The following is a 60948-nucleotide window of genomic DNA, read 5'->3' as shown; positions in this document are numbered from 1 at the left end:
ACATCAAAGTTATTGTAAATTACCGTAGGCTTCCAAGTTATGTAATGTTATTATTAATTTAATAAACAAAAAAATATAACAAAAATTCTTTTGTTATTACATTTAGATGAATTTATTAGTTATATAGTAGTGTTTATACTTGTTTTAAGACTAAGATAAACATAAGCAAATGTTATTCGTTCAAATTGTTTGAGATGGAAGGAGGTTCGAATGATTCTAATTGTTTTTATTTTCATTAAATTGTTTTGATGGTGGCATCTACACAAAAAGGCAGGATTTATGGAGATGGAGGCAGCAAATAGAGTTTAGCCTTACCAGACTTTTAATTTATAACGCACTACACATCGCCATAGAAATTCTCCAATATTCGATATACGATTTGATCGACTAAGGAGGTGACAGACAGATGGTCTTTCGAATCAACCGAACACAGATCCTTAATGGCCCTTTGGTGTGATTTATACACACTTGAAACCGAACAACCGGTTTAGTACAAAGTAGCCATAATCAACAGGTTCAATTACAATGCAGGTATTTTTATTAACTGAATAGAAATTTGAAGTATGTCGTATTATTTTTTTTTTAAATAAAACAGTAGGTGATATCGTAATAACAGTACTACACGTGCACTGTTATTGCATAATATAATAAAAGTCACCTTTGCTGATGATCGCAGTGACATTTGATAAGTTTGCATGAAAGTGCATGTATACTCTATTTGTCTATTGCCTTTCTAACATTGCCGTGTTATGCTAAATTGGCAATAATTATAAATTTTTCCGATATTACATATTAACTTATATTAAAAGTCACTAACATTTCCATTATTTCGTTACCATTTTAACCGCAGGATGTCCATCGCTGGACATAGGGCTTCTCCGTACATTTCCAAAAGGACAGGTAAGAAACCTTCACCTAGCGTCTTCAGGTAACCTTAACATGATCGTCTGTTCATCTTGTAGTTGGACGTCTTTTACTACGCTTGCGAGTACTCACTCTCCACTCAGATAAAAATCTAGTGCAATTATATGATTGATGTTTTTTACTTATACTATCTTATACCGAACTAACCTGTGCTAGTAGCCATAACCACTATTACTGGATTGACATACCTGATCCATTAACTATAGGTACAAATTACTAATTTCATGCAAATGACGTCACGGAGTTTAAAGATGATGACCCCTCGGACAAATTATAACAAACGCTTTTGTAATTTATTTGTAAAATAGGTAATCTAGATCGCAGCCATCAGTCGGTTTATTGTTAAATAAATGAGTATAAAAAATCATTCTCTTTGTTTGAAAAGTTTCTAATTACATGTATCATTTCTATCCAATAAAACGCCCTCGGATAATTCTCAGAACTTAGACAGTATCCAGGAATTCATACGCAACGTACCCTACGTTATATACCACAATACCGTGACAAGACACGTCTTGGGGCAAGCAGAACAACGAGAACAATTTCTGCTTCTGTTTTCCTTGGAATCGCTGTTCTGAACTATAAAGAAAGCCTTGCCATTTTGTTACCTTGACGTCACAAATGCCTTGCTTTTCGATCGGATTTTCATACGAATAATTTATTTATTTACACTTTTAGCACTTGATGCAATAGCGGACTTGAAGCCTCATAGAAATTCTCTAACATGACCTCGAGTGGTTCAGAGATAATAAGTAGACAGGAGTATACATATCGTGATAAAATAAGAAGATAGAAGTAGAATATAAGATAAGATAGATAGAAGAAATATACTACATATTCTTTTGTTTATTGTATCGGGAGATTCATAGACAAATGAAAGTAACATATGTGATCCAAAGGAGTGGCAAGTTGAAATGCCAACAAACAGGCCGCATAGTGAGCAGAACAGATAGCCGTTGGTGCCTTAAGATTCTTGAAATGGATGTTCATCCGCATGGAAGACAAACATATTTAAGAAATTCGGAAGAGCTTGGATGGATTGTACATTCATTACATTTTATCTATGTAAACAAGTAAAATGAATCATCTTACTAAATTTATGACTAAGCCCTTGAGTTCCGTTCAAAAGGTCGCTTGTCCTTTTCAAAAGGTTAAAGATATCAGGTAACTTAAAAGGTCAATGAGCGTTTAATGGATAATTGCAGTTCCGATGTAATTATGATCAGGTGTGAGAGTGATTATGATGTTTTGCATTATTGAACATAGGACAAAGCATATGTGGTATCCGATTCATTGTTATAACATGTTAAGTTACGCTGGTCAGTTCTTAAGTCAGCTATAAATCGTAAATGGTATTTAATTTATTAATTTAATATCATATACATTTTAAAATATAATTATAAATCTATGTATATTACAACAGTCTTTTTTAAATGAAAATATTTTAAATAGCAAATTTGCAAAAATTGCACTAGGAACGCAGACCTATATCACAGATTGGAGATGTTAAAATTCCGTTTATTTATCATTGATCTGTTTATCATTTAATATTTTTTAATCTTTATTATATAACATAAAACAAAAATTTACATCATTTGCCAAATAATTTGTATAAAAGACTGAATGTATATATGTGTATAAAACTTCGTGTATAGTATACAGTGTTAATAAATACATTTTTCATATTTGAAAAATTTGACCTGATACAAAGCTAAGCAAAAACTTTGATAAATCAAAGCCATATATTTTAGATCAATTCGTATCGACTATAAAGTTGGTTTCGGAAGTTGTTATAAGCTTTCACATCAACATAAAATGTCTGTTAAAATACGGCAATGAAATATATATGTATTAAAAAATATAAAACATTAGCTGTCCTCCTTTCGCTTCGCAAACTTAATGAACGTTCCCTCAAGGAGTCATTTTGGGTATAAATTCTTGAAATCCGATCATAGCTGACCTTTATTCAGCAAGAGAAATATTTTAAGTATCTAATCCTTATAGTTCTAGAGCTATCATTATGAGTCAGTACATAGGTAGAAATCTTATGTATATGGAGACGAGATGCGAATAAAGATAGTACACAGTTAAAAATTACTAACACATTAGTATTAGAATCGATAAAGTGACTATCATTCTTTTGTAAGATACGAACACATGAATAGTAGTTTAGAGAAATATACGTCCTAAAACTATACCGCTTCTTGTAAATGAACTTGGCTTGATGCCAGCAAAATGCCAAACGTTGGTATTGTCAAGTTGTTCTTTTACGTTTTTAGTTTTCGTTTTGCTTTTCCATTTTTATTTATCTTATGTTCATTTTGTTTGTATATCACACGTTGATCGAAAGTGGGAATAGACAATAATGTAAAAATAAAAAAAACTTGCTGTCAGAAAACTAAACTAATGATAAGTTTTTCTGTCCAATTGTACACAAATACATCATGTTTTTGTTTTATTTCGATGTTTTTTGAATTTAATATGATCTAAATGATTTGATATTATACTGATCAGGAATCGCTGCGTTTCCAAAGGTTCAAAAGCTGTCGCTTGAAAAGCTGACGTAATCATCACGATAAATAGATTTTGTTATTTATTATATTTACATAAATAATTTATGTATATTTTTAAATTTATGTGTAATTATGGTTAGTAATAGCTATTATTATAATTTTATAAGTTGCTTTCATCTTGGTGATTATTTTCCTCTAAATTTTTATATTTACTTTGTTCTGTCCTTGATGATATTTCCCAGTTACAAAGGTAAATAATGCATTTGGAATTTAGTTCCCCGTTACACATAAATTCTATAAATAATCTTAAAATAGAACAAGCGAATAAATAACGGATATTTTTTTTTAATTATCAATTTTTTTATAACGTATTCTAACGTTTTTTAAACTAATAAAGAATGTAAGATATGAGACCAGATATTTAAATTCTCGTATTTTATAATAACGTGTAATCATTAAATAGTACTATTAAGAACATATTAATATTTATTTCATACCATAAAATGCATAATAGATACAATTTTAGGTCACACGTGTCGTTAGCATTCAAGTAACGTAACAGAAATGCACTGGACGTAAGTATTCACTCTGATAGTTGGTTATAAGCACTGCTTTAAAATAAAATTGTAAACTGCATACAATATTTCACATTTCAAAGTAAAATTTTCATCATTATTATTTTAAAATTTTTCACTTATTGAAATAAACGGCAAATCATAACAATGTAGGAACTATATTAAAACGAGCTGTTAAGTAACTGTTAATATATCTTCATCATAATCAGGAGTTTTACTGATGAACGTAATCATAAAGATGTGTCCAGCTGTTCCACGGTGTAACAATTTATGATAAGTATAAACAAAAAATAAAATAAACGTAAGAGTTTAAAATTATAAAAGGATGTTTTAAAGGAATCATACAAAGGATGATTAGGTTCCACTTATTAACATCAATTCAGCTGTAGAAAGTCCTCTACTGAACATAACCTTCATAAATCTTTAATAACACTGGTTGAACTCGAAAGTGGCGCGTTGAATAGATGGCCGCTGAGGTGTTAAGTTTTTATAGTATACACAGACCGGCAATTCTACTGTAGGAAGGTGGACAGTCGGCTTTGTTAATAAAGGTTCTATTGAAAATCTATGTGGGAGGTAGGGCCATGTCTAATAGCGGATGTTTTACGTCTAAAACATTGATGATGAATGGTGTTATGTTCCCTTTGTTCGCAATTAGGCCTCCTCTGAGAGAGACATAAATCGACTACTCTAAGATACGTTTTACGGTATGTGAAAAGTTGTTAAATTAATTAGGCATTGTATGGCATATCCTGGCAGTTGGACCTGCAATCTACTATCAGATTACAGTCTTTTAAAATTAGGCAAACACTGTGCTTGAGATTTACATGCATAACATTTTTCTCTGAAAAAAGGAACTAGTAAACGGCCGTAAACAGTCAAAACAATAATTTTATTTACTAGCTTAAGTAAAATGAACTTATTTCGAGAGTAAAATCATCATTTTTTTATACACATAACACTTATAAAACAGTATATTTCATATTGCGTGATTTACAAACAGTACTTAAAGAAAAGAACAAGCTTAGCATATATTTTGTGCTTAGAGGCAACGTTCCGAAGTTGTTATATTGCTTTTACTTGATATATGGATGTAATTTATTTAGTTTCTGATAATAAAATGTTGGGCGATTACCAGCTATCATTACGAGGTGGTGGTGGTGGCCTGGAAAGGAAAATATACTAATATTAACTTCTATAATTAATTACTTACGTTTTCTAACGCAGAAAGCAAGTTTTTTTCAACCGGTTTCATTGAAACTATAGAGGGGAGGTTTATGTCAAACGTTCTACTGTTAAAATAACGATGAATAGTGACACCTTTGAAAAATGAGTCATTAATAAAACTATTTAATATTCAATTTAATTAAAAAATAAATAAATATTATAGAAAATAAAAAATAAATCAAAATAAAAATATTGTAAAACATTCTTAAGAAGTTATTAATCCACGATTTGGCAGCACTTAACAATAAAATAGTTGAAAAAAAAAATCACGCCAAGTTATAAAGATAAAAACAGTTTAGCATCACTATTAAGATAATTAAAAATTTTTGTACAATAATATTATTTTATTTCAAAAAATGCTGTGTGTCCATTTAAGCTTTACTGGTGAATTGGTAGGGCTCCCTCGACGATATTGTCTCGAACCGATCTATTACTTATTTCACTGGATTAAGAAGTCCCGAGATTTCAGATTACTAAAGCGAATACTTGATTGAGTTATTGGACTGACGTGGTACTAGGGCCCCCAAGAGAGGACTACGGCTTGGTCTGTCATTCGAAATGAAATCTGTCCGATATAATCTGTATATAGCCTATATATATACTCTATATATAGGCTGAGCCCAAAAATGAATCTATACAAGGTGGTTTTATTGTATACTCAAAAATTATGTCAGATGATATTTAGATTTAAATAGTAGTAGTAGTAGACTCTTTTCCGGCAAAGCATTTGTTAGTGCCTTTGTCTCATTTTCATAATGATTTCAGCCGTATGATGGATGTGTCCGACTTGTTCGTCCTATGTTCCCCCAACGTTGCCCCCTATAGATGTCTAAAAGAACTAGTTGGGAGCGACTCGCGGCGTCTTTCGACGACGTGGGAGAACTTCCGTGGCTGAGCTTTCGATCTGTAATCTCTACTCCAGAAATAAAGCTGTAGCTGTCGCAGCGATCATCTAACTTTATTTTTGAGATATATTGAATGAAATATAGAATAAATCCAAAGGATATTTTTTTGGGTTTTTCTAATAAAAAAACAAATGCTTTGAACGCTGAAAAGCAATTTGTTATGGATTTACGATCTGCGTTACATCACGTACTGTGATTTTCTCGAACGCAGTCTACTCCGTGACTCTTTCGCTATTGTTTTGATTTACATTTTAAAACTATTTTTTAAAATATCTTCGACATTTCCTGAACCTCACGTTATAAAGTATATTATTATTATCTGTGAGCGATGAGTCGTTTTTTTTTAAAGAACTTCATTTTTATTTTAACTATCTTACAATTATTTAATAACTGTAAATACTTTTTTGCAGATCAATAAAATTCTACACATGTAAAATTAACTTATTTTAATGTTATATATGTATTAATTCCTTACCACACTCTTCCGTCAGGTTGGATTATTTTTATAATGCTGGTAAAAAATATTTTTATATGCAGTTTAATAAATGTGTTTAAATATGGAACACAGAATAAAATTTTTATGTCCACTCGTTCACATAAAAATGGAGGATAAGAACTGAGTTATTTAAACGGCAAATAAGCTTATCTTAGTACAATTTAACTAACCCGGGCGTATTCCAGTTGCCGTTTTCGCAAGGTTCTGTCTCCGGCGTGCCTTGTGGACTGAAATCATATAAATTAACATAATGCGCGTTGTTTAGAAACACGAAAATTTTGACGTAGCTTGGCAATCACTCTGTAATTCGAGCCGGGTAGCATTGCAATTACATTAGATACAGCGCCTATTAAATTGCAATGTAGTTATGTTCAGACATTTCTGCTTGCAGTGAGGTTTAGGCGCTGTAGTTGTACTTATTTAGGCCGGTATCGATAAAAAAAATTATCTCTCAATAAATAATTTGTGTCGGCGGACTTCGTTTTGTCAAAAGTTATTGTCCATCGTAGTGTTAGCCCACAGGTAAAGACTGAGATTTACATGCATATGGCACAGGTTCGATTCCCGGAATACAATTTGTATAAAAAGCACTTTGTCCATTAATTAATGGGCCACTACTTACTAACAAATTTCCACAGTAATGGCTGCAAATTCCTCTGCGTACCACAATATTATACTGCCATCGCCTTCCCGCCTGCCAAGCGCGGCGATTATATATATTCTCTAAAGATATGCAGTGGGCATCTATAGGCAGTGATTAACGTATACCCGCCATAGATATCTTTGGGGGAAGCGTATCTCTTGCAGGGGGGGGGGGATATGAGCAGCAACGATGACGACTTAAGACGAAAGACTAAGATATCTAGCCTTAAAAATTTTATATGTTTTTCTTGTGTCATGCTATGAACAGAAAGTTTGAGATGCGTACTAACGAGTGCCTTGATCCTAATTGTGATGTATGATTTTCGTATATCTAGACGAATTAAGAAACTTAAGCGTCGTTTGGTGAAATGAAAATTAGGATATACTTCCATGTAAGAGTCTTTTTAAAATCGCATCATTGTGTTGCGGCATCCAGCGTTTATTAGCTATGGTGACTCGGTATGTAATTTCATTGCTATTAAAGTTTTTATAAATTTATACTTACGCTGCATTTAAGTTTGTCAGGGACATGAAATCATGCGCGATCAATTTTTGAGCGTAGGTCCTCCAGAGTTTGACGCAGAGAGGAATTAGTAGCGTGCACCACAGTAGTCCCAAAACAACGCCGCAAACCCACCAACCGTGCTAATAACCAAAACACTTAAAAAATAATTCCAAGAATTTTGAAGATTAAAAGAGGAAACCTTACCCATTAACGGTTCGCGTTCCAGAGGTCGCAAGTTATTAAATGTAGGTCTAACTGAACATAACGGAACACAAAATTAGCCGTGTCAATAAAAGTAAAAATGAGTCAAGGTCAGTAATTGCGAAGGTGAATTCGAACTAGACGGAGTACTACTGAAAACAAGTACAAGAGTCTCTTGAGGCTCTTTGTAAAATCAGGGCCAGGATTTAAAATATTGCAAAAATTAGGAGGTAGAATTCTAGCTACATTTTTACCTCAAACAGATATACACCTAAAATAAGAATCATTAGATCATCTTTTAATTTATAAGTCTTAGACAGTTGAAATTTATTAGAATTCGAGAATATGCCTGTTGTGATGTAAAGCTGACCTTTACCTTTTTAAGGCCGAAATTTAAAAAATTATACTCATAAAGCGACCGACGAGTCGTTCGTTAAAATAATTCATATTTTCAAAATATAGCTCTTGCATGAAAATTATCCCCAATATTTTTTGGCATGTGTAAAAATGATCATTGATGTTTGTATTGTTGCTACACGTAATAAAAATGAAACAAATTCTTAAATTATTACCAGAGAGGAAACGTATTTAGTGCAGAGCAGTGCTCTAACCGCTGAGAATACTGCAAACAAAGGTTGACATCGTGCGGCTTGTTTTCCAGTGGACGTGAGCACGTGCGAACGCCAGCCAGCCGCGTGCGAGATCAGCCGGGATACGTACGCTGACACCTTCTAAACGATAAGGAATGGATAGGAAACATGATCAGTGTTATAATACCACATCTATATATAGCACCTTCAAGTGTTTGTGAGGACATTATATTGTAATCTGTACATAAGGCACAAATTTATGTTGATAACAATGAAAATATTTATGTGGTATCAATGAAAAAATTAGTTTCTGTTCTTTAAGAAAATCTACAACCCAAACAACTACAGTGAACAAATATCGAAATAGATAGATGTAAATAAATAACTAGAATTAGTTCAAAGTGAATTCGTAGAGTTGATCGTGAACTCCAACAGCGAAATTAAATTTGTCAAGAAAGATTATTAGCTCGTTTCTTGAACGGGCTTCCAAAGCAGTGGCGGTAGGATTATTTCTTTCTTTCTTAACTAAATTAGGAGGGTAATAAGTCTGATCGGTGAAGGTGAACCTCAATACAAAAAGGCCTTCTTACCCTAGTTCAGCCCTTACCACTGAACCCGAGCGAATCCAAACAATGCTGAGAAGCTTCATATTTAAAATAGTTTAAATTAATAATAATATATTTATATTTTATATAAAAGATATTGCGGTTCGATTATTTTCTTTTAATATAACATTGCATTTAATTAAAACGTGTGGAAGTAATATCTGATAATTTTGAAAACACTGATTTGAAAATATCCAATAATATTTACATGTATTTTGTAAATAAATTATAATGCTGAAATTTAAGACTACGCTTTTTTTCAGATTGCTAGCAAAAAAGAAATACATGTAAATTACAAAATTCTGTTTTTATGTTTGTGTATGTCAGGGTCCGATATACTTCACTTTGTAAAGATTCTATTTGATAACATTTCTCAATGAACTATTTATATGTGCGTTCCATTGTATCATTAAATCTAGCTGTAAGTTTTCCGAAAATTGTATTAAAGTACAATAATTTAATACGTTTTATTACTTTACTTATAAAAATTTAATAATATTTGCTACAAGTTTTCAGAAATTACAACAAAACAGAACTGCTTTATCCGCTATAGTCGATTTGGCAACAATGGGCAAAATGAAAATGTAGATGGAAAATAAGCAGCCAAAGCTCCTAATTGCCGAGTGTGGGTGGACGCTGCGTGGGTTCGTGCACGATTTATTTGACTTTATCTGCTAACGTCTACTACATTTTACTTGTGAAATATAGATCTCAAGTTTACCTTTTGCGCTATGACATCACCCTGGTTGTCGATATAAAACTGCGCCGTATGGATGTGACTAAGCGATATATTCAACCTCCTTCTATAAGGTATCAATTGTAGTTCTAGTTCAGTCAATTTGAATACGAGGTCTGCTCGTAATTGCTCTAATGGTTTTATATTGCCGACGTATACTCTTTGGGTGCGTTTAGCTGAAAACATATTATTTCTGTTTCAATTCAATTTTTCATTGCTGGATTTGTACATTATATATTAATAAATGTAAGTATTTAGTTATAAAAATATATAGGAGTATAATGTTGCTCATAAAGATATTTATTATTGGAAATACAAATATGTATCAGATAAAATGTAAACAAATTGATTTGAGAGAGGAACTTGTCGTATAGCTCAAATTAAAAACGTGAGTCAGTTTATTCGTAACAATCAACACACGTCTTTAGCTAGTTTATTACCTCTTTAAATTATATTCCAGTTATATTGGCATATATTACTATTGAGTCTAAGGCGCTATTTGATTCAATATGCAAGGTAAGAACTTCTAGTACTCTATGATTAAAAATAAATAATCTATGTTACCTAAAGTATCAAGTCTTCCCGATGTAGTCAAATCTGAAACCTGAGCTCCCACATTCTCTAATTGATCTTGCAATGCCGGTAAATCTTTTCCGACTACTGGATTGTTATACTCCACCCTTAAATTCAAAAATATCTGATATAAATGTGCTTTATAAATTAATATCTTCTTTATGTGTTTATCTTACCTGTACAAAGGCAGATTTACGTTAGATTTTATGAGTATTTCATTAAGTATTCTGTTGAATGAAGCGGATATTGATTTTAGAAAGCTCACGTCGACAACGGTTGATAACCTTCCGAGATCCTTTTGCAGCTCCTCCCATTCGAAGTAAGACGTCTCTTTGTTAACATCCAAGATTCTGTCGAGTTGAAAAACTACGTACGCAGGCTGATTCTTCTCACAGTCTCTGAAAACAAGACGCGTGCAAGTAAGCGGTTTTCATTACTCCCGTGGGGAAAGTTTCGTGAAGTGAAACGTTAAAAGTTTGTAAGGAATTGGAAAATCTTAGCTGCACGTGTTTTTGACATATGTATAATGCTTTCAAGTTCACTGACCAAAATTAAAGCTATACTTACGACACGAAACAAATTTTATTTATCATTTATTTAAAATTAGTAAAAGAAATGGATCAATGCTTAATAAATTTCTATAAAGCTTTTTATTTTTCTTGAAAAGAAATAGAGTTATCGATAAATCTAAACGGTTGATATAATAACAAAAGTAGGTCCAGACTGAATAGCCCTAGAAAGATAGTTAAAACAAAGAACTATGGAAAAAGAAAAAGGAGCCCTAACTCAAACAGGTATTGAAAGCAAACAAACATAAATTACCACTAATACTAAATTTAAGTAATTACAGTGACATGGCTATTAAAGATTCAGTGTAAAATAGTTTCAATTTTTTTTTATAAAATATTATTTTTGTAGTTATAACGTTTTTGACAAATATACGAGTATCTAGTAGGTATCTTTTTTTCCTTTGACTTTGGGATCTAGTAACAAAGTTTGTGATACCTTTGAAGACTTACATCGGCTTTAAATATAGTCGTCACGTTAAAAATAAAAATGATATTTTATGACGAAATCATTTAATAAAATACCAACCTTAAGACATCTCCTACCGAAACATCTATAGTAACGTTATCAAGATCTCGGAACAGAACATCGAAGATTCCCTCGTTGTTAGACAGTATTGGTGAAGGCCTGTCTAAAAGCCTAGATAGTGTTTTGTATTGAAAAGAATCCCGAAGCGCTTGACATACGTATACCTGCCGTTAAAAATAGAACGTAAATAAAACCACGTAATAAAAGAACTCTGTTCTATAAATTTATTATATTTTTATAGTGTCACCGTTTTGATCTTTTGTTTCCAGATCAATATTCTGTACTATATTGGTAATGATGGTGGAAACTGACATGATTGGCCACGTTTCAATCATGAGTAAACGACAAAGAATTATATAATTCTAAGCGCCTAATATTTTATAATAGCAATGTTTTGAAAACAAATATTGCTATAATTTATAAGAAGTATAAGAAAACATGTTATAACTGTTAAAACAACAAAAGGCATGAGATCATTTATTCGTCTTTTACATAATAGCTACATATGAGTGTACCTCGGCATGACCTGCGATAAGGAAGACGGCGGAAATCACGGTCCATAAAAGCAGGGAAGCGAAGCATATCCATACTGCAGATCTGAAAGAATACTGAAAAATGGGCGAACATTTCTGCCAAGGTTATTACCCAACGACACAATAATATTTCGTATTTAGTATAAATGTAAGTCAACCTATTCTAATATATATATTTTAAAAGAGTGTACTAAAGCATCATACAAGTTAAATACTGTTATAAAACATTAAATTATTTACTAGATTTTCTAAATATTTGATGTATGATTATTTATTCTAAAAACCGTAAACGGTTTTTTTAGACAAAAATTTTCTTTTTTTCTATCGTTTACAGATCAGGCTGTAGAATTGATGTTACTAAAATATTTTTGTATCTATTTAAAAAAAAGTGAAAGCACTTATATGCAGGAAGTATAATTGAGTGCAAGGATTATTGCAGAGGCCGCGGCGTAGATCCAAGTACAGATAATAGAAAAATAAGTTCTCGAACAATCTCTCCTTGGAAAACGCAATATAGAACGACCCTGTGGTATGTAGAACGACGACCTATTCTAGTTTATGGAAAGTTGAAGATTGTAGGTGACCTCGAATAGCGATTCCTGGAAATCGTGTGGGAGGTAGCTAACGTCGTTGTAATGTTTAGTTAAAATAATTAGGCAGACGATTAAGAGGCCTTTTAACCAATATTATTAAGAATTATATAAGTTTCATAAATATAGTCATAAGTTCTTTTAATAAAAGTTATTTACTTACAATTGGAGCGTCCTTTTCGCATGAATTTTCGCTTTGCCACATCCACACAGCATAGCAGTTAACATAAGTATCATAACCAGAGCGCAAGTTACTGTGCACACTGAAAAGAAATAATAATCGTATCACGGATACACTTACTTCGCTCTGATAGACTAACGAGAACTTTCTTTAAACTGTCTTCGTTATAAATTTGGTTCGATTTTAAAATGATTTTTACTAACGATTAAGTCGTATTGGAATAAAATATTATTCTTTAAGGAAAAAGCTATCTGGGGAGATATCATTAAGGCAATTACATTCACCGTTTAATAATAAATTTTTTTGAGACGAAGGATATTCACAGATTTTGCAAGGGTTTAGAGCACTGAGAACATTAAGTGACCGTTAACCTTGACCTCCTTTTAGGTTCACATGGAGCGATGGTATAACGTTTTGCGAAATAGGAGAAGGAGGCTGCAGGGGGACAGAGAGAGATAAAGAGAGAGAGAGATCATCTGGGCTCCTCATCCGCAGCCGGAGACCAGGACGTAGGAGGGGGTTATCCCACGCCCTTTTCCAACACATATAACGAGAACTCGGCGACGGATTCGAGTGATCCGACGCACGTATGACTTAGCCCTGCGGTGGCACGCGAGCTAAAAATCGCATGTTTATGGTAATGGGTCAGTATATACATATAAATGTATATATACGTATATATTTATATGTATATAAGCATATAAATTATTTTGAGGAGATTTAATATAACAAATTTCTTTGTAGGCTAAAATTTTGCCAGTAAAATACAACTTGCTTAAGAAAATTATTAGAATGTATTCTGTAAAATTAAAAATGACTCGGAGAAACCACCTCTACCTCTAATCCAGATCAATAAAAATCAATTGCTGAATATTAATGTAAATAATATTTCAGAACGGAACAATGTTTTTTGGTTTGTTTACTATAATTTAAATAATTTTTTTCGGAGTTTGTCGGAATTAAAAAAACATTAAAATGTTAAATCTTAATACAGAACGTAATAGAGATAATGTTCCCAGATTGTAAAGTATCACATGATTTAAAAAACATTGTGAGAATCATCGATGTTACTTGTTATAAAAAAACGTGTGCAAAATTTTGCAATTACTTGTAGAAATAAAATATTTGTTATATTATCGCTTTACACTATTGGTGTAAAAGAAAGATTTGGTCTCATTTTCTTAACTAGGTCACTCGTGCTGGGGCGGACAACTAGTAAAATATAAAATGCAGAAGATCTGAAAAAATAACTATTATTTCTATGACACGTCCTTACCAGTTCTATAGGAAATATTTAATAACATTTCGTAAAGCAGTTATTTTCTATTTGTAGTAATTTCAATTATTTGGATCTGTTATCGTAACACCAAAATGGCATCTTTTGTTAGCTCTGAATTCTATATTTCTACTGTAGACTATATTCTGCAGTATACACTGCTAAAGAGTAGGAACGTTCACTAAGTTTAAATCCGAGATAGAATAACTTGGAACATTCAACATCCCTCTGAAAACATTTTTATTGTTTACCTAACTACATTTTAATAGTGTCTACCTTTCCTTTTCATTATCTTGTAGAAAATTTACGATGTATTAGACAGACCTACGATAAAGAACCGATCTATGCTATGACGATTTTATATTTTTACTTCGTTAAAATGGGGTTGTCGACATTAACCTTCAGAAGCCTGTTACCGAGGAAAGGGTAACTAAGATCAATTTATTAACTTGGGAATATATGGTGTTATTTTATCCGTACTATTATATATCCTGTTTAAAAAATCTGGAACTGTATTAAAATGTGTGATATAGTTTACCTAACATAAAGATCCATCTCCAAAATTCGTATCTCTCTAGTCTGTCAAATCCAGCCTCAAGTTGTCTGGCGAAGGTATGCAAACCGGCCGTAAGATACCGCACGATGTCACTTAGAATTCTAGCCGAGCTGTGAACTTTATCACGACGAATTTCTATGTCACGAAGAATACCTGAAAGAATTTGTATATAAATATAATTTTAAAACGAGGGTCGCCAAATTTTATATAAGCGACATTCAAATATTGACATACAACGACGAAGGTTAACGAATAAAGTAAAAAATTATAAATTCTTTGCGTTTTACCAACAAATTTGTACCCAAGACTACAATTTAAAAAGAATTTTTAGTTATAAAAGACAATACAAATTTTAGGTTCGATATCGTCGTCGTTTCAGACCATTGAAACCCACTGCAAGGCATATGCCTCCTCATCTAACGGAGATATAGCATAATCGCCACGTTCGGCAGGCGGGTTGGTAAACATAATGTTGTAATATACTCTATTTTTCTGGAAAATTGTTGGCGAGAAGCGGAAATCTGATAAATCTCCCGAATCAAACCCATGACCTGCGATGGCAAGTGTCTCCCTCTACCGCAGGGCTACCACTGCACATTTGATACATGAGTTCCACAAATTTGGAACATAAATCCCGTAACAAAGTTAAGAAAAAAGTACTTTATTATTTTTTATTTTCGAATGACTTGGTTTGAATGAACGCATTGTTATACAATAAATGATTTAAGCCATATACCACATAATAGAGTATTCACAAAACGTTTACATTGTGCAGTTATTCAGCATATTAGGTACTCTTCTCTTAGTTAAATTATTACTATAATTATGGAGTGTTATCGATAACTTATGTATCTTGGTTCCGTAAAATTATAATATAAAATCATCGTATACAAAAAAATATAATTTACTGCTCATCTAATATATAATAAAACAGTTTTATTAAAAATCTTTTAAGATTTTTTTTTATAATTACGTTTTTTTTCATAGTTTTTATTTTTAAGAAATGAAAACTACAAGTTATTTAGAATCCAGCTGTTTCCTGCATGTTATGCAATATGACGTATTTTAAATTTCTAGGAACTTAATATGGTTTACTCTCTAAGAATAAGCAGAGTGAAAAAAAAGGGTTGGATTTGTGAATAAAGGTTAAGATAAAATTAATTTATTCAATATTGGAACGTTAACATGTCTCTAATTAATTGTAAACTTTTTTTTAATCTGTTTTAATTTTGACTCTACTCTGTTTCGCAAGATGTTATAGTTAAGGAGATGAAGGAGAAGGAAACTCCACAACAACACATCTTTTTAAAAAACGTTATTAATACTGGTTTACGCCTATACTCTTTCTGTCAGACATATCCTAAATGAAAACAAAATAATCGTAACATCATTGTCAAGGATTACTGACATTTAAATATTTTATTGAATAATATTGCTTTTTCATATATATGCCTTTTGAAGTATACATAAATGGTAGTTAAATAATGTTTAGCGAAATTTATTTTTTTAAAAATTGATTCCGTTTATTACGAATGAATTAGAGATTTTTAGCAATTGTAATTTCGGTATATGGTAGCTTTTTTATTTTTTTTTTATTTTTAAATATATGATTAGTATAATAATATAGATAATAAATATATACTAGATACTCGTAGATACGATTGATCCTGCAACACTTACACATAGAATGTTCATAAATGACAAATTTCAACATCATGATCATTTTAGCCCTATGGCTCTATGTCGTTAACTGCTGGACATAGACTTCTTCATAGATTTTTAATATAGGATCAGTTGTTTTAAAGTATGACTAACGTATTAAAAAGTGGCATATCATTAAAGAGCATTTAATTAACAGAACAATGTTCGTAATCAATGGTCTAGTCGTTTGGTATTCTATTATTGAACGGAAATCATCTGCTTCTGATATCGTCAGGCTTATGATGGATTAGGTTAACGCTTCGTGTAGGAATGGCCGCGATGGCTTTGAATCAATTAATCATTCTCTAACTGCATAATTTATACTTTTATTCAAATATGTTTTCGGCTTGTTAGGACTGGATAGTTCGCTCAATGAAAAATGTTTTACGAAAATATATTCGTTAACACGTATTAATTTATCTTTTAAATGATCTATTGTGATTACTTATGATTGTCAAGAGAAAAATACCTTGTAGAGCCTAATTTAATATCAATCCAATCAAATCTGCAACTCCAAATGCATTCTGATAAAAAAAACCCTAATAAAATTTTTGGAGGAATTTATTCCCAAGCTATAAAAGTTTTCTTTACACTGTGGTAGGCTTATTGTACTATTTTTTGTTCGATGAATCATCAATTGAACTGTACTATAATTATGAACTATTAACAGGTAGTTTACTAGTATATATTTATTTTATAGAGCCTAGTGTAAAATATACTAAGTTTGTTTTTTAAAGGACTAGTCTTGTGTGTATACATTACTTTTTGTATTTATCAGTATCTTTATACACATAGATAATGTTTTAGATAATATTTAATACATCAACTTTTGTCTAAGAGAGTCTGCAAAGAGATAACTATCGCTTATAATAAAATAACTTATGTATATGTATGGTGTATGGTATTTAATAAACTAGACGTTAAAACGTATCGTCGTCGTTTCAGCCCATAAATGGCCAAATACAAGGCATAAGCCTTCTCCAATGATATCTAGGTACTAGAGGCTGCCCATCCTCTAGATGATTTGTTTAAGAGCAGTTGCAATATTATACAATTAACGGACAAAGTGTTAATTATGTAAGATATATGTAAGATATCTTGGAAATCGAACGCACGATATACGATCGCAGGTCTCAGGCCTCCACTGGACTAACTCCGCTCGATGGTATACTGCATAGTACATAAAAATCTTGCAAATCTATTTGTGACTTTTAGCCTACAATATAAAGGTCTATAGCGTTAAGTTTTAAAGGTAGCGTGAAAGTGAAAAGACCGTAGCGTGTACTTCATGTTTTAGTTAATTATTTTTAAATTAAAAGTAGTCATAAATTTTAACTTACTATCTCTTATTTCTTTGGTTTGTGTCATTATAACTGAAGGTACAGATCGCAGTTCTTGTTTTGCTGCGGCAATGGAAAGGGTGAGGTTTTCGACTCCCAATGAACGCAATTCCAACAATTGATGTTCCTTTAATATCTAAAAACAGAACAAAATGACAATGTGACATTGATGTATATGACGAATATGACTTCTAATACAGTTCTAGTGATAATCTTTAATAATAGCTTTTAAGTTACGATTTATTATTAGTTATCATAAAGTAAAAAAATCTACTTTTATTACATTTTTTGCGTAAGTTCTGCTACACTGTCGTATCAATATTTTATCTTGTCATAAGACATACAAAGACTCGTTCCTGATTCTATTCAAATATGACAAAAAAGTAGTTTTTTTTTGAAAAAAATGTTAATATTAATTGAAATTTTTGCTTATAAAAACTATTGATACAAAATTTAAATAAATACTATATAAGAATTATTATATAAAATTTCTAATGTCTTTTGAAATGGTTTAGTGTAACAGTAAACGAGAAGGTCATCTCTGAACGAAATTCAATTTTCTATTGGGTCTTATGAAATAAAAAAATTGAACGTATTACATTACTAACACCATGTCTACTAGTGACAGAATTGTCATCATTTTAATGGTAGAATGTCCATTATTAAACATAGATATCTCCCATAGATTTACAGTAATTTCGGAATGTATCTGTTCGGGTTCTGGATATGCAGATCCGAAATCTGATTGGAAGCAGCCTTCTTCCAGCGCTTTTCGATTCCTTAAAGAGGTTGCCTGTCCACATTAGGGGATGTCCTATGCTGGGCATGCTGGTGCTAGGTCTCCGCCCCAGAACCTTAAGCCTCAGCGGCCATCAGTCTTTGTGGTCTGCCCATTGCTACTTCAACTTCCAAATACGCTGGTCTCTGATCGTTACTTTCGTGACAGTGACTATTGATTTTCAAACTTCAAATTATTTCACGCCTAAAATATTCTTGACGCTAGTAAATAATTATACATACCGAGTTGAACTTCAATTTTAGTTCCAGCGAATGCGTGTTAAGTGTGTCACAAAGAGGCGCGTCCTTCGCGGAACATTGCTTCTTTAGGTTATCTATTTGTTTGGCGAGGTCACTTATTCTGTCCGAAGCAACTGCTGCTAAGGTCCCCGCCTTCATACTTATGTTCCGTAGTGAGGCCACTTTCGATGAGAGATCTTGACTATCTGAAAGCGTTGCGAAAATTAAAACGGTAGTCCATTAAATAGAATTCTTTCCCTTCTTACAGTTACTCTTAACTGACATATATAATATATTATTCATATTTTAGACTTGCTATCGCTCTCGAATTGTCAAATTAAACAGAAATGTTAAAGAATAATGTAGGGTTCAAGGCTTAATATATTTATCAGTAAATGAAATTAAAATAGCGTTAATTTAATTTTTTGTTTACTTATTAAGGTATAACGAAAACCTTCAACAATATACAACGCAATGTAAACCAATAATGAAATGCATATTTAAATTCAGTTTCATGATATAAATTTATGTAAATGCTACAAACCGAAAGGGAGATTCCCAATCATAATTTTTTGTTTCGAAACGTCAGTTAGTCTAAAACTATAATTCTATATAGGGAACATGTATGTATATATATATATATATATATATATATAAATAAAAATATGCATGATAAGGAGGATAGATAGGGAGAGAAATTTGATATATGAAAGTACATCGTGCATGTAAATGTGAAATTATATCTCAGATATTATATGTTTCTTAAATAAATGCAATATAATCAGTTGACATAAAAATTCAGTGACCGACATTTATTTTAAATTTGTATAGCTTACTCTAATTGCCGTACACTTCGTTTCATCTTACAATAGTGTCAATCGAACGCCCTTAGCAATACGTAGTTAGACCGTTTCAATAGCTCTACTAGGACAATTTCGTCTTTCAATATATACCTGCTATTATGTCCGCCAATGAGTCTAGAACCAGATCAATACCGCTCTCTGAAGCAATTGATTGTTGTATAGGCTCGCCCAGAAATGTGTCCACATCTGTTAACAAGTAAGTGATATAGTATACGTATATATTAATTTTGTTTACTCTTGAAATACTTAAGGCATGTAATGTACACAAAGTGATTAGATATAGGTGTAAAAGACTTAAAGATGTGAATAAAGGGCTATTTTGTCAGAAAAAAGATATAAAGCTTTTACAAATGTTTCCATTCAACCTGTATAAAGGGATCACTCTGAAGTATGTTATATTAATATGTTTTGCCTGTTTGAATGAGACAGGCCAAAATCTTCTAGCAGTATATTGTGTAGAGGGACAGATAGTAAACAAAAACCAAATTTATGGTTAATCGTAATTTTGAAATTCTTTTTCTTGATTCATTTTAATTAAGTTATTTATTATTTCTGAAACAATTGAATTTCGAATAGGGTAAGAATTAATTGACTGGCAATGAACTATACATGCACCTCCTAAAAGCATTTGCAATAATTTAAAGAACATTTCAGTACATTTAAAAATATTAATAGAATTAAATAGACATGCTTTGCATTGTTATAGGATATTTAAAGTGACTGGTTTTAAAATAAAAAAATGTTGTTATTAATGTTTTTTTTTACATAACAATTAAATACAAAATGAAAAGTATACCTAAACAAAAATGAAATATCCCGAAAAATTTAAAAATAATTCCAAAATTGTATTTTTGTTATCTTTTTAAAATGGTTTCTTGTAACAATAAACGGGAAGGTCTTCTCTGGGCGAAATTCAATTTCGAAAAGGTACGCTACCATAATGTAATCCTTTCACCTTTATGAGAGCCGTTTGCTAGTGAATTGATACGCCTTCACATGTAAATAGGCAGCTATAAGAAAGAATGTTTACTCATATGGAACTAATTATGAACATACTAACTATACCCGCATCTTTTTGTAACTACATTTTTTTTAGATTATACAAATGCCTAGTGCTATGTTGAAAATATTTTAAAGTTTCTTAGCCTTGAAAATGACTTTAAATGAAGAGACGCACACAAACAAGATTTTCCAGTTGTATAAAAGCAGGCAGATACATAAAACAATGAAATAAATATTTATTCTGAAAGGCTTGCTAAGCAAAACATTGATATCTATATATATCTCTCTATATATACATATATACACATACACACCCACACACATTACAGCTAGGCTTGGAATATTGACTTCGTGAAGAACAACCTGGCATGAATCGCGATAGTTACTCTTTTAAAGGCCAATCACACTATTTTTAATATTACTGATCTTTTTCTCGCGTGAAAATCAGCATGGTACCCAGGCATGTTTGACACAAATTTAATCTTTAATATAATAAAATATATGCTTTCTTGGCCAATCTTTCACTCGCTTGTTTATTACGTTTCATAACATGTTAAGATACAATGTAAACATTTATTAGCAACTTTATCTTGTACTCTGGAAAAGGTAAATAAGACATCTTTTATCCTAACCTTTTATTGCCACTCTCTGCATGTTTATAATATATTATAACCCATAAGCGTGTTTGTCCCGGAAATTTAAGGTTTTCCCTTCGCATACACGTACACACATACATCACGAGCATCGAATTTTCGGTAGAGACTCGTTAGCTGTATATGGGAAAATAACTGTTTGATATTTGCGGACAAACTAAATTCCTTACGCGTCAAAGACTACGGTAGACTCTCGAAAGGGTCACTTTGTTACAAGGCCTCTAACAAAATTTGAAGATGTGTATATTGTTAGAAATCATGTTTACATTTAAAATAAATATAATAAACCTGGTATTCACAATGTATTTTATATTTTAAAAGAAATAAAGGCTTAATGATGTGATAAAAAGTGACGTCATACTAACTTAATAATATGTGCAAATAGGGGGTTAGCATTCAAAAACGACTCAGTTACATTTTTTTGTCTGAAGAAAATTAGTAACATAATAAACTTACTGCAAAGATTACTTTGTAAAGTAATATCTCAACAAAGTAATAGTTATATGGTAATAGGTAAAGGAAAACTAGGTCAATGATTATATAAAGTATGAAGCTGTTTTTTTTTCTATGGCTTCGCAAATGATTGGTTCTAGGTTAATGTCTTCCTAGGCGTATATGTTAATGTAAGGTTTTCTTTAATTAGATAGAATTAAATTACCTCAATTTCTGTGAAATGGTTAATTGCGGGAGAGGATTCTTGTATTTTATAATGTGCTTGAGAATAACGTACTTACTTTTTAAGTCTTCTTGGTATGCATACAATACTAAATCTATAGGCGGGACTAAACTGTAATGAAGTTCACGGGCAGCGACGGATAACCATGTGGCAACATCGGCGCACGCGCAATTAACGACATTACGGCTGCTGGTTGCGGCTGCGTGCGATTGTTCATTGCTTAAAACCATTCCACATAAAAGAGCACTGAAAATTAAAATAGTTTGATTAAAAAGTGTTTTATTTCGTTTTATCAACCACTAATTGTCTTCTACAGCTACGATTGACAGCATGGCAGGATTGCATGAATGCCTCTCCTATCAAAAATAACGGTAAACATCTTAAGGAAACTTAAAAAATCCGATTATCTATGATAATGGAACTATAATGTCCCGTCTTCTATTGTCGTATTAAAAATAATTTAGTGCGAATCAATTGTAGCTTGCAGTTATTTATAATTTTTTATCAAGATATTGATTTTTAACATTAAGGATGATGCTACTATAATTGTAGGTAAAAATATTTAGTTTTATGCAATAATTATAAACATATAAAAAGGTATGTAATGCTGTACTGTTGTTGTGCCTAAATAAGGTAATTAAAACTTTCTTCCGGAATTTTTTTATAAATTTTTGTCTTTATAATAGTGTTAAAAATGAATACCGATTCAAACTTGATTTCAAAGCAAACAAAGTAGATACTGAAGTTACTTAATTCTTGTTTACTAGCCTGTCTATAGTAAATTTAGTCATGTTTTTGTTTAACACAAAATATATGTAAGGTGTATTACTGTGAACTGAATTATTATGGGTTGTAATGCAAATTTCGCAAATTACGAATTCCGCACTTATATATACCCGTATATATCCGCGCGGTTAATCTATAATGACCCCGCTGCAATATTTCTAAAACAATACCATAATACCATTTTTTAATTTTTCTTAACTATAAAAGTTTTTTACAGTATGTTATGATAATTTTATATTAATTTATATATAAATTAAAGCTGTCGTCGTTTCAGCCCATAGACGCCCACTGCAAGGATATGCTTCTCCTAAAGATATCTATGGGGGGATATACCAAAATACTTGCGCTTGATAGGTGAGTAAGCGATTATAGTGTGGTATTGTGGTACGTTGAAGTCTCTGCTACTCGTACTCTGGACGCTTGTTGTGAGTAGTGACACAAAGGGTGAAACATATAAGATTGTATCCAGGGAATCGAACGCGCAACTCATGATCGCAAGTCACAATCCGCTGCCGTTGGGCTATCACAGCTCAATTAAATCTTTAATCAAAATTTATTTTGATGTTTAACTATATTGCATATCTACAAAAAAAAATAATTTTATAATATTATTCTGACGCATGTATGTATTTAGTTTTATCCTCTCTATTATGCACATAAAAAAACTAATAATATACTTTATAAAAGTAAAACCGTTAAGCACCGGTGTTGTAGTGGATTAATTGTACTTAAATATTTTAACTACTCAAAATAAAGCATTGAGTTAACTATGAAATACCTTGATCTTTTAATTGAAAATTAAATAAATTACGTATAAACCTAAATTTCCTTCAATATCAGGAAAAGGCAATTGAGAAATGAATGTCAATTGTTCCCGCGAGCCTTTTTACAGAATGTCCGGAGCGTCCCTTATTATGGGCTTATTGAACGCTTCATCTCTACTTACGCTCTTACTCGTCTAAAATTTGCAAAATGGGCGGTGCGACTTCCCAGATAAGCGCATTAAGTTTTCTAAAAATCGGACCAACTCTTGAAATATTTTTTCATTTTCGCTTTAAGCCTGGAAAATCGTAGCTATTTGACATTTTAAATTATTTATAACTGATATTATAAGAACCGTGCATTTTAATTCTATTATATTTCGTGCGCATATAAAATATTATTAAGTTTTGCTAAAATGATTTTTGTTCATTAAAAAATAATGAAAGTGTTAAACAAATAAGTTATTTAATTGCTGTTATTAGCTTCGTTTTACATGGATTAAGTTTACGTTATGTGCAATACTTATTTTTTATATGTGTATAGAACTGAAATAATTTCGTATTAAATTGTTACAAATCTATTAGCATAAAATTCATAATCTCACTTATTATCTAATCTTGTATGTATAACTCATATTATCATACTATTTTTGGTTCTAATTCCGAAGTATAATTGAAATAAAAATTGCAAATAATTTTTCTTTTGTTTAGTTCTATTATATAAATTAAGGATTAATATTTAAAAAGCTAACTCACCAACACATTAACACAAAGAAAAATGTAGTGAAAACAAGAAGTTTGTCGCTCCAATTAGAACCAGTTGGTTCCGGGAATAAAGCCCCGGTGTCCGCCTCGTCGCCGCAACTTGATTTTGACAGAAGTGATATTATACCCAAAATGAAAAGATACGTCGGTATAATCAAAGCAATACTGGCGAAAAGCACGATGAATGCTAAAAACGTCGAATCCACTTTAATAGACTGTAAACAACACAATAAAACATGTTATAATTCCAGAAATAACCACATAATAACAGAAAACGAAAACTCTTAACAAACGCCTTACTAGTAATAATAGCAAATATTTACCAAAACAAAACACAGCCAAACAAAAACAGATGTAGGTAGTTTTATTCATTAACAAGTTTTACTTAAAATTTTTACATCACAGACTAATCCTGTACAATAATTTCATTCAATTATATTTTACAATAATATTTACAATACTTAGCAGGGTGATATGTTTTGCTATCTGATTATTTATTTCAAATTTCATTTGTTGGTAAGCGCATTTTCTAGCTGTTTAACAAGTAATTTTGGCTCTATCATGAATTTAAAAGCAAATTATCGCCTTTAAATGCGAATGAAGCATTTTGTGAAAACTATAAGAATGAAATTAAAAAAATGAATACGGAATGTTTTATATCCGATGTAATGATCTCACGTATTAAACCTATTTTGACATATTTTATTATAAAAGGATATTTTTACATTAGTATTTTAAAGTCTCGATTAGACATAGAGGTGCTATCTGTCGACCAAACTATTAAGTTATCCTGCATTGACGTCAATTATTACTTTATTTTATGTGATCCCCCTAGAGTGACTTAAAAATGGAGAATTTTTAGTCTGTTATGATAAATGCCTTAAATACATGAAATAATAAATCGTAACACCTCAATTTCGTCTTCAAAAAGAAACCAAATCCTTAACAAATCTTTCATGGGTCTAAGTGTACGCATATACAGTACTTAAGATTTCGTAAAATATATCAGCTCTTACTTTTCTTAGTTTTAAATCTAAAATAAAGTATATTATTACATTAAACTTTTTATAGCATTCAGGGCTTTTTTGGTTAATTGAAGTATGTGGAGCTTAAATTCTTTACTTATTTATACTATAAAGTACATGTCAAAAGTTATAATATTTCAATTAAAAAAGAGCAAATTTTGTGTTTCTGACCAGCATATCAGCATTTGCCAGAGGTACTACTAATAGTGTTAAAATAATCAGCGATTCGAAAAGTAATTTAAATAAGGATATTTTGAATTTGAATTTGTATTTATTATATGGAACCTCATAAGGCTTCGCACAAGCAGTCTTTCTCGAACTAGTTGTCCTAAACCCGGTTTGTTGTAGCGAGAAATTCAAAATCGTACTCGGAACATACATGACATCCGAAACTTAAGCTGGTCAGTAGCTCTGAGTGGAGTCAATTAGCCAATTTGGAGGCAAACTGTTGGGCTCCGGAAGGGGGTACGTCTGTTCTTGCTTTTACAATGGCGATAGAGTCGCGGAGAGAGAGGTGTCGATATTACACAAGTTGCTCTCTGTACAATAAAATTGAAGCGTATCGCGGATAATAATCAATTTTAGCCCAAAATAAGTCACTTGAAAAACCTTTAAAATATATATACATATATTGTTCATATTATTAAAATCATTATTACTTACTACACTTACTACTACTAAATAATACTACTTTCCTACTTAATATACTATACTTATTAAATGACATTGTCTATGCTTATAAAAATTGTTTACCAATATTTTTTGCTAATTTTTTATTTAACTTAGTATGTCGTGTATTATTTGGATAACCAAGCTACCTTCGTAGTTAAAAGGTACTTCAATTTTAATAGTACACGATGGATTCTTCTTATTATGAATTAACGATGTAATTCATAGAATAGTTTCATCTATTTTAACAGCGGAATATCGAACAAATATTTAGTATTCACTTCAATTTACCAATATAATATCTTACCGTTAATACGGCTTAATATATCGGATATGTGGAGATCGTTTTCAATATTTTTATCAGTTTCTTTTTAATATATAAGGGTAAAATTTACGACGTCTAATTCATTTCTAAAAACAATAAAAGGTATTAAGGAAATTAAGGAAATTAAGAAAATTAGATATATTTAGTAAACAAATGTATTAATCACTTGACTTTGTTGAAAATGAATGTTTAAAAGCGTTAACATGCTTAAGTGTTCATGACAGGACTTAATATAAAATTGTGCATATCTATAAACCCACATTCGAAACCTTGAGATGTGAAGTTGGTTCTACGAATAAGGTACATTTTGAGAATAAAGTTTAGCCATCGAAGTAGACGAACCTGTTTCTTGGGAAATAGACTTGTCTCCATAATTGACACCCAAGGCATTGTAATTTAAAAGGTTTTGTTTAACGACTTAAATTAATAATATTATAAAGATAAAACAAGGTACAGATTTTTGAACTAATTTTTAGAATTTGTTTTGCTCATTTTTAATACAAAATTTAAATTCAAAGTGTACATAGCCTAAAAATTAAGATAAAGGCAACTCAATTTAAGAAATGGCACGCTTGTCGATAATAACGGCAAAATCATAATACCTTTTTTTAGTCTTTGCAAAATGGAGCGTGTTTTTAAAGCGTCTTGTTCGCATGATCTTTCCGATAGCGAGTCCAGGAAACGATCCTTTTAAAATGTCAATGCCGTTGTCGCAGTTGACTCCTGACGTAATTATTGGCTCTAACTAGAGTAAACACCGAAACATTGATTTATAAGATTTCTCCTTTACATTTATTCTATTAATAAAAAAATCTTAAAATAGTTTATAAATATTAATAACACGGCTATGCAGAAGGTAATGAGATTTTTAACAAAATATATTCTATTGTAAAGAAAAATTTCTTATAGAAGGTTTTACTTGTAATAATATTAACATAAAATTTAATAAAGGCTATTAGTGTTTGAAATAAAAATATGCTAACGTTTTTTGAATTGATAGTAGTATTAGCCAGGTAAAAGCAACTGATCAAATCGAAGTAAGATTCCCTCGGGCGCCCTTGAATCTGTATACTAATCGATCAATATCGATTAGTGATAGCTCAAGCCAAAATCCTCTGGAGGGACCTTTAAGCTTTGTTACTCCAGGAAGCTCCGTGGCCAACCGATACGGTGAAATAGTTGGAAGAAACATCCCGAGCCGAGACTCCCTATGGAGCCCTCGGGCTTCCTTACCTTAAAAGAGGTTTTAGGCTAAGCAGCACCTAACTATTTCAAAATAGAATTTGCAAAATGCCACTCGGGTAGTAGTGTAAGCCAGTCCCATAAAAAGAGATATTAGTAACTACATTTACATTAATTTTTGTAGTTTAATTACTAATTAACAACACAAATCTCTTTAGGCAAAACGAAAGGTTTATTTTTAAAGGTTTTTATTTGAACTCATGCATCTGTATAAATTTGTTTATATATGAATGTAATAAAAGACAACTAAATACATGTATATTAAGGCTTCCTGTACAGTTCACTTAAAGTTCTTGTTGGGCTAGTTCGCTTATTTAATAATTGTGTTATAATATTCGTAGTGTTGAGTAAAATGTTTTTTATTAATAAATATTTAATACCTATACTTCTTTTACAATGTAGTGTAATTTATTGTAAAATATCCCGTAAGTATTACATTATATCATATATTCTTTGATTTTATAATTTTATTTTTTATTTATGATGTCCCGTGTTGCCATTAGGTGAAGAGAAAGTAAAATAATTTTATGAATCAATAAATTTTGTTTTACTAAATTAAAACGAGATAAATGATTGCTTTTATGAGAGACTAGGACCGGGAGGTTTTTTGCATATCCTGCACCGATTCGCTAATGCGATTATCGACTTGAAAAGTATTAAGTAAACGTAGTAATCTGGTACTTAATGTTTCTTCTGTATTGATATGATTTACATGCTCAATTACATTACTTTGATTATTTTAAATATGCAATTTTATTAATGTATAATTCAACATTCACCTCATCAAAATCTTCCTACTAACAAAAATCCAGTTTGTATTGTGTAAGTTTTCAGTTAAATTAATATCGGAGCTTTAAAATTAATGCTTAGAGATCAAATATTGATTACCAGGTCATTCATAATATTTCCAGAGCGTATATGTCATAGCTATGTATACTCATTTTAATATATAATAATGAATTCAAATTAAATAGTAATAAGAATAACTTTTTTTATTTTTAGCTGATTATATAGTTCCATGCGTGGGATTAAAGTCCGAATGTTTAAAGAAAACTATCCAAGAAGTTATTCCGCATTTCGTCAAAGGAATTCCAAACATCGGTGTCAACTCTACCGATCCTTATTATTCTAAAAATATCGACTTAGAATTTCCCGGTGGATTGAAATTGCAGTTCTCTGAAGGCGTTTTTACGGGTCTTAGAAAATGTATAGTGGAAGATGCCTCGTAAGACCTTTAAAAGTTTTGACAGAAAAATTTCTAGATTTAGCTATGAAGGTGGCTTTGAACTACATTTTACTAAATATGATACGTAAACTTTTATTTTTATTTATTAACAATTATTTAATATAAAAATAAATAGTGTAAAAATGCGGCGGATATTTGATATTAGTGAATATTTCAGGTAGGATCGGCGTGGTGATAGGGCTAGTTCAAACTTTTAATAAAAGAGACATTAAGTTTCAATAGCGAGAATTTGATAAAGGCTGATTATACGAAAGATATTTATATTTTGCAAAGTACCTCAATTATTGACGAGATATTCATTGCTTATGTATAAATAAAAGAGTTGGTATTAAATACTTTCATAATAATTTAATGTTTTATGGACATACATCTTCTTCAAGATAACGTTAAAAGATCGCAATTTATATACGTTAGTGTAAAACTTAAGCCATCGAAGGAAAATTTTTATGATATATTTTGCGACCATTTTATCTTTACTTTTTCGCACGATATTTATGGTATATTATATTATTAGTAAATAAAATTATGGCTTTTTTATCGATTGTATTACGTGAGAACAAAATGAACCAGGAAATAGTAGAGTAAAACATTATAATTTTGTAATGAGTGTTAATTTGGCTAGCAAAGTTAATTTTTAACAAAACACAGTCATTAGTCCTCTGAATACTTATAACCGAGGAAAAAAATATGAAGATTTTATATTCTGATTTTTCAATATCTTAAATCATGGTAATCATAAGATTAAAATGTAATATGTATGGCTAATTTTTTAGATTGTTAGTTTTATATGATGTAAAGAATATATGTTGCTCACTAAACGTTACAGATCGATATTTTCAGTACACATTTCAATGTTGTGAATCAAAATAAAATTTTCCACTAGGTTCTACATTTTAAGTTGAAAATTAAAACGTTAACATTTTTGATGTAAAAGTTTTTTTTTAAATTATAATACTAAAAGTATATGTGGATCATGAGATCCACATATAATTCTGGAGAGTTTTGATTACGGTGGGTGAATAATCAATTTTAGATTTCCTTTTTTTGTAAGGCGCTAAAGCTTTGGCTTAGTTCAGCTGTAGACATCCTACGGCCGAAATGATGATGATACAAGGAGTCACATCTTTTTTAAACCTTGGATTTTTTCCCGTTTTATATTTTTGTAAATGTGTTTCATTACAATCATTTTGTTCGTACAAAATGGAAATAAAATAATACAAAAACATTTATATTTTTGTATTATTTAATTTTCAATTATTCTTGTATTTAAGAATAAGTTTTTTTAAATGTACAAGAAAATAATCAATCGAAAATTGGTAAAGTAATAATTAATAACGTAATCACTACTTTTTTCGTTATTGCTCATCAATAATAATATTTATTTCAGCTATCAAAATCGCGAAGCAAACGTTGAATTCCGATGTAACATAACTGCTAAAGGAAAATATAAAGCATTAGGACAAATACTTATTATCTCAATCAGAGGAGATGGAGATGCGAAAATTAAAGTCAGTAAGTAGAACAGATTTTTTTAGGCGAATTAGGTATTTTTTAAATTATGCTCAAATGACTTATTAGCATATAGGCCTAAATCTTGATATTTAAGCTGATATGCTGACATGTAATCGTGCCAAAATTTATGTATCTCTTAAAACAATCTTTTTTATTTTCTAGCGGATTTCATTCTGAAAGGAAAACTTAAATTTACTGACGCTGTCCGCGACGGGATAACTTATTCTGAAATCAAGAAATATGACGTATCTTATGAAGTTAAAGACAAAGTTCAATTTGCTTTAACAAATCTTTTTGATGGAAATTCCGAACTAAGTGAGTATTCCTTTAAACTTAGATAAGGTGTTTTGTTAATACGACAGTTAAACTTGTTTCTTTTAATTTTTAGGTGAAACAGTATTGAAGTTTATGAACGAAAACTGGAGAGAGGTTGTTGATGAATTTGGAGGACCCATATTTAAAGAAGTTGTCAGTAGTGCCATTGAAAATATCAGGAATTTCTTTGGCAACATTCCAAAAGATGAACTTTTTATAGTATAAATCTAATGTGAAAAGTTGATCGTTGCAAGTATAATGTTAATTACGTCAATAAAAAAGCCGATAAATATAAGCAGTTATTGATTTCAGTTGTTTTTAACTTAAAACCAATTGCAACTTTAAGCCCATAAATAAATCTACTACATGATACTTTTTAGCAAAACTATTTTAGCTATTGTTTTTTAATAAGTAAATGACCAAATAAGCACCTGTATAAACGATAATGGAAATGAAAATTTGCCCCAAATAATATCCTTGGCAAGTCCTAAAAATAAAATAATTTTATTGCTGAAGTACAAATTTTATCAATGTTAAAGCTTAGACTATTTAAAAAATTGATTTTATTTTGGTATCGATGCTTTAATAGTACTTACCTATAGGCGTGCCAAATGGGTAAATAAGTGAAAAGAAGTCTGCTGCAAAAGTAAAAGGATGAAATCCTTCTTCTAGATTGAACTTTGGTATTAAATAGTTTTGCATTTGCGGCAAGGTATTAAATTTTATTTTACTCTGATCTATTTCTTCAAACCATTCAATGGAATTACTTGCTCTCAAGTTATTTTCTGTTGCGGGAAAATCTACAGTGACGTTTAAAGAACTTTCACTTCCTTCCAGCACTTCTTTTGTCATTGAAATTATTTGACTTAGTATGTAGTTTGTGGGCGTGGTGGGCGAGGTAATTTCATTTAGGAAAATTGTTTGATTAGTTTGTTCTGTTTTGTCTTCTTTCTTGGCATTTTTCAATGTATTGTATTTATTTAGCCAAGCTTTAACGGCAATTGAATTCGATGCACCAGTATCCCTTTTATCCCATATATTTCCTACGACTCTGTTATTATAAATTTGTAAATTTTTTGCTATTTCTTGTTCACGTTGTGGTTTGAAGTTAATTTTATTATGTTCTCTATAGGCGGACTTTAAGCAATTCTCCCAAATTAAATTTATAGATGATGGTAAATTAGGATCTTTTTTCATATTATTACTGTTTAGTGGAATTGCTGTTTTAGTGTGTTCCGTTTCATTTTTCTTTACTGGTCTAAATAAGTTTACCTTTTCATTTAGATCGTTATATTTTTCTTCGACTGGATTTTTTCCTGATATTAAAATTGAGGAGATTGCACGGAAATTTTCTTCTTGTTCTTCGACAGACTTACTCGGAACACTGCTTGAAACATTTAGATTGTTTCCGGCGGAGGCCGCAGGCGTCGCTTCCGATGTCGTTCGGATTTGTCGGATTTGCGTAGCAGAAACGGCTTCTGTGTTTATTACCGTATTTACATCTTTCACTGTATTTATCGTTGTATTTAATTTCGTTAATTTTACTTCGTTAGTAAATATAATTAAAAAAATTATCACTAATACAGACATTTTTACAGTTTAATTACTTTGATTACACATGTCGATTCACTGCTGGTGAATAAGTGTTATTAGTTCGTCGTGTGAAAAGAAATGACCGAAGGGGGGTGGGGCATTAGGCAGAGGATTTGTAGCACTTAACAGTCTGCCCGTCCACAGTATCATGTCGCCCACGCTGTGTTTTATTGGATTATATGTAGAGTAATTAACGTGGTTTAAAATAAAAGTAAATGAAAGTTGTTTACGAAAATCATCAAAGTTGTATTTTTACAAAAAAAAAAGATTAATTAATGATTATTCTTTATTCAGTTTATATAAAAAATGCTTACATATATACGAAATTTTTTTTTTGATTAAAAACAGTTCCTTTTGAATTTTGTATTATTTATTGTTAAATTAATACACATTCTCTAATATTTTATTGTTCTCAATTATTTACGTGTCCTTAAAAACGATTAGTCTGATAAGTTATAGTACTCTGTGTATTACTTCCTCCGTTAAGAAGTTCGCTGACTATCAACAACAAAGTGTTATTGACTTTGTAATGCGGTGTAGAAATCTCTTTTAGAGTTTCGTAAAATGTGTTTAACTAACCTTTTTTTTGTTGGACAAACCTATTAATTTCTTTTAGTCATATGTGTCATAAGATACGTGCTATAATTATTTTGTGGAAAAAATTAATTAATCTAGTTTTATGGGATGTTAAAACTTTTTCATTTAAATGAAAATATCTAATTATTGACATTAATTTTATTGGTATCGTGGTGTGGTAAGGTTTATAAATATGTAGTAAAATTTAGCTATACTATTTTTATTTCATTCCAGCATTTTCTTGTTTGCTTAATTAAATGACAGCAACGTAAATGGATTATATCGGTGTCTTGAATTACAATACATAAGACATACCACATATACATAATCTATAATTGTACTTTACTTTTAGGGTTTTACTATATGTGGAGGTTTATGTATGGATTAGTTTGAATTTTTTTTTACAATCATATCTTACGTTCATTGGCAATTTGAGACTATTTTTAAGGAACGCAAAACACCGGGCTGATACAAGGTAGTTCATCGTTTCTTCATTAATGTTCAAGTATGAGTTACTGTCTCTCAACAAATGATTTATTCTGAATATGGTGATATAATTAAAACTGATTTTTATTTAACAACACGCACACAACTATTAGAAAATTTTACCTTGTCTTTGACATAATTAAAATGTGTTGTTTACAACGGCTAAAAAAGAGATAAAGTATAAAGATATGTCATACTCTCCCCACTAATTTTAAGATTGACTACGGCCCTAGTCAACAGCTCATGTGCCCCTGTGCCCGCTACCTCACTCATTGGAAATCTATCAGACCTAATGACATCGTTTTTCTGGGCACTAAATTTCTATATTATCTAATATTCATATCTTTCAAAAAGTATTAAAAAAGTTGTAAATGGTTCCCATTATCGATGACAATGAGGGCGCGGATTTCTTTGCACGTTTTCTATGAGATCAACGTAGTAACATATATGTATTTTGTGCTTTGCACTTGTTATCGTGAGACAAAAGAAGAGTATTGGTATTTTTCTTGATAGTCTGATGCAAGTCAATTAAAATATTGGCGAGACAAAATCGGTTTAATAATCGGATTATAAGACTTCTAATGCGACCTCCTTTTAAACGTGTATAAAATGTTCGGAAGCTTTCTTCGTCTGGTATTTTCCAGACATCTTAATAAGGTCGTCTATCCAGGTGGTTATTATGTAAAGTTATGGGTGGACATCCTACTCTGCGTTTGCCGCATATCAGTCTCAAACTTCACAACCTTAACCTTTAATTAGGCGCATGGGGTCAGAGTCACTTGAAATTCAAAAAATTATGGCTTACAGTCTTCAGAACGTACTAACGCTCTTTCTAGCTTCCTCTTTCCCCCCGGGGTACGCGAATTAGTCACATCCAGAACATTAACGCATATGCATGCATCGCTGTCCTTTAGAGAGCTGACCCCATGCGCCCAGTTACGTTCCATTTTTTTGGCAAGGTAAGTTTTTATTTTTGTGATTTTTTTTGTGTTTATATTAGTATATTGTTTACTATTTATCTTTGTATGTGTGTATTTTGATACGGTATGATTTCTTTATGTATTTTTGAGTTTTTTTCTATGCTTTTTCTTTTTTTTTAATTGAAATGCCTAACGACAAACAAGTATTGCAATGGCTGGATGAAGTGCTTGATGAAGAGCAAGATGTTGTTGCTTCGGATTCGCAAGACGAAACTTTAAACGATGCTGTCATTGATAGTGCTCATAATTCAGAAAGCGAAATTGAGGAGTCTGAAGATATCCAAGACATCCCTGTATCAACGGAAGATAATTATTTTTTATCTCGACATACTCAGAGAAATGGCCCCAAAGTAAAATGGTGTACCACCATCGAACTCAGTAAGGACCCGAGCACAAAATATTATTTTACATTTACCTGGAGTATAAACATATTTGGCATCAACGCATTTGTCATATACAAAGCGAATACTGAGAAGACTTCGACATATTCAAGACGGATTTTCTTGAAGAAAATAGCTGCGGCACTTGTGGAAGATCACCAAAAATGTCGCATACAACTATGTGCTGTACCAGCGACAACAAAATAACGGCTCCATGAAGTTTATAATGTGAACAAGGCGGTTTATCAATCGACAGCAAAGCGCGGGCGCTGTTCATCATGTGCTAGAAAGGACGACAAAAAAGTGCCAACAAAATGTTTCAAGTGTCGTAAATTTATTTGTCAACAACACTCAAGGATTTACTGCGTCGGATGCAGAACAGAAGATTCCGCTGATGAGGCTGAATAAACTTTATTTCTTAAGTTGATCTCGGCTATGCCAAAAAAATTAGTTTAAGGAGAGGTTTACTGTTTTTATTTTTTTTAATGTTTTTAATGTCATAGTAAGTATTTGTTTCTTAAAGTTAAGTATATTAAAGAACTTTATTTATTACTATAAAAATCCATTAAGTTTTATTCCTTTTTGATACTCCTTTCCCAATGTTTATTTGGGGTCATTTAAGACCCCATGCGCCTAATTGAGTGATTTTCTTAATGCGCCTAATTAAGGGTTAAGGAACTAGGTCCTATTTGTTGTGCGAACTATTTGGCCTGCTCACTGCCACTTCGGTTGGGGTATGCCGATTTTTATTGATTCAAACTCGTAAAGTAATACTAAGCATAGGCCTCTCGGTGGCTCGTTGAGAGGCTATAAGCTTTCAAATTAGGCGTGAACTTATAAAAAATCTATGCAGAAGTAAAGTAGACGTTGAAAATTTAAATGCCGTAAAGATAGTTCATCAAGTATCAAAAGCTGCTGAATATTCTCATTATTCTATATCAATAAAAATCACAAAGACCATTTGTCTGTTTACTGAAATACGGTATTTAAAATCAAATGTGTCAAAGGGGTTAAGGTGTTTACTTTTCCTTTGACGACAAAAAGTAGGCGAGCTCCCGTTTAGGTGTGTATGTGTGTTAGGTAAACACATCGCTTTTCTTTTCGACCTAGGGTTTCCAAGATTTTTTGAGGTAAATTGACTAGTGGCAACGACAAGAAACAGGTCAGTGGGTCCCTGTTGCGTGTCATGAGTCATCAGGAGAGAATGCAGACTTTAATAAATATTATAATTATTTAACCATAAAAAAAAATAAATATGGTTTTGAAAAAGGATCGAAACGATTTATGTACAAGTTATAGTTTGTTGAAATTTGATATTTATAAAGTATTGTACATTATATTTTACTGCTACGCGGATAATGTAATTGCCATTCAACGCGAATTTTTTAAATTTGTACAAAAGGGTATGAACATTTTAATTTTCATAAAAACATTAATGTGTTTTTATTCATGGGTTATTAATGAGTTTTTTGACGTGTATTTCATACGGTAACAAATAAAATTTATGTTTGAATAAAAGTTTTAATATTTTAGGAAGAGCGAGTACAACCCTGCAAGCACATATTTCTATTAATTTCAGCGTCAACTAGGGCGTGCGTCCCATCTAGCGAGGTGACCGAAGGCTTGCCCTCTGTTCATTAAGTCTTACATTACACGTAAACTGCCGTGTAAGTGTTTGCTTAAGCTAATTATAGCTACCTCTCCAGTCAAATTTTAGCTAAATCCATGTAAATTTTTTTCAGGAAGAGACGTATGGCTAATTTTGTTTGAATTAGTTAAATATGACAGATTGTATAAAATACAGGATGATTGATTATAGTTCAATGTAATGTAACTTACTGGTTAGCAAATCGCATTTCGTATATTTCACCTATTCATCCTGTATAAAGTAATCACTAAAAATCTACTGAAATGGGACAGTACAGTAATACAGACCAGTGTATTCTGGTAGCATTAAGTCAGCAAGGGCTAAATTAAACAGTAATCAATTTTAATATATTGTAACTTGACTCATTAAAACGCTTTTTAACTATGTTTTCATTACATTATTCATTATTTCTGAAACCATTGATTTCTGATAGGATGTACCATACTTTAATTGACTGCAAACAAGCTGTAAATTTACCCCTTTAAAGCCTTTACACTTATAACCAATAACTGTTTAGCATAAATATAATATATGAATATATAAAGAATTTTAGAATTTTTCGTAAAATATTTTCGTTATCCTAAATAATATTAAATATATGTCAATAGTTTACGATAAACAAAACGCATTTTAAATAAAATGATGGGATGATTAAACTTATAAAAAGTTGTTTTTTAAAAGGATATTTTGTTTCGTAAACTACGTCATTTTCCTGTTCAATTTTAAGACAAGAATGTAGCTTATTTATAAGATTAAGTAAGAAGAGTTATTTATCTTCTAAAAAAATAAAATGTTTAAAAGCAGGTCCTACTTTGTGTTTTGGTAATTACTTTACTAATTGAGTTTTAATATTAACATCTACTTTGGTTTTCCATTATTATTCTATTTATTATTAATTTAAATCAAAACACACCCTAAAATTTTAGTGTTTTTGCAATTAACAATTTTCATAATTTCAAACGTAGGACGTTCAATGCCACCAAGCAACTTCATCCTTGGACAGAGGACTTTGTTATGGTTTGCTTTTTAATCCGTAGTCTCTACTCCAGAATCCATCCATTATGCATACCACGTGGCCCACTCACCATCTTTATCTATTGACAATCCGCTGGGCTATGTCTTATATTTACCTGAATACGGGTTTTTACATCTTGATTCGGCCTTGTTGGAAGCACGTGTCATCTTCACGCCTCGTTGTGACTCCAATTTGGAGCTTGTTAATGAAATCCAAATTAGAGATTACGTTTCTCTGCCATAAGTCATCACTAGTTGCTAAGTCAGTTTATACCCACGTAATTGTTACGGAAATAGTTAAAATTTAGATGAAACATATCTCAGTAAAATAATGCTTTAAATTTATTAAAAGATCGCGTAATGATTCTGATTTTCCTTTTATAATTTTAAATTGAATTAATTACTGTGGTTTTTAGATGAATAGGTGTACTTGGAAACTTAAACACAGTTCATTAAAATACGTTGAAGTGTTACATTGAAAGCAAAATCACTAGTGAAATAATTGCAAGGGTTTATATAAAATTATTTTACGCTTCAGTATAAAATATTAATTATAAAAGACATGATAAATTATCCACAAAATGAAGCTAGCGGTTGGTTAAAGTGGTGAAATTCTACTCGAGCAATTCATTTGTTTAATGATGAGATTTAATAGTTTTAAGATCATTTTATATAGCGTATACGTTTTTTAAAAAACGTGAAAGCTATTATCGTAATTGTTATACCTAGAAATAAATATACAAACATGAATTCGTAGAGCACTGTTGTTCTGTTATTTTCCACGTTTTATAATTAAGATTCAACACTAAAACAACTTTATTATACGTTTAATTAAAGTTCATAACATAAGAGTTCGGTGCTTGTTATTTACGAAATACCGAGTATTTTTAAATATCACACTATTACAAAACGAACTGACATTGAACGCAATCTTCGATGATTATTTTAATTGTGGTTTTTAACAGTTTTGTAAGAAATATTTAATAACGTAATGACGATATCATAGCTATTTCTGTATAATTGTATTTTTTATAGATCACAGAGGTTTATCATGAATAAAAGTAATGCAACGGTGATAATTAATCTTACTTGCAATTCGCCGTGTAAAACTGAAAAGATAGTTTATTTACGCATTATTATTTTACTACATATAAAGACGAAGGCGGGTGTATCGTGAAATGACAATAAATAGCAGATATTGTCACGATAAATTATAATTATAACATTGCATAATATCTAATGATATAAATTAATGTAATAAAAAACGTATGGGTACTCTGGGGTATATTTTATTCTTGTTTATTATTAACAGTCCGCAATGCTAAATTAATAATTACTTTTAATTGAAAAAAAATGTGTACTTGATTTATTGATCCATGAGTAGTAAAATATATATTAAGTTCAATATAAATCAACTACGTTTACAAACAGTCGCTACTGAAATATTTAAAAATTTCAAGTATTTTCATGCGAATACAATAACATTTGTGTCTTACAACGTGGGTTGCTACGTTACTCCCAAAGGATATTAAACCAATTTTGTCTACTGCTCTTCGTGTGCCGTCTGGGGAAAACTGGATTTGTTTTCCCACTTCTCGATCTATATCCTTACAATTTTCCGTCAGTAAAAGAATATTGGTAATTTAATTTCCCGCTAAATTTACTATTTATTACTTATACTAATTTATTAATTTATAATTAAATCAATTAAATATGAAAACTTCAGCCATTTCATACATAGGATTCATTCATAGGATGTCCACTGTTAGACATAGGCCTGTCTTGGAGATTTCTTATAGAATCGTTTGAAAGCACCTGCCTCTAACGTAATTCCAAAATCTTAACAATGTCGTCTTTTCAATAGTCGAATTATCCACTAAGAAATAATTATTTTGCACTGATGTTAATGCCTAAAGTAAATTTACTATTTAAGTATAACATGTGGACTACAAGCATGGAACTACGCTTGTAAATGTAAAGCAGAAAAAATATTTTATTAACTCGCAAAAAAAAAATACTTTTGAAAATTGATAAACTTTGGCTTCACACGGAATCGAATCTTTTATATGTATCTTTCTTTTAATCATATTAATGTGGTGTGCTTGATTGTTTACTGGTACTTGTTAAAAAAATAATACAGGAAAACCGTCCGTCCGTCGTGACGATCAACGTACCTATGTACATTGTAAACGTTCATTTTACAATTTTAAATATCGTTTCCTTGGTTATTCTATAAGACAGGTAAAAATTCATTAGCTACCATTTTTTTAAATAATCTTAGGTGTTATGATTTTATCATCACTTAGCACTTACAGGATTAGATCAGATGTGATGTTGTGTATAATACAATTGTGTGTGAGGACATATTTCTGTTACAATCAGGAGCAGTAATCGGTGTGGAGTGTCCGTGAGAGCACTTATGCTCCAAACAGTGTACTTCCGGTTAATACATTTACACGCCATACCAAGTTGACTTTGCGCTATATAATTTTGCGTTGGTATCTACTTAATTTTATCTAGGCTAACAAGTTTGACCTTTATATTTGTAGCTTTTGTAAATAAGTGACGACTTTAAAGCGACGTCATCAGCTTTATCATCATTTAAGCCCTTCACGGTGATTGGAAGCTACTTGTATGAAGCATCTTAATGAAGTTAGTCTGTTCACCTTGTGGATTGACGTCGTACACTATGCTTGTCGATACGTGGTCTCCACTAAAGAAACATAAGGCCCCAGCAATCTGTTCTACGCGATATGTAGCCAGCCCTATAGCTATAGCTATGCCGATTACTTTCGTTAGTCTAAACTATTAATTAGATATTGATTATATGAAAATTATAGTTTTTAATGAATGGTCATGATCGATAGATCACAATCTTCACTTTTAAAATAAACGAATAAGTTTTCACTTTGTTCGTTTCTTAACACGATAATAGTATTTTACATTAAAAATCATGTGTCAACATAAGTTCACATGAAAACAGCTCGGCTGTAAGACACAGGCTGTCATAGCGATTTGAAAGTACAACAAACTTTCTAATTCACAACATAGTTTATAAAAGTTTAGGACCGTGTTTGGGAAATAACAATTCACTTGTTGTTCTTCTTATTTCTTTTGTTTGACAGGTAAATAAAACTAGGCAATCATTGAATTACATTTATTTTTCTTCTATATAATTTTTACTAAACAATTTTAAATGGTCAATTGCATTTTGGGAATAAATATTTTTAACGTTTCGTTGCCCGTGTTTGGCTACTAACTCGCCTGGTGGAATAATGTTGTCAAAGATGAAGCACGAATACTTTCGCTTCGCATTTCTGTTGTCAAAGTATTGAATTTGATAAAGGGAACTTTAACCGCAATAACGAAAATCTAACAAACAAAAATCTGTTAAAAAAATCGGTTTTTTTAAATTTTTATATAATTTTATAAAGTTACTTCGACTCTTAAAAATTAAAACTTTCTGCTACTTTTTAAAATTGATATCCTTTACCATATGACAAATATTTATGTCTAGTCTACATAGACTAATCGGTGGGGGTAGGGGGAGAGTCATAGGCAAATACAAGAGGCTATATGCAAGCTTACATATCGTGAAACTGGATACTGGTAAACTGTTTATTTTAATCTATACTGCAGCGATATGTTATCGATGAGCATAGAATGTCTTTGTGAGCGTCATTTCAAGACAAGATTTTATACAGGATGATTAGAAATTGGTGTTAAAATAGTGTATATTTTATTTCTATTAGTTAATTTATGGTGCATCCTATTTAAAAATCATCGTTTCAGAAATATTAAATAACTTAGTAATACATTTATAGTAAGAAAAAACGTTTTCTAAATTCTGAATATTTGAGTTTAATAAAGAATATTAAAATGATTTACTTTTTTACTATCTGTCTCTCCTTACTTCGTACTGTCTCTAGTTATTGGCCCGTCATAATCCCACAAAAAATAATTTAACATATTTCGGAGTGATGTTACTACAGAGTAATTTAAATTAGGTGTAAAAGTTTTAAAGAGATGAAAAAGAGCGTTTAGCCTAAAACATCTTTTTAGGTAGCGAAGCTCGACGCTCCATGGGGATCCCCGGCTCGGGCCAATTGTTGTGTGTGAGACTAGGGGCAATGACCCCCTTGAAGAAAATAGTATTGGTCTTTAATTCGTTGATGAATTGTAGCTCAATTACTATGCACTGCAAACTTTACTAATGCTTGTATGTCAATTTGCAAGAGTTATCGAGGGTTATTTATTCTATTACATTTTTTGTTTGACACATGCATAATCTATTATGTTATTCTTAAAATTTATTATATATACAGTTTAGTTTTTTATATTTTTAATCTATGTTATTGTTATAAAAATATCGAAAAAAGTACTTCATTCATTGAAACAAGTAATTTTTATATAAGCAAATATTTGGTTGACGAAAATTAATACTAATAAAAATATACTCATGCATAAGTTAATATTATTCTGATATTAGTTTACAAATATTGACAATGAAATATATATCGTAAGCAAACACGCAGCCACGAACATGCTATAACTTAATCAATAATCCAATAATTCCGCTTGCGATTCCACTACGTTTCCTGTATTGAACAAAGAAATGTTTCAACGTAGTAATGATGTTCAGGGCGGGCGTAATTTAAACCCCAGACTTTATTGAGCAGGGTACCCTCTGAACTGAGTGAGTTGAATTGCAAGTAGGCGCCAAATTATTTTTATCGTTGAAACGTAGATTAGTTTTAAGGAAAGCGCACAAGACTTTAATTCTAATAACTGTTTGAGATTTATAATAAAACATTCTTAACATTATTTCAGGGAGATGATATAATAATGTCAAGTATCTTAGTTACCAAAGTAAGTCCCACTTAGAGAAGGAGATCAATCGTCGAATCTAACTCGGTTAGACGGTGTTCGAGAAAAATCATTAACATCTTTTCATCAGGTCTACAATCGAAATTTGTTACTGGTGATGATTTATGGCTCTGAAACGTGGTCTTATATACATAGTGCACTTCATCAAAAAGTTCACAGTCGCTTTATGAGCAATGGATGGCTATACTGGGGATTAATTTACGAGACGAATCAGCAATAGACAATAAACGACATAACCCAGCAAATTGAGATGCCCACGTTGAGATGGAACTGGGTCTGGAGACTCAGTTCAGGAGTGAAGACTTCGAACCTCCAAGCGCGACTTAAGATGTCCATCCAGGGTAGATAGACGATGTTGTTTAGGTCTTTTTGGTCTTTCAACTGGTCTTTTTGGACATCTACATAGAAGTCTACACTCAGCAATAGGCGTACTACGGATGATTTTAAATCATTGTTAGTTTATTTTAGAGATATATGGGAAACGTTTTGTTAATAAATAATAAGAAATGAAAAGGACACAATAGAAGTTCTCCAACAATTGTTATGATGATTCCATACGGCTCGCGCGACTAGGCTCCGATACCCTTTGTGAAAAAGTATTTGCACAATAAAGGCCGGGGAATATTTGATCTTGTATTATATGACAAAAGATCGTTAAGTTACTGCATAATGTTCACGCTATTCCAGCATGTCTATGTGAATAGAAAAATATTATATAATAAAAGGAATTGGGAGCAATTGAAAACTGTTTATATTTATCGATTCTTAAGGTATATGTATATGTTGTATGTATGTATCCCTCTTCGCTATAGAATATACGAAGTCGTTATCTCTTCGAGTAGTTTCATTTAAGTTGAGCCGATGTTGTTGACGCTGTTCCATGTGTGAATTTTCATACGTATTTGCTGATATTCAAAGTTGTTATAGTGAAAATCCAAATATGTATTTTCATTCAACTATATGTTCTACTCTGAGACTGATTTATTAGTGTACAAATGAGTAGATAGATCTAAGTTTTGAAAAAAAAAATAGCTGTTGTCAAAGACGAGTTAAAATTTGATTTCACTGTAACGGTCAATGGGTCGACGTAATAGCATAGCGAAGGTACTAAGGATTTATGAATAACACATACCCTGGGACGAGATATTTATATTGCAAAATATCAGTCTTGTACGTGCCAGAAATCTACATAGACCTTATCAGAGAACGTTTATCGCAATAGTTTTCGAAGCTAGTAATCCCAAAAAACGTTATAAAAAAAGTTGTTACTGGAGTATCTCGTAATCTATTATAGGTATCCAGTCGATGGAAAACAAAAATAAATTATATTTTTATATATATGTGTGTGACTTTAACTATTAAAAGCGAAAAGATTTATTAAATTTCAGTACTGACAAATGATTTATCTATTTGGATATCCCTAATATAATTTTATCGTATAATTAACATGAACTACTAACAATACAAAACGCTCTACATTTTCTTAACGTTTAAATGGGATATATTCATAGCTTCTTCGCCTCTGGGGGGATTTTGCGCGTAGTGCCACCTTAGAGCGTCCGCCTAAGCGATCTAAAAGAGCTTCTAAGTCTGTAAAACTGTTATTTGTAGCAACTGGAGCCGAGGCTATCCAGGCACCTATAGAGCTGTAAAGAGGTTTTAGGCTAAAGGCACTCTGTCCTGCCCTTTTGAACTCACGGAATCTGCAAATTCCACTCAGGCAGTAATATAAGGTATTAAAATATATTCTGAGTTGTCTGTAAATTGTTTTATTAAACATAAAGTATATAGGACGTTCCGCTACTTCTCTACCGAGTATTTGCGGGTAGACAAAGTGGAGGAATCATTGATACGACTTGCTAACTTATTTTCCAAAGCAATAAGGGGCTAATGTCTCTCAACAAAGAGATTGCGTTATTGTACACAAAAGCAAAGAGTGCTTTTACTATAGGAAATGCGTATTTTAAAAGCACTCTTTAAGAATAATGAACGAGAGTTTTTTATCATTTAAGTGAATATCGGAACGCTTATTTCTATTATAAAATTACAAATTATATTTTTTTTATTTCTTGTTGTTGTAAGACTGGTTGTTCACCCGTAATTTTATCCTCACTCGGTGTCTCGATAATATTAATATAATAAAGTAATGCCGTTTATTTACTCTTATTTGCTTATTTATTTATTCTCTTTCTAAATATTAGATTAACGTGGACTTAAGGCCATTATCATATGTTAATAATGACTATAATAAAGTAATGAGACGGTTAATTTACATAAATAACTAAGTACGTATTCAAAATATATTATAATATATATTAAACATAAATGTATTAATAATATTCTTCAACATTAGCGCTTTCAGTTCTCTGGCGGACCTCTATTTATTATTCAAGAAAATTCACTTTATTGCGCCTCAAATCGTAAAAATTTTGGTGTATTTTAATAATAAGATTTTATTTATAAAGTACATATAATCTAAGAAAGTTAATATATATTTAAGTTTTAAGAAAAAAAAAACAGATTTATTTACGAAAAGATAATATTGGTTGTAAATCAAATAATAGTACAGTGTTAACGGAGATTTACGATACGAACGGAAGATTTAGAAGTGCATGGTGTGCTTGGGTGTGATTGTTAAAAATGGATGGCTCTGGGAATTAATAGCGAAAACTTCGCTATGTGAATAGTTTAATTATATCAATTATAAAGTAATTGTATAACAATGCAATATAATTATTATATAATAATTACATCAAAAACTTTCAAAGCAAACCATTGCTAGCGGATTATACGAAAAACTAGCAATCGTCGATTTATTTTTATATTATGCCTATAGGTAGTAATAATCTTCTTTACATTATACACCTCACTCATCAAAATGAATCATAGCTCATTTTGAAAAATTTACATCTTAATCATCTGTCTCGGTCTTCCGCCGTGTGTATTGCTTTGGTTGTATCGAAAATCGGCAAATAAATATTAATGTGTCTCTGACAGCTTTCAATGTGTACTCATCGTTTCAGTCCATTGTCACTCGAAGCAAGCCATAGGCCTCCCCTGAAGACATAATATAACCGCGACAGTTGGCATACGATTTGACGAGCGCACAATGGTATAATGATGTTGTTGGTCATGCCATAGAAACTTGTTTGTGAGCCTTCAAAATACTATAGTGAATGCACAAAGTAAGAATTATTTAAGATTGCATCCCGGGAAAGGAACCTGCGACTGATTAACCTCTAGTAACGATATTAAAAAAATAGTACTTTGAGAATTATTAAATGTTATTATATTATAAGTTTATAAAACAAAAAGCTCAAGGATTAAAAAGTGATATACGGGCTTACTTTCTTAAAAGAGGGTCCAACGTGGATTGTGAGATGACAAATATGTTTCAACTTTTTGGTTCAAGGATATCTCAGTTACCTTATACGATCTATCTTTCGTATTTGCAATTGTCATAGAAGTTATGTTGTAAGCTATTTAACATTGCAATCAAACTATTTTTGTAAAAAACAGTATCATTACTTTAAGTATTTTTAATGAAAAATGACATTTAAAGTTAGGACAATTTAAGATTATAATGAATTCATTTGTTTTTTAGTTACATTGGCGAATCATTTGCATAAATAAATACTCCATACAATATAAGAAACGTCACATTGTACTCATTGTTCACTGTTGCATGATCATCACAGTTCGTAACGGAAACATATTTAAATTATTGTTGAAAAATTATTAGAGGGAAGAAAGCGTATATTTGCAGACGAAGCGATAGAAGTGCAATAGTATAGATACATGCTGTGCTACTCGAATACGTTGAAATAAATTTATTTTTCAATCATACTCGCGTATCGTCAAATAGAGTTTGAGCACCTGTTACCGTCTCTTAAATATTTCATATTTAAAATACATTTAATTAAACAAATCAACATACGGTATACACTTTTTGACATTACAAAATTGAATTAAGGGGATATCATTCATTCAGCTTTCGTCTACATACGTATCTAACCAATTATATTAATCCATTTATTCATATTCGAAGAGAAATGATATAAACATTTCAGTTGTTCGTATGCATATAAAATGTAATTTCTTATTTCAACGCATGAGGATAATACTCCGAAGTTTGTTTTTCTTAACAAGATTAACATGGTTATAATTATCCAGGTTACGTTTTATAAAATTATTCTTTTTAGTTATTAAAGTCCAGATTGGATACTCATTTCTGCTCCGCTTTTGTCTCTGAATTGAAGTTATCTCTCATTCAGAGTGGAGCCTGGAGCTAGCCGTGGACCTTAGGTCTGCCCTGTAGGTACTATTGCCCACAACCCTTGCATTGAGTTAAACCGGGAACCTGCTCGGGAGTGAGGCTTATAGTGCAATAGTGATGTCAAAAATTTCGATGTCTGATGGATTTTTGGAAGGATTTAATATTATGATAAAAAGTGTAGTGAATTTGTTTATAAAATGATAATTCTTTATTTTTACTTTCAAATCGATTTAATCTCTTTCAAAGTAATACCGGTAAAATGCACTTAGGCTAACGCTTTTTTCAGTCCTCGAAACAGTCGGTGTTTCCGGTATAGCCTTACCGTACGGTAAGTACCTTTTACGGTTTACGTTACCGTAACCTTCATCGATTTGTTTTTTATTTCCTCTATCGTGTCAAAACCTTGTGAGTTTTCCGAATAGCAAGAAGTCACACGGAACCAAATCAGGCGAATAAGGTGGTTGCGGAACCCATACCATTTTAGAGTTTTTAAAAAATAGAGACTTGACATGTTTGAGACACAAAACATACTTCAAGATGGTTTAGGCATGCTTGGCAAATGTTATAGGTTGTCTTACCAACCCAGAAAAAAATACGAGCCTTTCTTAAGGCCGGGAGTTTTAAATGAAAATTTCACAATACTTTTTCATTGAAGAGTATAGGCATTCTACAATACTTATAGATAAAATACATGATTATTCATCTTGGATTTTCCCTTCATAAAAATAGAGGAGAAATGCATAAGACACGTGTAGTACTATTGTGTAGTACTATAGCGGCCTAGTAAATTAAAAAAAATTCTTTTAGACTTCTGCAACTGAGAGTAACTGGATTTAAAATTAAGTAACAGTTTAATATTTGTTCTCTAGCGCGTCAAAGCTGCGGCAGATAGGAGCCTAAAGTTTAATTAACACGGAGCTCTGAACTTTGCTCAGACACAAACAAGGTGACAAGAGTTTTTCTATTAATATTGCAGATTTTGCCTTAGTAAATACAGTAAACGAATCTTACCGAATAATCCGATAATAGCAAGCGATCAGCAGAACTTGGTACGATACTGTTGAAATTCCAAGTTGATATACTAAAGGCGTTTAACAGAGACAACCGAAGTCGATATCTGGTCTCTTATAATGCCCTCCATGTAATATTCACCCAAGCGACATGAGAGTTGGGCCCAGGTACAGGTCCTTGTGGGAGTCTTCGAATTAAATACTGTAAAGACGTTTAAGTTGTGCAACTTTAGCGCAGCTATTTCAAAAGTTGCAGTTTGCTGCTGTTTCCTGTTATTTTCCACGCAGTAATACAACTAATGCCAACAGGCAAATATCTTCTAGGCTTCCACCAGAGATTACCCAAAAAAACGTTTGGAAGCGGCTTACGTCTGACCTTATCCGACGATTTTGTATGTAAAGAAAGATAATTACTGCTGTTGGACGTGAAATAGCCTTTAGTCACACTTCATGGGCTTAAAAGTCAATTGTCACAGAACGACATAAATTTTAAATAAAAGTCGCCGGCTATGATCGTGCATTCATTCAGGTTTTATGTGTATAATGGCTATTTGCTGAATCCAGCAATTATTTTCGCAGCATTAATCCTCGTCAAAGCAGAGAAAAAAGGAAGAGGAAAATACGTTACAAAACTCACATCTGCCCACTGCGATTTCACGTTTCGGTGAGCACAGAGAATTATGTTTAATGAATAAATGAAATTGTTCAGTAGAAAAATTTTATCACACTTTAACAATGTACCTATTGAAATATAAAAAAAACAATATTCAAGGCTCATTAGTGATAAAAAAGTTGCTCTACTTCTTACATTATAATTGTATTTTTTTTTTCAAAAATTACTTTGCTATTCAAATAAAAAAAAAACAACAAAGGATTGGTACAAAAGTTTTTATTCTATTGCATTAAAATGAAGAAGGCTTGGTAATTATTAAATCAAAAGTTGTTATATTGGAATCGTATACACTTCAATGACACAGAGATGTTGAATTATTTTAAAATGCACCTACAAAAAATAATCCAGAGGTGTTAAATCAGATTATCGGGATGGCCAACATTCGAGTCGGGAAATTTAATTTGCAATAAATCCATTCTTGCATCGCTGCGTGTGATGTAGCGTCTTGTTCAAAAGATACGTCAGTGAGATATCTATTAAAAACTGGGTTATTAAAGAAAACCCTAGTGATTTTAAGAATGTTATTGTGAACATAAGCTGCTGCGATATGCTCAAGGTTTATTCCTAAAGCTACCTATTACAAAATCTATTATGTTCATGCAGAAACTTATTAAAATTTAATCTTGCACGACACTCGTGAAGCACGATAGTATTATGAAACAAAGGAAAATAATTAAGACCAATGCTAGAATAATAACATAATACACAAACTATTTTAAAATCACTTAATGTGTTCGGTGTATTGTTTGCCAAAATTATTTTTATCAAATGTTTTTTAAGTTAATTTTAATAATTATTTCTATTTTAATAATATTTAAAAATGTATGTATTCAACATTCATACTTCTCCATAACATTTCATGCATCGAAAGATCACATTTGTATTCCAGTTTCAATAAATTATATATCAAAATATTTCACTAATGTGTAATACCTCATTTTTAAAAAAAAAAGAGTCTATGCAAAACGAAGTTCTATTTTATATAAAAATTAATAAAATAATAAATGTTATTGAAATATTGAACTCGTGAGGTAATTAATAAAATAAAATTCACTCACCGATTATTTATAATAAATCTCGCTTGGTACCATGTTGTACTATTTGCATCTATTATTTGCATAAATATCGGTTAACCATCGTCATGTACGTGCAACTTTTATAAAAGGATAAAAGTTTGTCTAATATACATTGTTGGAACTTTGTTGGTACAGTTCATGTAATTTATATTTTAGTAAGTTTTTAACATTATAGCTTGACCAGCTGTGCGTAGATTTAATTTTATACGCCGTAAAGCTAGATACTCCTCAATATTATTAAACAGGACAGATAGATTACTTAAACAAATATTCCATATTTAAAAGCAACACAATGTTATGAAAAGAATATATTAATAGCTACTTTTATTAATTTCTTTTTGCACACATATTTATTTTGATAAAAGAAATAAGCTCACCAAGTAATTTCTTACATACTAAGATGCCTATATTATTGGTATGTATTTGTTATGTAAATATTACATGTCGTTACATTGTTGGATAAAAACATGTTGACTTTCTTTCCTTTTACTATACTCTGAGTAGTATTTACCTTTAATAGAATTTATAAACCGTATTTCACTTGCATAATTAAAAGATCTATTATTTTCCATTCAATTATAAAATCTTGGTTTTGCCTTAAGACAAAGAAATTTAATGTTTACGGAAATATTCTCAACAATCTTTAATTAATTGTGGAATATTGTTCACAGCAACACAGAAACTGAAAGAACTCTTGAAAATCCATTAAATTCAAAATAGATCTTAATTATAAAGCAAATACTTAAGAACCGTTGTAAAAACTCAATAAACAAAACAATTACTCCCGTTTTTGATTCAAAACATTTTCAATGATCATTTTTTTCTTTTTGGTAAATTAAGATTATTTTAAATCGTTAATTGAGTCTATGTTTCGTGATCAATTTCACTCTTCGTAAAATATTTTGAGATATATTGTTCTACGATTTATTTTAATTCGTCACAGATCATTTGATTAATAGCAAATATTGCATCGCCTTGACATTAGCTCAGACCGTTGTTGCAGTGAGTCGTTAACGATATTTTAGAAACTTTGTTCTCGGCAAAAATATTTAAAATGAATTCTCTCATTCTGGACGTATGACCGTCAATGTTAGAACTTTGCTTCTCGTCCTTGAAGTAATTTGTCAGAGTTATTAAAAAATTTTTTGATTGCTCTTTGTATGACTATATTTTAATATTTTATTAAACTATTTTTCATATTTTGGAGAGAAATCACGGGGTCTGTGTAAAATACTCTGTCCCATAGGGATAACACAGCGATAACTACGGAAACACTCAGTTGTCATTTGAGCTGGTGATACCACTACAATTTAAAGATAATTTTATTATATTATTCCGGACGAAGTCAACAAACCAACAGCAATTGTATCTATATGAAACATTGCTATTTTCTGACATAAGACTAATCAATCAAAATTATTGGCTACGTATAAATTTCGTTTTATATTTTTAGACAATTATTATCATTTATAGATTTAGCTTTAAGAAAATACAACTACTTTTCTATATAAAATAATATAATTCTATAAAATATTAATATCTCTTTAACATTCTCGCATTGGTTAGTCTTATAATACGTATGTAACTTTCGGTATGTTGCATTATTACCACATATGTATTTTACGGTAATATTATGAACTAACAAGGTTACTTACAGAAGTTTGTACGGTATTAAGTGTTTATAGAGTCTACTTTTTTAGAGAGGAAATACATATAAGGCAAAACATTCTAGCCAACAAATGACAAGTCAATATAAAGTAATTTATTACTATTGGCAGGTCAAATAGCAGAGTAAATGGCCACGGGGGGCTCAAGATTCTGGGTGTGGACAACGGACCGGCAAGTACAAACGTAGGACGTTAACCCACAAGGTAAACAGATGACCTTGTTAAAGTCGTCGGGAAACGACAGATGCAGACCGCTTCCTACCGGCCTTATTGAAAATCTATATGAATAGGTATGTCCACTAGAGGCTGTCTTACAGTTGAAATAAAGATGATAACGATAAAACAGATTCTCCTTAAAATTAATTTTATTTATAAAATTCCCGAAAATATATTTTTAAACACCTTCATTTTTTATTTCAATAGCAGTGCAAATTGTTTATCCAATTTCATTGGACTTCTATCTATGTAGGTTTACTTAGATTTAACAGTCGAACCGACGGAGCAATTTAAAAGATCAATCTTTATCGAATCAACCCCCGATCGTCGAGCTTCTTGCAGAGTTTGCTATCTCTTAGATTCTGAATCTTTACTTTTTGCAGGCTATTTTATAACAAAGTACTTATTCACACCGCACTACTATTTTCAATATTTTTTACTAATAAAATGAACGATCATTCTACTTTTGTAATCGCGTTGGTATTTATTTATAAATTTTAGTCAGTTTTGTAACCATAGTAACTTATTAAAATCAAATTATTCTACGTATGATTTGCCTATAAAAAATTGGTACGTAAATTTTTCTGTCTGAGAAATTACAATGAATTTGAAGTTTGTTCTTTTTTCATTAAAATAAACAAGTTGTCTTATAATTTATATATTCAATTTGTAATATATATATTATATATAATACAAATTAAAAATATTATAATAAAGATAAACAAAGATACGAGATGAGACAATTTACATTTTTTATGAATTTCTATATTAACGGAACTACAGTTATGTATTTATTTGAAAAGAAAACGAATTAAGAAGAAGGCTACTAGATTAGTTACAGTTTTTAGTAAAAATAAACACGTAATTTAAGGGAATTTCTGAGAGTATTGCAGGTACGCCCGGATGTTCCATCTAAGCGATTTCGAAGTGTCTTTCACAGGTTTTACTGTAACAAACTGTATTGTACTAAGTCTGTACTAAACTGTAACAAAATCACTATACTGTATCGTTTAGCCCAATTGAGTCGACTAGCTATTAATGTGCAGTTTAAATTTATTATTTTTGGCTATAGCGTTGTGTAGGGGTGTTGGGGGATAAGGGTTTCGGTTGAATCTTTTTCTGGTCAGCCAAAACTTCACTGACTTTCACATCTCCACGGTAAAATTACCGATGTTTCACAAGTTCTAATCGATGGAAGGTTCTGATCTTATATTCCTAATAGCAAAGGAAGATTCAATAGCCTTCTTCTTTTGATAAGATAAGATAAGCAATATGTGGCGAAAATATTAGTTTTCCGACACAACACAGCAATATTAAATGCTAAAAGAAAACCTTAGTTTTATCTTAATTTTTGCTTTTGTATGCTTTAATTAGATTAAACTTAGAGAACAGAATTAAAGTCCATGTAGCCTATCGTTGGTGCCATCCCTTAGTTTTAGTAAACCGGAAAAAACTTTTAATAAACAATTTTAGGCAATTACATTCAGTAGTAATTCTTATTGAAATTGTACGAAAATTTTGAACATAAAAGTCGACCGATGTGAAAAATGACATTCATCAATGAAGAACTTTATTACTTTTATTTAACATGTTGAAATTTACGTAGGTTCTGAAACTGTACTGTTTAGTTAGTAGAAACAAACATGTAAACTGTACCATTGTCACTTCGGTTTAACTAAGTCGCACTGAATCAACAACGCATTAACTAACCGAGATAGTTGGTGAAGTTGCACAAGTAACATGCACAGATTTCCTTTCTCGTAACTTTAAATCAGATAATATAATTCACATGACCTTAGACGACACAGTCTTGCAGACTGGCTGTAATCAGCTTTTCGAACTGGTGATTCGCTTAATAATATATCTTCGTTTCTCTCTATCACATTTCTTTCACATTTAAATCCATCGTATAGGACATATAAAACCTGCTCTTATGCTCTCGATCATGCTTTGAACTACACTACTCAGAGGGACATCTATGCGACTATAAAATCCTCGTCATAGCATAGTTGTATTCATTGCTCAGGGTCGTGGTCTCCTGGACATGTAGTAATCTTCATGTTTATTAAGGTACGCCACCAGTTCCCAAATTTTCTCAAGATATTGTTTCGCTGTTAGTCGAATTCATGATTCTCCGAATCTGTGTTGCATTGGAAGTTTCTTATATGAAATAATGTTAGTTGTTACGACAAAGCTGATATGAAGAGATCTTTAAGAAATACAGGCAATTAAAAACTATAAAAGATCTATTAAAAATACATATCTTTTAGTATAAAACAATTTTTAGTACCTATTGATGTGTACTGAGTACTAAATCCATGTTTGTTTTCTAAGACGTAGTAACACGCAAATGTAACTGTTATTAAAATATTGAATTTTAGGAATAAAAAGCTATAGGAGCAGAGGTTCGTTATCCCAACTAAAATAAGACACTGTTGTGTGAAGTAAACTGCATGACTGCTTGATTTGCTTGTAATGATAGAATTATATGATCATTTACACACCTGCGGAAATATAATTAATAAGGATTCCTACAGTAGCATATCATACATGTGCCTCGTTGTAGCAATTGAGGTCAACGCGATGTCCTGTTGAATATTAACGCTCTATATGGAAACGTTTGAGACTGCGTTGGGAGTCCTGACGTTATATTATTGCCGCTACCGGCGACGCGAGCCTGCGCCTACGCTGCGGTCTCTCGCACGGTTGGAGTCAAAACATGCCGACATGACGCAGAACATACTTTGAGAATATAAACTACGATTCGAACTATTCAATAATGGTATTTCTTGCAGGCGGTTCATAAGAGCGGTTAAAATAGAGTCGAGTATTGCATATTGAAATTTTTTAAATCATATTTATATAAATAATTGTACGTATAATACTATTTTTTAACAATATTAGAATAAAGGAAAATTCGTAACCTAAACCTGTACTCATCTTACAAGGAGCCTCATTCATTTCGGGGCTAAAGTAAATATGTATATCAGCGCAAACAAACTCATAAATATAATTTAGGTTTAAATTTAATATCCCGTGAATTACAAGAAAAAATTCATCATGTTACATGTTTACTCGTATAGATCAAAATAAATCAAATAATATCTCCTATATTGTTTACCTTGTTCGTAAAAAGAAAGCTGTCGACGATCTAAGAGTAAATCGACAACTTTCTAATTCCCCCTTCGCTCTATAAAGTTTCCCGGTTTGTTTATGGTAATGTTTACAAACAAAAAATAACATGATGTTTTCTTTCCAATAAAATAAACAATTTTATTTCAAAGAACAAATATAATACATAATGTGATAGTAAGTAAACAGCCACATTTTATAATGTTACTGGTTGTTAAAGATAAAGTAATAAGAATTGTGTGGCAATTTATTTACAATTTTTATCTTTCGTATTTTTGTATGAAAAAAGTTACTTAAACTAGCTATTATAAATTGAAGAATAAAGGTGTATCCGTTTTTCATTTAATTTCTTTAATAATTTATTTTTATTTTTTCCATTATGTTGTTCTAAACTTTTGATTTTGCATTACTACTTCGGATTACACGACTTACTTTATTCCGACATCGAATTATTTGAACGCGATGGTTATAGTGAGGACGGGGATTATTTGAACCTTTGCCATTATTGGCCAAGGGTCTGAGAAGCTTTTGAATTCGCGATGAGTTGAAAAGAACGCTGAATTTCATTGCGACAAAAATCCTAAAACGTTATGTTCGTTTTCATTAGTGCATTAATTTTTAAGACACCTCGAGAATATTTATTGTTATCTGTTAGTAATAATAAAGATTAAGCGGTAGTATGTTTTGGACAAAATAAAGAGATTGAAGTAATAGAAATGAAGGTATTCTAGCAAATGATAAATGAGATAGTTTCTCACACTTTAGAAGTTAGAAATGAAGAATCTACGACATGCCAAATGCATCAAATATTTGAGTGTAATTGTATGTGTTGAGCTTGAGATAAAGATGAATTTTGTATAATTTAGAATCACAATATAAAGAATTTGATGCTTAGAACGTTGTACATTTAATTTCAAATTAAACTTTATATACATCATTATAGGCTTCAAATAAGTAAAATTTACAAAAAACATCAATCGTTAAAACATATTGAAATTGAAAGAACTAAAAGAAAGGCACCATACAAAATCTAGACATATCTGATAGACATCACACTCATAAATTTTGTAGTTGAAATTTACGATATAAGGCAACGATTTTAGGTTTATTTTTTAACAAAGGATTTTTGTAAAGAAATGTTCGATTTATTGCCAAAGTAAATTTATAATAGTTGTAATACACTTGATAAATCGTAGTAGCCGTTGAAATTTTGAAATATACGATCGACTTCAGGTTACTTTTATTTATTTCATTATCACAAAGGATTTGTACTAAAACAAAACCGTTCCTCAATAGAAAGTTAATTTTTTAATGGTTGTAATACATAATCATAATTTTCTATGGAATTGTGATATGTATCATTTTTGGAGGTATATTATCGATTTGAAAATGTCCACTTCGATCACCTTGATCACCTAAAGCATCGGGTAACTTTTGCTTAATATTTTTGTTACTTATATCGTATATTGTCAACGAAATGAAACGGTCCAATTGCTAAAAGTTGGCCATACAAAAGATGGAGAGATGATATTCCGGAAATCAGAGGAAAGGACGGATGGAAATGGTTAACAAAGCAAAAGTCAGGGATGCATGGAATACGCTGGAGAAGGCCTATAGCCAAAGGGGCGTCTTAGTGAAGGAAAATAAATTAAAAACTATATTAACAACTATCGTTAAGAAAGGTTTCATTTGTTTATAATCAATACGTGCGTAATAAGTTTTTTTTTATATTTTAGCAAGATAATTTTGAAATTGATATAATTAGCAAGTAAACGTTTCGAACGGTGATTTGATCGAGGTATAAGTTATTTAAAGAGTGAGGTATATAAAAATCTATTATTTACCTCTTTTCAATGTACTGCTTTAGGGGTTTTGAATTAAGATGGTAAACTATATTTGTACTTTTCCTTCTTTGATGAACTGAAAAGAACTGAAGTATTTTTTGTAATTTGAATTAACAGGATACAAGTCGATTGTTATAAAATAAACTTTTTATTCATACTCAATGACTTGTCTAATATGCAACTTTTAATGTTAATTACGTATTACATATATTGTACAATATAATATACTTTCTATAGAATCATATTATTTAAACTCAATGAGTCATTTGAGGGCCTCCCTGCGACTTTATACGGCTTAAATACATCGCCAATACCTCAAATGAAATCATAAAATACTTTTAATTGCTTTTGTTACTCTCCGTTCAAAAAATCATATTAACATTGAACTGAAAAGGTATAACGTTCATTTGAATTTTTTTTCGACAAAATGTAAAACTGCGCTTCGAAGCGAAATGAACTTTTTCAACGAGCCGCAACCAATAAACTCTACGTACTAATTAAACATGGAAAAGAGAATCAGTTTGAATTTACTCAAACACTTAAATTATTATTTTTAACAAAATCTGATATTTTTTCTTTAACAATGTAAACAATATTTACTGCACCTAAAAACTTCTACAATTTTTTTCCAAAAAAGTTTAAAAATCATTATCACCATCGTTTCAGCTACAGGACGTCCACAGGGTATTTATCTCCCATAGATCGGATTTATAATTAATAAAACATAATTGAAAAATTTCAGCGGATTATTATGGATTAGTCATACAGCATCCGTATTGGACTACTTTGGAAAAAACATTCCACTGAACAGTTTCTTTATCCATCTAGAATGTTATTCTCTGTGTTTATCAAACCGTGAAATCGGAACAGCGGAATGAGAGTTGTTTTTTTTCTTACTTCTACTTCATAATAAATATGAACTATATTTTGAACCATAATTTACTCAGAAGTTTATCGAAATAGCGTGTATTATAATTGTTAAGGTATCAGTTTAATTTAATTTTTAAATGTACAATATTTTTATTATAACATATAACAACTTTTTAATACGAAATTTTTTGGAATCGTTAAATATATTTGAATAAGTAAGAGAAGGACTAATATATAGCTATATCCGCTATGTAGCAGTAGTCGTGCACGACTATATATTAGTCCTTTTCTTACTTAGGATGGACTTCCGCAAAGTAACGCCTGAATCTATTTGATATTTTAATAAGTCTGGTTAGTAAATTGCGAACAGCAATGAGATCATGAATATTTTCGTTCTGTTATATTCGCAATATTCTTAGCTCTGAAAATTCTTAAAGAGAAAATTAGTCTCTTAATAGTCGATACATTACCTCATGTCGCCCTGCATATTATGAAATCGCTTTAGAATCGTTAAAAAGTAAAACTTCTGATACAACTGCGTATTGAGGAACTAATATCATAATTTTTTTTACATCCACACTAAAGTTCTTATGAGAACTTAACAGTGGTCATAAATATTTTCGTTCCTTATCTTATACACAAAAAAGCTTGCGTCGCAGCACTGGTAGTATTACCGCACGTCCGTTTCATATTGTAATATATTATTTGGCGAATTGATAATAGTATTTAAAAAGAATTCTGTTATGGAGTTACAATAAATTTTTTGCAAAAATAGTTTCGTCTCTCAACTAAAAGACTTGCATGGCAGTACTGGAAATTTTACCTAGTGTCCCCATTTATATTATCAAATCGAGTACCAATATTTCGCTTAATAGATACTAGGGCGTATTAAAGAATAAGTGAAAGTATTTTAGATCTATCCTCTTTTTTCATAGTTCTAAATAAAGCAAATTAGGGTCCTAATACTGAAAACTATCTAAAATTCTCAGCGTATTATTGTAACGTGTTAGGGTAGGGCTTGAACTAAAATGTCAAATGTATTCATAAAATGACATGCAACGCCGGTGTGATAATAGCAATGGATTTGCATTGACTATTCGCGCATAATTTCTTAAATACACGATCATTCAGTTATTACTTCGAGAACACCCTCAGTGTTTACAAGAATTGTACTTCACTTTGACCGGTTACATGCCGGCTATAGCTTCATATCGATTATAATTACCGCAGGCATATAATTTATAGACATCTCGATGCTGGATAAAGAGGTGAGGTAAAGAAATAATAAATCCACCTGAAATATGAGCCTCTATGAAGTCCGTACTTTATTTTATTTCACCGCCTGCCAGCTGCAGTGAATGAAGTAATAAAGCTAGGCACGCGCAAAGGACTCAAAAGAACTTTATTTCCTTAATCACTCCACCTGATCCTTTTTGATGTTACGCCTTTAGCTTCGACTGGCTCGTTCAGAGAATTCGTCCTTCGTTCCCAGGGGTCTCCTTCGCGCCGGATATTTGAGCGCCCGTCACATTATCAAAACCATTTGAGAATTGTCAAAAATTTCTAACTTTACTAAAAATATTTTCAATATTACATTTTCACTAATAAACTTTTGTTAATATATTTTAAAACACATCTTTTTGATTTTTTATTACTTATCATAGCAGTGTATTACGCTACTGCACTGTCACATCGAAAATTAAGCCACATTTAGCTTAAAACATGTATTAACATTATTATTACTAGTTAACGAAAGTAATACATAAATATATAAGTGTGCTTACAAAGCCTTCACATATATCTGGAAGTCGCAACTGAATTCCCTTAAAGTATTTAAAATAGCGAAAAAATAATTTGCAAGCAAGTCGTGCTCGCTATAAAATTATAGTTCACTTAGGGCAAGTCAAAATAAGAATATCTTAATATTAAAATTATATAAATAATAAATATCTTACCTTATTTAAAGCTTTATATAACATTTACCTAAAACATTTAAAATAACTAATATCTCTGTAATAAAATTAAAATGTCTAATATATATAATATTGACAACGCTTTTCCATTTTTTAAGCTTTACAACCATGATATTATAAAACAAGGCATAGAATTCTCTATTTTTTAATGATAACAGAAATGAAAACTATTATTTTCATTAATATAATTTTACAGTTAGACATACGAGTATTTTTAGTTTTGTAAAGTTTAATACTAGTAAAAAGCGATAACTTTATATTACACATTCAATAGCAACCATTCACTTACACGTCGCAATAACTTATTTTACAGGACTCTTAATAACTTATAGTATTTATTTATATCCTCTGAAGATGCTATAGTTTATACTGAAAAATAAAATATTTATGTGCGTTCAGAAATGTCGATAAGGTAAAACGAGAACATGACTCACTACTGCGTGCCTAATGGTTCTTCTTCGTATATATGCATTAAACATACATTAATGAACCAAGCCTTTGACAAAATTTAACCAAGTTAGGGTTTACTTGGATATGACATTGCCGTAAATAGTAATTTGTCAGTAAAGTGCACTTGAATATTTTGGTTAAATATATTTCTAAACGTAAATGTTTTACAAGGAATGGTTTTGCAAGGTAGAATAACTTTTACGAATATAGAAGAAACAGATTTTATGAAGAAAACACGTGAACGTAATATGAATGAGTGTGAAAACAAACCAGTCGCCGCTTACGCCCATAGACGTCCACTGCAAGGCATTGGCCTCTCTCAAGTATATCTATGGGGATATGCTGTAATCGCCACCGTAAGCAGGTTGGCGATTAAAGTGTGATATTATATTACGCAGAGGATGCTGCTGCCTATCTTTAGGTAATTGTTTGTGTGCAATTCCATATAATTAACGCACAAAGTGTAAATTATATATGAGACGTATCTTGGGAATCAATCCCATGAACAACGTTCCCAAGTTTTAGTTCTTTACCGTGTGTTATCACTGCTGTATATAGTGTAACCATTGCTTAGTTAAAATGGTAAACTTTTTTTTTTATTTGATTCACGTTCACCTTTGTAAAAAGCGGTATAATAAAAAAGGTAATATTTTTTCACTGAAATATTGGCAAAAGAAACAATTGTAACATTATACATTTAACCTGTAAATATTACATTATACGATCACACAGAGTAATAGAAATTATTGTAATTTTATTTATTCTGGTTAACTGTATTTGATATACAATACCACGTTATGTTTATCTTAGCAAATTTAAATTTTTTTTTTAACAAAAAGCGTTAAAAGCATCCTATCATAGTTAAAATTATGTTAAACTGATAAAAAAGATTGGAATCAATTTTTCGTCTACTGTATTAGGTATGTTGTATAAGAGACCAAAAAAATACGTCTACGTTTGTTAAGGGCTCTTCTCAGATTCTTTGAAGCTTTGGGTTGAAGTATATGGTTACAGGGGAACTCAATCCGATTTTATTTTGTATCAAATGGGGCTTTTTATCATTGTATTTATTTCACACAAGTTCTCTCTGTTATAAGTCCTAAGTATATAATAATATGGTAAAATGAATATAAATTCAGTAGGATGGATAGACCCGTAATAAGAGAGTTAGACGAAAATAATTGTTAGAAACTCTTTCAAGTCTAATATGACCTTATCGTTATTGTTTTATTTTAGAGAGTGAAGTAAATGTTGATATATATCATTAGGAAGTCAGAATAAACTAAATTCAAAGTCGGGACAATTTTTCATCGATTATAAGAGATAATATTGCGATTAAGAATCAAAATTACCTCAGTTTTTATTATATTTTATGTAATATTAAAAATATGTTCAATTTTATTTTATATATATGATATTTAAAAAATGGACAGATAGGACGTATAATAGAAAGAAATCGCTAAAATAGCTTATTAGCGCTCATCACCTAGAGCTTTTCTCAATATTCTAATAATATCATAGCCGGATTATTACTAATGAACTATTATGTTAAAAAAATGGAAGTGATGTGGATACA

General features: G+C 31.0%; 2 protein-coding genes across 2 annotated transcripts; one reads left to right on the top strand and one right to left on the bottom strand.

The window, feature by feature from the left end:
- Window positions 1-5127: 5127 nt before the first annotated feature.
- prom (prominin) lies at window positions 5128-32211 on the bottom strand. The gene is made up of 18 exons (XM_068761358.1): window positions 31218-32211; window positions 31053-31108; window positions 24279-24502; window positions 22034-22161; window positions 19735-19830; window positions 18785-18987; window positions 17765-17900; window positions 14706-14876; window positions 12874-12973; window positions 12103-12184; window positions 11588-11751; window positions 10669-10890; window positions 10484-10599; window positions 9905-10095; window positions 8561-8719; window positions 7788-7927; window positions 6811-6867; window positions 5128-5177 (listed from the first exon to the last, which is right to left on the bottom strand). Exons 1-18 carry the CDS (start codon window positions 32209-32211, stop codon window positions 5144-5146), a joined length of 3273 nt encoding a protein of 1090 aa, XP_068617459.1. The 3' UTR covers window positions 5128-5143.
- LOC137918422 (circadian clock-controlled protein daywake-like) lies at window positions 27881-30858 on the top strand. The gene is made up of 5 exons (XM_068761222.1): window positions 27881-27973; window positions 28551-28773; window positions 30182-30306; window positions 30469-30621; window positions 30695-30858. The coding sequence occupies exons 1-5, from the start codon at window positions 27901-27903 to the stop codon at window positions 30844-30846; spliced, it is 726 nt and encodes a 241-aa protein (XP_068617323.1). The 5' UTR covers window positions 27881-27900; the 3' UTR covers window positions 30847-30858.
- Window positions 32212-60948: the final 28737 nt, after the last annotated feature.

This window comes from Battus philenor, unplaced genomic scaffold (assembly GCF_028537555.1).
Source record: "Battus philenor isolate CCGP_79_NKW_IND1 unplaced genomic scaffold, ilBatPhil1.0.hap1 SCAF_14, whole genome shotgun sequence".
NCBI lineage: Eukaryota > Metazoa > Arthropoda > Insecta > Lepidoptera > Papilionidae > Battus > Battus philenor.
This window is presented reverse-complemented; position numbering and strand designations above follow the sequence as displayed.

Coding starts and splice junctions, on each gene's coding strand:
- prom (XM_068761358.1), bottom strand. CDS start 32,211: ATGTCTGTATTAGTGATAATTTTTTTAATTATATTTACTAACGAAGTA. Junction 17,901..18,784: donor TAAAATTGAAGTTCAACTCG/GTATGTATAATT, acceptor TTCTGTTTTTAG/ATATTAAAGGAACATCAATT. Junction 6,868..7,787: donor CTGACAAACTTAAATGCAGC/GTAAGTATAAAT, acceptor ATATGATTTCAG/TCCACAAGGCACGCCGGAGA.
- LOC137918422 (XM_068761222.1), top strand. CDS start 27,901: ATGTTTTTTATTAATAAATATTTAATACCTATACTTCTTTTACAATGT. Junction 28,774..30,181: donor TGTATAGTGGAAGATGCCTC/GTAAGACCTTTA, acceptor TATTTATTTCAG/CTATCAAAATCGCGAAGCAA. Junction 30,307..30,468: donor AGATGCGAAAATTAAAGTCA/GTAAGTAGAACA, acceptor TTTATTTTCTAG/CGGATTTCATTCTGAAAGGA.